This window comes from Indicator indicator, chromosome 5 (genome assembly GCF_027791375.1).
Source record: "Indicator indicator isolate 239-I01 chromosome 5, UM_Iind_1.1, whole genome shotgun sequence".
Classification (NCBI taxonomy): domain Eukaryota; kingdom Metazoa; phylum Chordata; class Aves; order Piciformes; family Indicatoridae; genus Indicator; species Indicator indicator.
Genome location: NC_072014.1, coordinates 29,157,596 through 29,229,684, shown reverse-complemented (window position 1 = coordinate 29,229,684; position 72,089 = coordinate 29,157,596). Strand labels below are relative to the sequence as shown.

Below are 72,089 nucleotides of genomic sequence, written 5' to 3'. Positions count from 1 at the left end.
CAATAATGACAGTAATAAAGCCACCATACTTCCTCCTTTCCCCAGCAATCAATACACATTCAGTATTTACCCAGCATAGTTGTCTAGTCCTTGCCAGCACAATCCTACTGTTGCAGTCCACTACAGGTACAGACTATGGATATTAATGCCACGAAAGGACAATAATTAGTTTAATCTATGCTAACCTCCTCTAAGAATTTTAATCAGTAGCTTCAATACTAAATTCAGTAATTTGAGCTTGCCTATAACTTCCAAAATAACAAACAGTATGTGTATCTCTGTAACCGTAGCTTTTCTTCCAAAAAAAAAAAAAAAAAGGGTATGTGTTTTTTCTAGTTTGTTTTACTTTCAATTTCAAGCAGTAGTTCTACCTCACTCAGCAAAAAGCTATTTTCAGAGAGCAGCATACTTTCAGTGGCTTCTTTTAAAAATTTGTATCTGAAATACTTTCTCTGACAAAGAATACAGAACAGAACAGGTACAGAAATTGTTTCAGGGCAAACAACTACTTTGTGATTTTTTAAATAAGCAGGTATATTTTAAAACTTTCCAATCTACCAACTCCATTAGTTCCAGAGTCTTGCTTCCCTTGTACAGCCACACGGTCTGCTCTGGCCAGGAAAGCTCCAATCTCCTAAGAAATCCCATAGGCTACAGAATTCTCCCCTAAAATGATGCTACTATGAAGATATAAATGTGAACTAGGCACTAGCAGATATCAGTGAAAATTGGATGCCCCTGTTTGCATTTGCATCTTGCGATGCCTCTTGTCTCAGGACTTTAACACACAACCTTCAGAGAGCCTTGCTGCTGCTGCTGAAGACATCAGTACTTCCAGCTGTCCCTGCAGGAAGCCAAAGTGCTTTGATACAACCACCAAGATCTTAGTGTAAAGTATCATCAAAGGTGGGTTTCAGCTATGCTGCTGGGCTTTGTACAGCAGCAGCTGAAACACAGCCATATGCTCTCTTCTTCCACTCATGCTGAACAAGAACCTCCTGCAGAGGAGGGTGTAGAGTGGACAACTGGAGGCTGTAACATCATAAATCAGCACTGCATGACATGCCAGGATACACCAGTCACGACTAACAGCAAATGACTATTTACCACATGGAAACAAAAAGGGATTAAATTAAAGGTGGTGTTTTAATATGTTATTACTTCTCCTTCCTATGAAGCTCCTTCAGACATAAAATTCACCAGAAGAATAATCTTGTTTAATGTTTATACTGCCCTGAACACATACTAAATACTTAATAGAAAAAATGATATATGTAAGTATATGGCACAATGTAAGCATATGATAATATGTATTTTTTAGTGTAATAGGTGCTGAAGACAGGAGGTGGCAATTTGTTTGACAAAAATTATTTAGAAAAACACACTAAAGAGCAAAGAGCTCCAAATACTCCTCCCAGGTGGTAACTTAGGATGCCAGGAAGCACACCTGGTGTGATGGTTTGAAACTGTCTTTTTAATTTTTTCCTTGCAAAGTTCAAAACAGCTTTTCATTTGCTTCCAGACTGAGCTAGCCTGGTTATTGTCGGTGGGGGGGGAATTTCAGCTCACACCGACACACTTGGACAGGGAGGCAACTGGCAGCCTACAGATGAATCACAAGAAAGCATGGCAGAAAGTGCTGTGGTTATCTATATACTTCTTCTAAGCAGCCATAAAAGCAGGATACACCTCAATACTAACTTTTTTCCTGCTGCAGTCATAAATAAAATTAACACCTGCTAAGTATCTTTTAAATTTCTTAAATTAAATTTTCCTTTGTGCAGACATGGTTTCAAACTTTTGTGGATGGACCCCTCACAGCCCAGGCTATGTTCTTGACTGGATTACACCCAACAGTCCTGGTACGCACCTAATGCAAGAATAAGCATGAAATGCCACAGAGCACTCATTTTCTCATGACAGTCAATACTCAAGAAAATACATGGTAAATTGTCCTTGATACCTTTTAGCATTCATGCCTTGAAATCTTCCCTGAGGGTCACCACAGACTTGGCTCCTGCAGCAAATCCTACTACAGCCCTAACTGCATATGGCATCTTTACTTTTATGCATAAACTTTGTGCAATTCATACAAGAGGAAGGCAACCAGAAACTACAAATCAATTTACACAGGCCATATCCTGCAAACCTAATCACCTAGTTAGCTCCCTTAAAGCCACGTGAGTTTGTGGGGGCATTTATAAAGTAGTCTCCCCCAAACGCTGAAATCCTACTTATGTATGTGGTGTTGTGGGCACACATTCTTTCCTAAGCCTGAGAATTTTAATAGTTAAAGTTCAAAGTAGGGGTAACTAGGCAGGTTTTGTCCTAACAGTTACAATCATCTCATTTGGGTCATCATCTCATTAGGGTCATCAAGTCCAGCTGTCAATCCAACACCACCGTGCCCACTAAACTAGTGCCAGGTGCCATGTCTACATGTATTTTGAACATCTCCAGGGATGGTGACTTCACCACCTCCCCGGGCAGCCTACTCCAATACCTGACCACTCTTTCAATAAAGAAATTTTTCCTAATATCCACTCTAAACCTCCCCTGAGTCACTACCTCACTACACCTTCCTTTCAGGTAGCTGTAAAGAGAAGAAATTTATTTTTTTCTAATTACATGTAGCTGAGAGGAAACCCCAACTTAAAACATTAACAATCACACAACGAGGCAAGGTCTGGACACGCCTCCAAGGCTCGGGATTTCCAGGCTCACTGGTCGAAAAAGACATATTAACGTGAGGGGCGGGCCAGGGCCCGGGAGCAGGCCGCGGGACAGCGCTGCCGTTCTCGGCCTTTCTTCCCCGCCCCACTATGCCATGCCGGAGCGCGGAGGGCCAGTTCCCGTGGGTTCGCTCCCTGCCGCGCCGCACCCCCACCTACCGAAGCTCCCCGCGTCGTGGCCCAGGCGGGGCTTCCGCGGGCCGGCAGCTCCCCCTCGCCGTACAGCGAGCGGAAGGGGCAGGGGAAGAGGCGGGCGGCAGTGCGAAGTGGGAGGGGTCTTTCAGCGAGGCTGTGGGGCTATGCTGGTGTTGGGGTTGGGGTTCGAAGCCCGGTGGCCTCGAGTAACGGCAGCTGAAGTCTGCCCATGGGGATATCCGGCTGGCTGCGCTGCCCCCAGAGCAGCCCAGAGGCGAGGAGCAAGGACAGTGTAGTGTCTCAAAACTACATGGAGTGCTTACAACCTTGGTGCTCTGAGAAAGCCCTAGAGAGGTCTGTTCTGTCAGGTTGAAGAAGGTGATGGGTCATACAGAAGCACCCTCCAGTAAGTGCCGGCATCCGAGGGCATGGCTCTGTTAAATCCAGCCTTGCCTCTGGGCTGTGCCATCCTTATAAACAAGGGCACAGAATAGCTCTCGGCCAGTTTAGGATTTTATTTATGTAGAAGATGGGTTTTGCCTTGGTGTGTGATGGTTGTGTTCAAAAGCCTTTTCAAACACCAGGTGCTCATAATGTAACCATTTTTCACAATCCAAGTGGAAATAATGCTTTGTAGTGGGTTGAATGATAGCAGAATAGAAATAAAAGCAATCTGTGGTTATTATCTACTTAGATTAATTTTGACAGATTTTTCTTTCATAGAATCATAGAATTGTTTTTGTTGGAGAAGACCTCTAGGATCGAGTCCAACCACCAACCTAACACCACCATGACTATTAAATCATGTTCCAGAGTGCTGTGTGTAGATGGTGGGATTTTTAACACCTCCAGAGACAACTTCACCTTCCCCTTTAAATCAACAGAGAGCTGCTACAGCCATGGGTCTGCACCCTCTGTGTGTGGCTTCATTGTCTGTCAAAATGTGTTATTTGCAAGTTGGCATTGATATTCATACTTTAGGCAGATGTACAAAGGAAAAATGCATGCAGGTGATGATGCACAATTGTAGACCAGACTTGCAGCATGATGATGAGAGTCACCAAGACTTACTTATCCTCTTGTTAAATATGGAAGGAAGGTTGGATGGGTTTGTATAGCCTGACTTTCTGAAAGGTGCTTCTGCCTTCTGTACTGTTTGAAGATGCCTAGAAACCAATGGTTTCTTATGCAGAAACTCAAGACTGCTGCAGCATTGCATTTGCACTATGGTTTCTATTAAGAGCTTTGTAATAAATATGATTGTGAAACATGAAGACACCAACTTTACTAATCACCATGATGACATGATTCTGGTGTCAAGAAGCAGCTGTTTCAAGAAGAAATGGGAAAGAAGGCTGAAGTGCAGCCTTTTCTTAATCAGCACTTTATAGTCAGGGAGCAAGGGATATAGTCAACTTTTAAATTAGCCTGCTAGGTGGTGCTGTAGGACATGCTCTAAGTTACTCATTCACAACTGTATCAGAGTTTTGTCTTCATGTTTTACTAGAAGACAGATAGGTGCCCACCATCACCTGCCACTCTAACTTAAAATTTTGTATATAAAATCTTGTTGCTAGATTAGCAAAAAGGTTGATTTTCAAGTACAGAACTGAAACTCATCAACTTATTTTAATGATTTCTACAGTCTCACAATTTTGCTTCCGTCATCTCAAAAGTAAACGTGGTGAGCCAGTGAGTGTCCACTTCTCTGAGATACACACAGTTCTTCCCCCAATATCTTCTTCTTCTATGGATTCAATTTATCTGCTTTTCTATGTAAGTACTGGTCTTTAATAGAGGGTGGCATGAAGAGACTTACACTTCTGGCTCAGGTTTATGCAACACTCTGTGTCCCAAAATCATCTTCATGTGGTTCAGTGCCTGCAGGTGTCAGATGGAAAAGACACTGCAGGATGCTGGGACTAGGGAAATATACTCTGAGTATATATGACCAGAGAGTAACACTGATAGCAGGAAGAGAGATTATAAAGTCTGCAGGACAAGGATCAGCTGCTAATTATCCGTGGAAGCAGTTGTGAAGAACAAGGGACTGGATAGTGTAGACATCAGTGGTTTCTACAAAAGCATTTGTCAAATTAAAGATATGAGGACAGAGGAGAAGACTGGTGAATAACAGAAGAAACGTTAGAGTGCAAAAAGCTCCTGAAGTGAGGTGTGTTGGTAGATCTAGGGAACATCTTGTTGTGAAGGAAGGGCATGAAGGAAGGGTTTTGGTGCAGCTACCTGGACTGCTTTTCAATGTTACTGAGTGTAGTGCTTCAGCAATGATTGGGTGAGCTCATGGCAGAGAAGTACAAGGCTCTTAAGCAAAACATGTATCTAGAAGGTATCTGTATTAAGGTAACTTACAATTATCTGTGCCAGAAGTACTTCAAACTTGGCAGAAGACAGCAGACAAAACTGATGAATTAAGTGACTATTAAGGTTCTGAACAATTGTCAGCAGGACAAGCTTGTCCATTCTTAAATGGTCATCTTATTGCACTGAAGGGGAGGAAGAACTGGTGGCAAAATGGCTTTCCAGCCAGTGAGTCTCAGCAAGTTGCACATCTCCATATTGCAGCTAATAGGAAAGAGACAGTGGAACTGAAGCATGTAAGTTCAGCTGTTGAGATCTCATCAGTTTCAGTTGCTGAAAAGGGAAGATACTGGCCAATATTGGTAACATTTCCTTGCATGTTCCATCCCAGATGGAACATTCATGTTGTCCAGTTGATATGGGATACAACTGCAGTTTTTGCCTGTATGCTAGGATTTTGCTGTGGCTCAGTTAGCAGACATTATAATCTATACTTTGCCTTGCATTAAGATTTGCCAATCTTATGTTGATAAGCAAAGCAGTAGTAGGATGAAAAGTTTCCTGTTTCCTTTTTAAGTCTTTTCTGTAGAAATAGCTGATATATTCCTAACTATTTATCTTATTCCTGGGGCATGCATATTTTCTTAAATATAACTACTAGCCTTGTGCTGCCTTTTCAAGAGGGGTGATGTATAGACAAGTGTAACAAAGGATGGGCATTCAGAAACAGCTGTGGGACTGGAACTGGGAATTCTATTTCTGGTCTCAAGACAAAACTTGAAACTGTACTATTGAAAAAGGTGTGAAAAGATTATAAATTGTGTTGTTGGGATGGGCAGGAATATGGATCAAGGCAATCAAAGTAAAGAGTCTTTATGTGAGCTGGAAGATATTTTCTTCCCAATGTACCACATGTCAGAATTGGTCAGGGACCAAAAGCTAGTGTTTTAGAAGCCAACAAAGAGGCTGTGAGGAATTTGGATGGCTACTTGACTTTATGGGACTGACTTCTGGTTCCACTCAAACACCCTTGGCATTACATTTTGAGGTATTTCTCTGCTGATCCAGATGTGCCTAAGACTCAGGTGGGCTCTTCGTGGTGGCAAATGTGGCAAAGGGAAAACTTGCAGATGATCATGTCTTTATTACTTTGCTACTGCATTTTCAGATCTTGAGGCAAGCTCCCTCAGCTCTAGATGGGTGTAGTAGAAGCTGATGATAAAGAGTGAGCATCCTGCATGGTAAAAGAAAATCCTTCTCTCAAACAGGACTTCTTGAATATAATTATCAAAAAATTGCTTGATGTGAATGCACTTTGCAATCTCTGCTGAGGCTAACAGATATATCCAGATTAACACGGATGCTGGTGGAAAATCTGGATACTGGCAGTAAATTACTGAAAAACAAACCCACTCACAGATTCTGGACAAATCAATTTGTGCTGAACCTCAGGTTTAAATAGCAGGTAGTGTATTGCTATTTAAAACTGCTTCTGGTTTATCGACATTGTGCAGACAGACCCTGTCCCATAGGGATCTAGCAGTATTACAGACATCATTGTCATACCATTTGGTGAAATCAGAACAAAACTCACAAACAAGTTTATTGTCTAGTTTGGGATTTTCTGCTAGTGCATATGAGCCAAACTTGTAATCAGGACAAGTGCATTGTCTACAACTGTTGCAGCTTAATATAGTCTTTATTTTAAAACTCTGGTCCTGCAGTTTGCTAGCAGTAGTGAAAGGAAGGTAGCTATAGTGAATTATGACATTACATGTCTTCATAATACAGCTAATTAGCACTATTCCTCTTTGGAATTGGAAGAAGCATGTCTTAGGAAGGGGAGGATACCAATTTTTAGAGGCAGTGTTATAATATTTAACAGATTGAATCATACTATCTAATCCTGATAGTATTTACAGTCCTGACATCCTTACTGCAAAGGTAGTAATACCTTTGCAAGCAGAAATTGGGGTTGTTTCACTGAGTTAGTCAGCTTAGATGGTCACTGAACACTGCTCCACAGTGGGAGTACTTTGCAAACACAATGACCTTCCAATTCTCACTGCAGATAAGGATGTGTTTTTCTATCTTATTAGTAGCTGTGGAAGGTACAAAAAGAATGTAGATTTTTCTGGTAGCAGAGGGGCAGGGAGCAGTGGTTCTATGGACCAAGTCTTTAGATTCTGCTTTGTGTTGTGAAATAAAACTTTAAAATGTTTGTAATCCCAATACAGAGGTAGACTTGCTCTGGCTCTTTCTGGCAAAGCTGGGGGGCAGAACACAACTGCATTCAGAGGATTTCTCTTTGGTGCAAATACCATGGAAAGGATTGTTATTGTATATTCTGTTTTATACATAGCTAGAATGATACACAAAGCAAGACATACCTGGATCAAGACAGCATAAAGGCCCTAGGAATAAGCTTGTGAATGAGAAATGTTGTCTGTAACACATAGAGTGTTCTGTCATAAGCACTGAGAGTCTTGATACAGATGCAGTGCCCAGAGAGCTGGAAGTAGGTGCTTTGCTTAAGAAAAGCTGCATGGTGGCATGGTTAAGTACTGAAGATGAAGTGCAGTCAATATCTTCCACTTGTTCTCAACAGAGCATGACTTTGTACACCAGACCTAATACATGCTAGCTTTGCAGGTTATCAACCTGCAAAATACAAAGACAGTATTAAAAAATCAGGTAGGTATCTTTGATTTGCCAAGCTTTTTATACACTCAGACTGATTTCTCAATAATCTTGACAGATAACAGCAAAAACCCCAGGAAGGCAGGCACTGTTACCTAAGGCTGTATTGCAGAAACAAACCAGGGTTATTAAATATAGAATTTGTTGGCATCTACAGAGTTACTCAGAAACTGAAGTGCATGATTAATGTCTTCATAGCCTCAGTAAAACACAGGCACAATCTTGGGTCCTTCAGTGATGCATACTGTGTAAGGACGTGCAAGGGTGTGTCTCCTGCCTCTGCTTATTTAAACTCTAAGTATCAGATTATGCCAGAAGAGACTGGGCAAAGGAAGTGAAATAAGGGATGCCATAATATTTTCAGGGAACTTCTCTACTTCATACATTTGAACCCTATGAAAACAGTGTATGCTCCTGCCCAAACAGACCACGAATCCCACCCTGACTCAAGTTAGCTTAAAACACACCCCAGTTCCAGGGGAGAGTTATCAATAGAAATAACTGGATTAAATGAAGAGGAAATGCAAGCTGCATGTTAAAGTGAGATCCATTTGGAACATGTTGAATTAATAAAAACACAACTGATTTAAGACTTGCCTTCTTTAGTGTTACAAACAAAGCTCAGATCCACATCTGCACTGTCTGAGGAAGAAAAAGTCTTGCTGATATTAGTAGTGAAAGATACATTCTGTTATGAAGAAATAATTTTATGTCACCACTGGAAATCCATCATTTTCTTTGTGCCCCTACTGGGTGCCACTTTGCCTGGTTCTGTGCTGGAGAGCTGGAGATGTCCAGTCCCAACCTGTGAAATTTCTAATTTAAAAATAAACTTTGCCAAGCTACATTTTTTTTGTCACTCTCAAAGTGTCATCTAATATTCTCAGTCAGAAAATCACAGTTAAAATACTCAAGAAAAGGTCATAATGAGAAAATGGGATCATGTCTAGCTGTAACACACAGCATTCATTTTTTTCTTGGACAGCATGTTTAACTGGAGAAAAATAACAGCTTCTGTGTGGGAGCTGACTGAGTCTTATAAGGAGCGCGTGAAGCAGAGAACAGCCACAGTAAACCAAAGCTGTTTTCTATAAGCCAATTTTGCTCTGCAGAACCAGGTGAAATATATCTGCTTTGACACTGGTATGTGTCTGTGTGTAGGAGGGGAGGGGTCTGATCCCACACTCTCTTCTTGGAGAAAAGCAGAACGTGTTCAGTCATGGAAGAGCATGTTTCTATTGCAGCAGTCATTTCAGGATCTTACAGTACTTTAAGAAACATTATTGAGCTCTTCTTCAGATTGCATCTATCTCAGACTGGCTGTATTGCAGCATTAGATGTGATTGGATCAACTTGTGTGTGCTTCATCTTTGCAAATGAATTAAGTTTTGAAGAGATCCTTGCTCAGCTGGAAGTCCAAAGAGAGAAGTACTATCCAAAGACACTCATCCCTGTTTAAGAATTAAGTTTGATCAGGAACAAATAGGTTTGTTTACATTATTGACCTGCATCTCTTCAGTTAACTGCTAGCTTTCCAGGTTAATATTTTTTTTCAAGATAGTTGCTAAAAATGAAATCTGGATACTACAATATCATGTTTGTTTATACGTGTATTGCCACTCCAATTATATGCTGCTGGTGATGTGTGATGAAGTTTATGCTATATACAATTTTGTATAGCTGGCTTGAAGCATAAGCATTCCATCTGCAAAATAAGCAAAAGAAACACTCTGTGGGTACCTTTTAAAATAAACGTTGAAGATCTACACAGCTGATGCAGCATCCAAAGATCCAGTTGCCACCTACAGTCAAATCTATGTGTTGTGCTTTAAGAGTTACCTAAAACTGCAATCATAGCCCAGGTCTGAATACTGAAAAGTGAAATGCCACAGGTTCAGTGCCATTGGAAATTACAAACAATGACACTTCTGGATTCTCTCACATCCCCTGAATAACTCTACACGAGGAGAAACTTCTGTAAAATCCCTGAGAAAAACTTCAAGCCAACCAACATCCTACAAAGGGCAATGTATGTTTGTTTATAGAAAAGAGTTTTGTTTCACGGAGGCTATTGTTTGCTTCACAGTCTCCTCAAGAGGGTGTTACATCCTCCTCAGGAGATATTAATTGAATCCAAAGCAGAAATTGCTGGTTTTCCCCAACTAAAGCTATTCTCCAAGGGAAAAAAGAAAAACAACCAAACAAACCAAAAAAAAGGGGTCTGAGAAGGTCTGTGGACTACTGTAATGGTAACGTATTAGGTGCAGATGAACAAGTCTGAAATACTATGACAAAGAATATTCAAGGCAGGAACCTTGCAGTTGTTTAGTAGTGCCTGCAAAAGCCTATTATCACAGTAGTTTGCATTTGTATATCACAAATCACAAGGGAAGATACAGGGAGAACACTTCAGAAGACTGTGAAACTGATAATCTACATTCTGCAACAGAAATTGTTAAATGCCAAGAATGGTTTGCATTCATCAGAAGTAATCTCTCTACTAATCTAGAGTTGATAACAGTGGCTGATCTCACATGCTACATGTGGAGAATCACGTGGGAGCCGATGATCTGGAGAGTCATTCAAAAAGCTGGAAGCAGCATTTGGCAGAGCAGTCCATGTTATCCATAAAGACAAAGGAAATCTTATCATATATGATGATAACTACTTACTAGTTAGCTTGCCATAGATAATCTAGTGCTAAAACCAAACCTGAGAGCAGTCTTATCAAGTGTAACAGATATCCAAGTGCTATGCAGGGAGCAGCTTTACAGATGAGTGTCAACATCTAAGAACAGGTGAGAATGAGTCATGGTGCCCCCAGGTCAAAAACAGAATGAAGTTTTTATATATATATATATATATATATATATACACACACACCTATTTCTCACATGATTTCTTCATACAAAGTTAACAGGAGAATGGCTTAAGCTTAGAAGAATTTGCAGAACAGCACTGGAACCAGCAAGAGCTGATGTTAGTTTACAGATCACTGATATTTTGATTTGCTGCGCACAGATGTCAATATTTCATCAACTGAAGAGTTGCAGGATGGGAAGACTCTTACTAAATACACCTGTAAACCTTTCAGTCAGTTACTTATTTTTGCTTCATGTAGAGGAGCAACTAGAATGAGTGGTTTGCATGGGAACACACATATAGACAGAAACGGTAGCCCAAGGAAAAGAGAGAAAAAAAATTAATTTAACAGACTCATTTCACTCCAAGCCTATCCATGGTAACATAGTAAGTCAAGAGCAGTGAGAAAAAGCTTCATTTACACAAAGACCAGCAAAACAGGAAAAAAACCCAAACAGGTAACTTCTCTGTGTTTCCCCTTTCTTCCAAAGCAGACATTTGTTTTACCAGCCATTTTTGTCTCTCCATTAAATCTCCCCTCAGTTAACATAAGTGATTGCTCTCGTGCTCCAGGCCACTGAGTTGTTTCCTTTTAAACCTGCATATTTGATAAACATTAAGGACCATTTCTAAGGATGTGATCAATGGCTAGTTGGTCATTTTACACAAAAATCAGGACATCAGGTGTGTTTGCTATTGTTAGCATAGGAGAAGGAATCTATTAAAAACTCTGAAGCTAAAAAACCTCTTCACAAGGACAATGTAATTGTGACCTACCTCCTACCCTAGAAAACCCAGTGTCTGAAAGGTTCAGTCTGGTCCTTTCTTCTTTTCTTGGCCTCAACTGTTGACCACTGTATTTCTTGCTTTATGCAGTAAAGCTGTCTGTGGTGCAAAACGTAGGCAATGTGCAATCTGAAATAAAGCTGCTTACTGCACGGAGGATGACAAAATTAATAGCTCTGAATTTTAATGAGAAGATGCTTGATTTCTGTTCCACTGGGACTGCAGGGAGTAAGTTAATACATATGACAACAGAGGGGAAAAAACATAAAGAGAGCAACCAACTTTATCTATGTAGGGGTTCATTCATTTAAATGGTTGTAACAAAACTGGCTGCAGTGAATTAAAAAAAAAACAAAAAACACCTTTTTGTTTTTCAGAGACTACATGCTTCAGCTCTAGCATTCACAAGTTAATGTAGATTCAGGCAAGGAATATCAGAGCTAGTCTGTTAGAGGAAAGCTTGCTGCTTTCACATTGTTTTAGAATCAGTCTGTGTGGTGAAATCATGCCAGAGCAACACCACCAGCTGAGCACTCATCCCACCGTCTTTACCCTGTCAAAGTACCTCAGGAGTGACCTAGAGAGCCTCTTTCTCCAGCCTGAAAGTCTGTGCTTAGCCCCTTAGTCCACAAATACTGTTTAGCTTCCAGCTGCAAGACTTGTTTTGATTACATATGCTAACAGTCAGGCTGTGACTAAATGGCTATTGGCAAAGGTATTGAACTAAAGCCTAAAAAGGGAACTTTCATTTGGACTACAGTAAGCTTTGGATCAAGCATAAAAAAAGAATAAAAGCTCTAAAGCAAATAAGGCAAAACTTCAAGTTTCTATCCCTTTCTAGTCTCTTGTAATCAGAGGTGATGATCAGGATTTTTCATCTGTTAGATGCTATCAAATGCTATTTCCAACCATGGTAATTAAAAAGATCTTTTGAAAAGTAGCAGAGAAAAAGAAGTGTGTTTGTGTTGACATCGTTAAGTTCTGGATAAACAACACATAGACCTATTTCAATTCATAGTCTTTCAAAATGAGACTGACCTCAAGTTCTTCCTCATGCTGGTCTTGAATTAATGCTAGTTTAATGTAGCTAGGAACTTTATGCAACAGCCAGATGTGTTCAGTGCCCTGAACACTTTTTAGCCAATATTAGACACAAGCCTCCAAACAGTAGGTGGGTCAAGTAAGATCACTACTGGGAGAGAGCATGACAAGAAATACAATTACCTTGTTGTTGTTGTTGTATTGTTATGAACAAGAATGGTTTCAAAGCTCATCCTGAATTCCAACTCTGTCACCTCTGCTCAGTGAAGAATTTCTATTCAGGGGGAAATGCCTAATGATGATTAAAAGAGCTCTGCTTCAATCACCCTTTAATGCACACATGCCAACTTGCTCTTCCAACTGACCCACTGGCATTTTACCTGTCCCCTGCATAAGTGATCCCTTCCCTGCACCACTGGGTGTTGGGCTGTATGCCACACATGCCTGTTTCCACCAGCTTCCAGGCAGCCCTGGGCACTAACCTTCTGAAAACGGGCAGCAGTTGCAGAGGTGGTTCTAACCCTCCACCTTTTGGAGGTTTTCATATGGCAAAACTATGAAGAGGCATCAACAGACCAGAGTTTCCTTTCAAGATTTTTTGGTGCTTTATGGTTCAGACAACAGGAAAAGTTGTCCCTGCATTTCCCAGTCAGCTGTTAAGAGAAATTTGTGTACTTGTGGCATGGCTGTTGACTAACGCATGTGATGAGAGAGCAGGGTGGGGCACAAGTTGGCTGAAACCAGCATGGGCTTAGCCCTGTCAGTTCTATAGAAGTGGTTTCATTTTGTCACCTGCAGTGACATAGTGAGGGACTTGGTTAGTTGTAGTTAAGGAATTTGAAGCAGTCCATAGGGATTAGCAGAAAGGTTTCATCTTGGTACCAGAACAACCCCTATGGACAGCGAAGGAGAAAAGGCAGGTGGTAGAACTATGTCCTTTGCCAAAGCTGAATTTGATCTGGTTCTCTGTGAAGAGCTGTGTGACAGTTTTGACTAATTCCTACTTGCTTGCTCCCAAATAGCCATCTGCTTCCAAGGATGATGTGGAAATCATTTGCCTCAGCATCTTTGTCTGGGAAGTGTTATCTCTTGCAACCTTTAATTTCTTGCTGTTCCAATTAATTGTTTTTAATTTGAATTTAGCTTTAAACTTGACTGGAAAGAGCTTCTCTGCAGTTCACAATAAATAATGTGTCCCACACCTCTCCCATCCATTAATATCTGCACAATAGCAAGACTTGGAAAGCAGAAGCACTGAACTATTTTGGTCCAGGAGTGTCACTTATTTCTCTAAGGGCAGCCTGAGGCATCACAGCTATCATGTAAGAAGTGATGCTGTTCTTGAATGCACACATCACAAAACATAGCTCATTTAATTTGCTAGTGCAATGCTTCATAAACGATACTTTCCTCCTGGGACTGTCGTGGGAAGACATCAGGGCAGAAAGCCATGTTTCAGCCCTCTGTTTAAGAACCTTTGTGCTAACCCAGTAAGTTTCCTCTCCTCCTCAAGTAGGAATGCCAGTTCATCGTAAATCTCTTCTTTACAGTTCTGTACCCCTCCAGATTTTATGGGAAATACCTCCTTTGGGCAGGTGATGGAGATTCTTCTGATTTTGCACTGTACTCCGGAAGTCATTCCCATTACTTTGGAGTAATGGCTTTGAACAGAAAAAGGGTAGATGTAGATTGAATATAAGGAAGAAATTCTTCACTGTGAGGGTGGTGAGGCACTGCAACAGGTTGCCCAGAGATTCCCTGGAAGTGTTCAAAGACAGGTTGGATGGGGATTTGAGCAACCTGTCTAGTGGAAAGTGTTGCTGCCCATACTGACGGGTTTGAAACTAGATGATATTTAAGGTCCCTTCCAACCCAAACCATTCTATGACCCCATGTTCTATGATCATAGAGTTCATTCAAGCATTGGTAAAGTACTCAAATAGAGTATTAGCAGATCCTAAAAATGCCCTCTGGATTCGAGAGAGCAAAACGTCATTGCATTTTGTCTAAACACGACTATACGAATGATTGAAATCAGCTGTATGGGTCGTTAACAAGTCAAACATTTTAAAACTTTCTCCCTATGCAATCCTGCTGCTTCATGTTACAGAACCCTGCTTGCACAGTAAGCCTGCACAGCTGAGAGCAGATAACAATATCCACGTTAAAGGAACTTTAGTAACTACGAGCAGGAGCAAAGTAAAACCCAGGTAGGAAGCTCCAGTTCTACATTTCTGAAGATGCTAGACATTTTAAACAACAAATTCTGAAGCACTTCCCACTCTAATCACCATCATCCACCAAGATTCTTGCTGCTGAGAAATTTACGCTGATATAACCTGAGTAGTGCACACAGGATGAGGTGCTCTGCCTCTCATAGGTAGGACTGGGACACTTCCACTGTCTTGGCTTGAGATCTGGGTCCTTCTGGGTTTCCTTTAGTAACTTTTGGGTGTTATCTGATAAATAATTGAACTGGAACTCTCTCTCTTGCAGAAATTTGGGAAACTGTATGACCCCTTTGAGCATGACTAATTTAAAACTCCCCAGTCTCACCAAGAGTCCAAGTTAGAGTACAGATAAATAATTTTTTAATAGAGAAGGGGTCTGCAATTCTGATATAATAGGAATCAAACAGTGCAAAGAGAGAACAAAGTGACCTCCTTTCTGTTTTTTTCTCATAGCTTAGAGGATAACCTATCTCATCTCCTTACTGCTGAGAACCTTTTTCATGGAGTAGTTGTTTGGTCACACTACATCCCACACAGAAGAAACATCTTGCAGCCCTGACTAAGGAGGAAAAACACCCCCAACATTTCTTTTCCAGTGTATATGGAATCCCAAATTAATCCTGCCTGGACATCCTACTAATGACTAATTGGGTTTCCTGACTCAGCTTTAACAAAACCTTGAGCAGATGAGGAGATGAGTATCCACTTCATTAATCCTCTGGCTGATTTTGCAGTGCACGGTCCTTGTAAGCAAGAAGGGGTGGGCACACTTTGAAGACATTAAGCTCCAAGCCACTTGCAAACAAATTTTCTCTCTTCCAAATAGACAGGTGCCCACTGCTGCTTAGCATCCAAATTCAGGATCATTATAGTGACCTCCCAGCTGTCACTAACAGAAGTGCCCGAAGGCAGATTATGCACATGAAGTTCTCTGCAGCTAAAGCCACCATATGTTCAGCTTTCGCTGGGCATGTTTCACAAGGCCAGTGTTCTGCAGCATGAGAATAGACTGGCCGTTGGTCCTGAACCTGTGTGTGTCTGAAACTCCATCCAGGCTGCTGACACTTGGACCAAAGCTGTGAAGCATGCTCCGATCCCCTGCATGGTGGCTTCAGACAAGCCGGAATCACTGTGCTGCCCATCTGCTGGGCCACAGCCTGCAGGGCTTTGAAAATCCAGAAAGAAATGGAGGCTTAACTTTAACACTGGCAGCTTTCATCAAGAGAGGGAAGAGAGAGCTCTCTCCTGCCTGCAGTTTCTGTGCACAGCTCCAAGCATAGTCAGGAGGCAAGAGGCTGAGCTTTTTTGCAGCTTCTTCAGACATGAGTTGAAGCCCTGTGTCAATGCTGCAAGGTGTGCTGGTGGAAGGCAGCCCTGCCTGCACAGCCTCCCTGCACAGCCTCCCTACACAGCTGCTTCTGTGCATCATGCTAGGGCCTGGCAACCACAATGTTCTCATGAAACATAACATTAGCTAGGTCTTGATTAGAAAATGCTTTCTGCAACACTGCTCATAGCTCAGCTACAAATTCAAGAAGGTTTTTGAGTGTAATTCTTGGGATTTAAAAGGCAAACTGCATTCTTCCAATTCCAGAGATTCGTAGATATCCTCCAACCATGTTACTGTGAAATGAGATCTCTTCCACCTGTCACATTTCCATTGAAAGACTCAGGTAAGCGAGCCTCAACTAGTTTAATTCACCAGGAACTTTTTGAATGCTCTGTCTGGAGAAATGTTTCTTTAAGCTTAAAGTAAAATTAAAAAAAAAACACCAAACCTATGCCAAGGAAACTGAGAAGAAAACAAACAATTAGAGCATGCAGGGCTTGATTTTTCCCCTCCAGTGAAACAACAGAGACATTTTAATAATTAAGCAGTTTCATAATGTTTGTAGAGGGAAATGAAAGTTTATTGCTTCTGCTGTTTTTATAAAGGCATAAGGGCAAAGCATGGGGGCTTGCAGAGCAGAAGACTTAGGGAAAGGAAGGGAAAAATGTGCTGGTGCTAGAGGGGTGAAAGAACAAATCTCTAACTCCCTAGGTAGTATTTACAGTACTGCAGTGGGAGCTTGGTTAAGGAAGGAATGAGTCAGGGTTTGGGGCCCCATTTGGTAAACCAATATTTTTGCATGCAAGGAACTTGGGTGAGTGTGTATCAGACTGTGGTGTAAGAGAGGCCTGATCCAATGAAAGCTGGGTTGTGCAGGTCTGACTCATATTTTATAATCACTCATGCTTTAAAACAATGGATTTTTTTTTTTTTTTACTGACATGAATGGGAGCATGATTAAGCCTTTGTACCACTGTGATTCCCTTGGAGAATGTAAGACTAGGGTGAAGTTAGATGATGCTCATTAGAAGCGTCAAAATTTGGCCTCCAAAAGCAAACAATCTTTCTCCCTCATCAGAAAAAGAATGTGAATTGCAAGAAACACATTTATTTAATTTCTTTAGACAGATGCACACTTGAATTAAACTCCTTCAAAGTTAGGATTACACTGCCTTTGTATCTATGCAAGAGAAAGACAAAGTTGATTCCAGACATACAGAGCTAAGAGTTTTAAACTCTGCCAGTTCCTACAACGTGTTGAAATTGATACAATATATCTGGAAATGATTTTCCCTTGGATGCTGCAGAGAGACCTCAGAAATGTGTTGGAGCTTGCTCTGTAAAAGAAGGAGTGACTGTAAGATTACACATAGCTGGTTTGTACTTGCAGCATTTGGGAACAAAGAGGGGTAAAGAAAATCCAAAGCATAAGCAGCAGTTAATATGAAAAGCAAGAAAAAATCAGAGCCAGCACTCACAGATACACAGCAAATGTAAGAGCCTGGTCATACCCCTCAGTGGGACACTGTGCAACTTCAAATGTACTGAAATAAGACATGTCATGGGTGGGGAAAAGTAAGGAATTAAAACCAGCCAGATCCCAAGAAAGGTTGGTCATGGAGGAAATAAAACATTTATCTAGCTTTGATTTTCTGCTGTAATTTCAGTGTTGTGGGGGTTTGGTTTTGTTTGGTTGTTGTTTAGTTTTTTTTTTTCATGCAGTATGATGCAGCAGCTGTTAGCAAAATAACTATTTCATTTTCAACAAAAGTGACAGGAGATCCCAACACATCACTTGTCAGATAGAACTGGTTTACATGTTGCCTTGTTCTCTCACTGACTTTCTTGTACTGCTGTGAAGGATTTACCTGTCTGGTAGTATTGAACAGGACAGGTCCTAGAGCAGTCAGATGTGGCTGTGCTAAGTGGACAACTGTCTCAAAACTTAGTGCCACTTAACATCCCAGCTATGAATGAGCATTGTGGGAAGGGCTGACCTTAGCCCTCATTAGATCCTCTCCTGTCCCTCTCAGCTTGATAAATCTGTGCTTGGAAGAGTAAGTTCCTGTGTGCACATTCCAGTCTAGAAATAACGATGTTATTACAGAGTAGGAAGAATAGGAATAAACTCTAATTTAGTAGAAGCTGGACCAACCCTTCTTCCATCCATGTGATGGTAATTAAGGTTGAGGCTTCACTGCATTCATTAGTATTTGATAGCATAGAGTAAGAGGTACACTTAAATGTTTTGCAAGAGTGGTTGAAGAGGTGTGACATGCTACATTACAGTTTCTCCAGCAGCAAATCTACTTCAAAGAAGTATACATGCTTAACTCTGTAAAAAATTAAATTAGCCTGAAAGGGGTGAAATAGTCATAGGTAGGGGCTTGAACTCAAGCAAACCTCTTAACACTGGCTTTGCTGCTGGAGCAACCCCAACGCTGAACTATCCCCTTAGTAGCAAAAGAGCCTTGTTGCAGGGGCAGCTATGAACTTTCAGTTATGTAACAGGATGAGGTGACAAAGCTGTAAGGAAACACAGATGTGCTTGCCTTGCAGCCTTGGTAAGTGAGACTCTGCTTTGATTGTACTGCCAGATGTCAAAGCGATGGTGAATTACTAACCTAAGCTAACTAATGCAGGGCGGGCTGAGGGGAAGGAAGTGTGAAGTGCTGACATGTATAAGCATCCTATAAAATGCACTTGTGCTGTAAAGGGTAGGTCCCAAAAGGCCCATAGCATATGCATGTAACTGCTTGGACAACGTGATCTGTGCAAGTACATCCATGCTATTTCAGGCACTGTTGGAGACTTTACCTCATAAGAGGAGACTTTTTAAAGATTATATGGACATTTCTCTGTCAGGCATGGGAATGTTACTGGAATTGGAGCTATGACAAGTGGCAGATGGGGGTTGCTCGCGGTGTTTGTGCCCCTCACAGCTGTGGAGTAGGAAAGGGAGGAAAGGGCTGTTACTTCTGCTCTGAAAGGGAGGAAAGTAAGGGAACAGAGACCCAGAAGAATGGGCTCATTTGGTCCCAACAGTGACTTGTGGAAATAACAAAGATTATGGCCCACGTTAGAAGGATGCCTTCTCAACTAGTAAGTTAAGCACGATGAGAAGCAAGCTATGCACAGAGTTGCCAAAGCTTGAGTGATGAAACCACAGACATGTTGCTGTGGGTTTGTGTATACGAAGAGCTCCAGTGTAGGCTGTCCCAGGTTTAGGAAGGGTCATTTCCATTCCACCCTTTCCTCCACCGTGTGCTGCAACCTGAGGACCTTAATATAATTTATCTTCTCCACTCATCTGATGAAATCTGTGGACACTCCAATATGTTTTAGATTTCTATTTCTCTCCCCCTATCAATTGGTTTAAATTTGGGTGATGCAGCTGATAGTGATGGAACAGAGAGGAGAAGGATGTGCATGACAGAGTGAGGTTGCATAAGCCTGTTTTAAAAGGCAACACGGCTAAAAATTGATCAGGCTGGTGTTTTATATTGTTAATTATCAGAAAGCACCATCAAACCACTGCCAGGAAGGAGCACAATAAAAACATTTTGAAATGGAACAAATTTTTCTCAGCACAAATATCAGTGTAACAAAGTAGCAAATCTAAGAGTAACTTTTGGTTGTTTAATTCGGGTAGCGACATAGCTTTTACATAGAGAAGGGATCTTGGGTTTAGATAACTATTAACAAGGTTCCCTTGCTTCCTGACACCTTTGCAGGCAGAACTTTTGAAGCCTCATGACCATACTATTTTTCATGCCCTAATTACTTGGCCAAAATCCTGCTCGCCACTGAGTCAGTCTTTGCTGAGATTAGTGGAAATGTTTTTGATTTACAGCGAGATACAAATTAGCCAGAATGCATGCTGAGGAGAAAGAATGTCATTTAATATCATTAAAAAATGAGGAAGGGAAGCTAAAATAACTTTTGTCTGTGGCATAATACTGTTTCCAAAGAGTTGTGACATCTCTGTATCTCCCAGGGCTAGAAAGGCATGACATTTTGAAATTTCTCCTGTAAATAAAACAAAACAAAACAGAAGATAAACCCCATGGCTGCAATAACTCTATATCCACTTCAAACTGGTTGAGAGATACTGGAAGGCAAGGCAGTCAGTAGGGAGACAGAGTCTTCAAAGCATCTCCTTAATCAGTGGTTTAGACGTCGGGGCAGTGCAGGAGTTAACCTGAGGCCAGGGAAAGGGCTGAGATCAACAGTGGGGGAACATTAAGGTCAGGGGAAGATCTACTGTGAGCTTTGGAATATATTAAGTATAATTATGCTCTGGAAATGGAGAGAAATGAACAAATGCACTAAAAAGCAAGAGCATGGAGGAGATGATGAAAGCAGCAGCAGTGTGGACACCATGAGGATGCTCAACATGAACCACCGATACCAACCCTAATTCAGAGCAGCAATATATTACTGCTACAGCAGAGCTTTGTGTCTGTGACAGATGTTCCCTGGACTCCTACCTACCTGCAGCCAGGTCAGCTGCCAAGTGCTCAGCAGCCCCTGCATGCAGGGCGTGCTGTCATGTACCCATGCAGACCCCACCTGCCCAGATTGGACCATCATGTGCAGGTCACCAGCAGGTGGGATTGCAGCTGTGCTGGAGGATTTCAAAACCCCATGCCTGACCCTCCATCCCAACACACACACTTTGTCCCTCCTGTAGCACTTTGTGCAAGGTTTGTGCAGCTGTGAGGAGAGAGTAGCAAGTGTTGTAACTGCATGAGCTGCTATAATTGCATTACTAGCACAGAAAGAGTGTCGTGCAACATACATAGCTGCACGCATACGCTTGCCCAAAAACAGGAGGCAATGAAGGCCTGAGGCCAGAACCACTTTCTCTGAAGAGCTTGCAATCTGGTGCCATAATTAAAGACAGTATTGATTCTGCAGCAGCAAGAGCTGCTCTCTGGATGCACAACCTGGGTATGGATGATGCACATGAGTCCTCAGCTGGACTGCTCCGTATTTTCTGTAAAAACATGCTCCTGCAAAGGGTATATTCCTAGAGGTATACATGATGCTGTATACTGCTGTATGTGGAGCATGTTGCAAGAAAATGGGCAAGCTCAGATGTTAGGGTATTGAGCCAACGGTATGAGAGAGAGTAAAGGAAGATGAGCATGTGGAGGAAGAGCTGGTTTGAGTAGGAACATTGTAGCCTCACACATTGGAGCCTATGCTCTGCCCTCCCTCTGTCCAGTGAGTATGGGATGTTTTGCCTACAATATATGGAGGTGGGAATGAGGGGGTTGGTGCATTGAGCATGTGCTGGGAACTCTTGTGTGGAGGACTTTTCTGGCCACTATATGTAGCCTGTTAGAGGGAATACACATATATCAGGGGAGAAAATGTTGCTTGTAGAGGGAGAAAGTTGGTGCTACTGGCCCTGACAATCTATGTATTGCCTAACCTCTAGTGAATTTCAAGGACCATCACGATTGCCACAGCCCACCTCAACTCCCTTCCATTTTCCATGTAAGACTGGGGAAGGTGGAGAGGCACCAGCACTGTTACAGGTCCCTTCTGCCTTGGATCCTACAGCTTTGTTTCTTCCACTTGCATTTCTGAAAGCTGTTGGTAGTGTGATGTTACCCCAAAGCTGCTTAGGAGAGTCCCTTCAACAGCTGAGACATCTGAGAGCCTTGGGGCTGTTTAGTCTGGAAAACAGAAGACTGAGAGGGGATTTAATAAATGTGTATAAATATCTGAGGGCTGGGTGTCAAGAGAGAGGGAACAGGCTCTTCTCCCTTGCACCCTGTGATAGGACAAGGGGTAATGGATATAAACTACAGTTCCACCTTGACACGAGGAGGAACTTTTTCATTGTGAGGGTCACGGAGCACTGGAGCAGGCTGCCCAGAGAGGTTGTGGAGTCTCCTTCTCTGGAGACTAAGACCCATCTGGATGTGTTCCTGTGTGACCTGTGCTAGATTCTATGGTCCTGCTCTGGCAGGGGGGTTGAACTCAATGATCTTCGAAGGTTCCTTCCAACCCTTAAGATCCTATGAATCTAGCAGTGTTAAGAGGCGTTTACACAAACAGTGAGAAGTTCAAGCACAGAGATTTCCTGTGCCTACGCTAAGATGCACTGCCTCATTTTGACTGAACAGTAAAGGAAGAAGCAAGAAATACAAATGCCATGGCTGAAAGAGAAACATCAATTCCTAGAAAAATTCCCAAGGCTTTGCTTTCTGTTTGCTTGGGTCTGCTCCCCTCATGCAATGTGAGCAATTGGGGAAGAGAAAGGAAACTTTGATTACACAAGAAAACAGCATTGAGGACTTTGATTTGAGATCTCAGTGTTTTATCCTAACCCTGCTCACTGTTTCATTTGCTTCCCCTGGTTCCTTCAAGCACAGTTCCTTACTGATGCAGCCATAACAAGGGACTTGTAGTGGGTTGATAGGCTCTTGTTTTTTCCCTCTTTTGGAAATATTTTAAAGCAACCATCTGCCAGTTCCCACTATCCTGGGGAGCTGATCTAACAGCAAATTTATGCAGTATCTCCCTGCTCCAGTACTGTGAAAGGAGAGGACGAGGGAAGAGCTGTGCAGGGCTGGGGAACAGAGCTAGGGGTTGCAGCTCGTGTGAATGCTCTTGCTGAATTGAAAAGCCACACCAAATTGCTTCTCTTTCCCATGCATGTGAAATTCCTTGTTTGCTATAGTCAGTTTAAAGTAGGGATTTAATTTATTGCTTTCTGTGAAGAAGGGGAGGAGAGTGTGGCTGTGTCACAGCTGCCTCTCCAGGTCTGACGAGATCACCAGGGTTAAGCAAAAAGGAGTTGGTTGGGAAACGAGCAGCATGCTGCCAGAAAGAGGCTTCTGGTGGCTGCTGGATGGTGAACTGACAAGAGATGAGAATCACAACTTAATAATTTCATAGTATTTTTTTTAGGTGAGAATTTGCCAGAACAATGGATAAATAACATAACACAAGAGAAGAAAAATATTTAGTTACTATTTACCAACTCACCTAACTGTATGACAGCTTTACCTAATACCAACAGTAAGTTGGGCATCAAAAAAGCTCACAATGTTCTGTATTTCAAAGTTTCCCCCCCAAATTTTTACCCAAGCTCCAGAACCCAGTGATTACAACCAAATGTTTTGACTTTTCTCTCCTGCCTGAGAGGTGACACCCATTTCACTCTGTGACTTCACATTCCCCAGGGCTGTCATACTTTTTACAACTGCAGCTGCTGTGTGAACAAATCTAGGCTACACCTATCATGTAACATAGTCTAAGTCCTGCATCCAGACTGACAAAATTATCCTAAATAGTCTGTGGCTCTTGGGTGCAAACAGCCAGTTAGTGATGGCCACTAGTCGCTGGTGTTTTCAATCTAGGGCAGCATAGGTGCAGCCAGAGTGGATATTGCCTTAGCCAGGTGCTATACATGCCACAACAGATAGCTTTATTTCCAATAGGAGCTGAGAAGTCACGTGTTTTTTATGTGTCAGTGTGGCTGCATATGATCAGAGGCTCTGGGTAAATGCAATTTTTAAATCACTTTCCTTTTAATAAAATTTTAGTGCTATAGAAATCCATGGAGGAAATAGAGGGAAAATATCTTACTAGATACAAGAAAAGCTCACTTGTGTTTGATCTGTCTTTTGTAGTCTTTGGAAGCAGATATATTTATTTACAACACAATCTCAGCTCTACTGAAAGCAGTGGGATGTCTGCCACCACCTTCAGAGGCAGCAGGCTGGTGCCTCTGAGGGGTGACCCACTGAGCATGCTCTCCCCTCTGCTGCAGAAGGAGCCACTAATGCATGGCCTTTGGCTGCTTGCTGTGCTAAACCCATTTGTCTGAACCATGACAGCATAAGAAGCGGTTTTAGCAATTAACCCCCTTTTGCTGGCATAAAACTAATCAAGCTGCTTCTTTTTGTTTACTAGGGGAACCCATTTTTACTACCCAGATGCTCAGTTGTAGGGGAGAAAGGCAAGTTTTGCATGTTTAAAATGGAGTATTGTATCCATTTAAGGAGCAGGAGGGAAAGGAAATGGTGAGCGATCCTTTCCTTGCCTGAAGATTGACAGGCTGGCAGCTCCAAAACAGAAAAGTCTTTGTTTATTCCACCACAGCCACAGTGCCCAGCTGTCAGGTCTGATGCTCCCATACTGCCTAGCTCATAATATCAGGAAGAACCACTGCATCCATGTCTTCAGGGACAAGCAGAACAGCTCCCTCAAAATGGGGTACGGGAGCCAAGCTGGCAGGTCAGGCTGTGTTTCAGACAGCTGATAGCTGAAGATTTGGAGACCCTAGAAATCCAGGAGGGCTAAGATCCTCAACACATCTGCATGGCTGTGGAACAAATCTTCAGGGCAAATAACAGTGCAGAAAAGCTGTTAGATGCTGTGAAAGAAGGTGACTGGAAGGTACTGCTTCCCTTTGAAGTGGATTAACAGCATTAAATATGCACTTTGAAGGTCAGGTATGATTTGAAACTAATGTGTTCCATGTCCAGTTGTTCTTTCCTAGCTGTGGGGGATTGTCCTAGGAAACCATGTGCAGATGGAGAGGTTGGTGGGTGAGAAAATCCTAAACCATGGGCTTAAACTTCACAAGAAAAAGTCGTGAGAGGTGCCAGCCTGAGTTATTCCTGCTCCACTGAGGGAATGGTGGTGGGCAGGGGTGTGGGGGAAAGAGAGACAAGCAGGAAACACTGTTCTTTGAGTTTGGATAATAAGAGGCACACTACCTACTCTTAATCCCATCACCCTTAAGGCACAACACATGCTGTTCTCTTGATTTCTGGAAAGGTCACAGAGGCTGATGTCCCTCTGCTTTGTAGCGCTGTTGAGCACAGGTGATGCTCTAGGTGGTGGCCCACCAAAAGGGTAAAAGCTGCCCAGCTTCCTTGCCCAGCCCTTTTCTCAGCTCTGATCCAGGCAAGCCTTGAACTCGGCCAACTTCCCTCAGCCAATTTCAAACTGCAATTTAAAGTAACCGTTCCTTGGCTGTGACTCAGAGCAGTGCTGCTTGTGGGCATGCAACCAGGACCTGCTCTGAGGCTCTGCCAGCTGTGATTTCAGCTAGTTGCAAAGTCCCTTTTCTTCCTTCTCATGTTTCCTAATCCACAGGACACATCTTATTCCTCCTTTACCTCCCAGGAATCATGAAAATCACCTGCTGGAAATATTAGCAACATTTTGCTCATGCGGGAGCCACCCCACTGCACTCACTGGTTCTTTCAGCACAGCATTTGCTCCAGCCCTGCAGCTCTTACTCTGTATCCTGCCTGAGAGACTATGGGCAAAACTACTCTATGAAATGTTGTCTTGAATGCATTAAGGTTATTACTGAGATTGGAATCTTTCAGAGACACTGCAGCAAGCAAGCTGAGGCTGGTTGCTATGATGGACCAAGGTTTGCCTTGCAGGGGGCTGACTGGCAAGAGCTCAAGCAGGAAGATAAGCCTTGACCACAACTGCTGGGTACCTGCGAATAAAATAAAATGAGATAATCATCTAAATGGAACAAAGGAGAAGTTAATAGCCCTCCTATATTTTAAACCCTGGAAATATGGGAGGCAACTGGTTTAGACCCTATGTTGTACTTTCTCCATTAGCTGCAAGTGCCAGCACAACTAATTCAGAGAGCAGTCAGAAAGCAGCTTTATTTGTAACAGTAGCTGGTTCAGAAAATCTTCACAGTTCTAATAGTTTTCAGCTGACTAGCTGACTTTCAGGGACAAGCTAGGAATGCTATAGAAAGGCTGAAGTGAGATACAAGCATGTGAAAAGTGAACAAGCATATTTTAAACCTTATTAATGCAAAAAGACCCCACCATCATTTTTATAAGGGTTTTCAGGTGTCAACTGGGTAGTCACAGCAGGGAAGAGGAGACTAGGAGCATTGGTAGCACTCAGGAATTCCTCCCAGGAGCCATGGACAGGTTCACGGAAACACTTTGCCTAAAAGCAGCTGGGACATTGCCAGCTTTCTGGGCTTTGAACCTAGGTACAGAGGGTAATGAGACAATGGAATCAGGGTGCACTGCCACTGAAATAAGTCTGCCATGAGCAGCAAACAAACTGGACATTCATGGTCCATGCCTCCTGCACTGTCCCACTGCAATAACCAATTTTTGCTGTTTCGTGGGACATATCAAAGAGCACATCCAGATCCTCACTCCTCTAATTTCTTCTTCATGTTTTTGGGCCTTTCCCAGCTGCCTACCCACCTTCCATCTTCTTTTTTGCCTCTTGGCAGGTCAGAAGCCAGCACGGGGTGTGACTAATCTGAAGTTACACAGGGCTAGCTGGCAGACAGCTGCCACCAAGCAGAAGAGATGGCCCTCACTTTTCCCTCAGTAGAGGCATGAATAGTTTTCTCTCCAGGCACAGAGTTCTACATTGAGCTTATGGAATCTTTTTCTTCCAGAGGCTTCCATGTCTCTGCCTAATGTGTTTATATGGCCCAGAAATTTGGATTACCATGAGCAGACAGAGAAACAGGCAGAGGGACTGCATGGATGAAGTCACCTTAGAGAGCTGTGTTAAAAAGCTGGAATGCCATATTTATGTATACATGAAAAAAAATAAAGAAATCTGTAATAAAAGACAGAGATTTTAGTAGCTTCAAAAGAATGATTTCTGGGGAGTTGACAGATAGTTTTATGTGCATCATCAGATGGCTGGAAGGTGCCTCAAGAGAAACAAATTCTGCACTTCTACATGCTTTGTTCACCCTTCGAGAGACACTTCTTCCTCAGGCTGACATTTCAGTTACATTCATTCCCTCAGGCATTTTACAGGAAAACACAGCAACATATTTGATTGTTCAGGAGGTACTGAACTTTACATAGATAACATTTGGAAACACAAGGAGCTCATGCCTGGCAGCTCCAGCTGCTTTCAAACAAACAAAACTGCTGGACTCAGTGATATGAAAATGTAAATTTGGTGTAGCAGTAATACCAGAACAGGGAAAGGAGCTAGTGCTGCTGGATGGAACTAAACTCAGCTGCAAAGTGTACTGGAAGTTCACAGTAAAGTTGCTAAAAATGAAGGGTAGAGAAGATTTCATGCACTAAAAGCTTGTGTAGGAAGAGCCACCTTCCTCTTGGCTGTCCGAAGCCAAAGACTGAGAGTGCGATTGGGATAACATCCTAATGAATGTGAAATGTAAATGTTTTAAGAAACTCAGGATGTTTCCAAGGTCCTAGTCCCAACAATGAGAACAAATAATCTGTCATGCATTTTAGATAGTGCCCCAGTTTAACAGGCTGAGGCTTAAGCTGTGTGTGAGGGAAGTGCTCCTTATTAACCCCTACAGAGGAGTCAGTGTTGAAGGACAGCAGGTCCAAATATGCCACATGTGTGAAAATGTGCTGAGTTGGCCCCTACCCTGTGTTTAGCATTGTCAAATCACAAAAGAGCACCAGAGAAATAATCTCTCTCATGCTGACAACAAAAAGGACAAATATGTGCACAGCCAAATGCAACATAGGAGAGCTACAGCAACACAATGAGCTGGACAAGTCAAAAACCTAACCCTGTTGTCATGAGTGCAGACTCTTCATGTTGTGAATGTGATGGTGAGTGTCCTTGAAGGGGGGGCAGGCATTGCAAATACAAGGCAGCTCTGAGGTCAGCAGAAAGTGAGCCTATCCCAGGGGAGATGTATCCTCCAGTGCCCAAAGGAGTAGAAGATGGCCATGTTGGTTAATTTAGTCCAGAAGATGGGCCATAACCCCAGCAAAATGCTGGATCATCCAGCTCTGCACTTGCTTAAATGGCCACTTGTCTTTCACCTGCTGCTGACAGGAGAAGCTGTCATGCAAATTTGCAGCCTGGGAAACAGCACAGCTTCCTGACTAGCTTGGAAGCTCCAGCAACCAGCCAAAGTTGGGCATTCAGCCCCATCAGCTGCCTTTATCTCATCAGACCTGGGAGCAAAGAGGAAGGCATAACACAGTGCCATGGATTTACAGAAACTGAGGCCAGAGTGTCTCAAGTGTAAAATCTAAATATGACCATTCTGCATAAAGCATCAGTTTCTCACGTGGTCACTCTCATTTCTGAGTACATCTTGAAATATACTCTCCTCTGTGGAAAAATCTTGCCTCCCTTCTTCCCATCCAGAGGGTGCAAATGGGTTTGTGAACTTTAGTACATCATTTACAGCTGCCCTAAGTCTGGAACAATGTACACTATCTGATGTGCAGGTCTTGTTTATAAGCAGGATTTATGATTTCACCCCTTAGATCTGCAGATGGGTTTTATTGTGATTTATGCCTGTGTCATGAAGGACCATATATAAGAATTACCTGATGTTATCAAGGGACCTATTCTTTTGGGCCCTTATCTTTCTTCTGAAAGAAGAGACTACTCAATCACTGTTAGCTGTGTACTGAGTGCAGTGTCCTCTGTGACTTAGCCATATCCCTGTTTTCAGTATTATTAGCTTGTGATGTTAGGATTAACCCAATGAAATGCTCACAGCATATGCTGAATTGCAGCTATAGACACAATTCATAAATAGCTCTTCAGTGACTGTGTTGGTAAATATAATTAGAGTATTTTTAAAGGAGACATTACATCAACATTAACTGAATGCTGGCATCAAACTGAGGTATGAAAAAGGCTCTTTGAGTCCTCTGAGTAAAATAAATTGTAGCATAAATTGTAGGCAAAAAATCCTATTTCTGAGAAAGGTGGAGACCAGATTTCTGAAAGCATTTAGCCATCTAACCATCACTGATTTAAGAAGACATTGAAGCACTAGAGATAATTTTTGCCTGGAGAAGCAAAGGGACACCTATCAGTTTCACAATACCTCATGTGTTAGGCTCCTGTTGTTTTCACTGGACCTGGGTTTCTCCATATCTCTTCCAGTGCTGCCATGCCCCCAAAAATCAGACAGTTCTTTCTTGAAAGCTAGTAAGTCATAGGCTCTTGGACATGTTTTGGTGTCTTACAACACTTGGAATTGCCTTTGATAGCTTGGGTCTAATTGCATAAAAAAAGGGTAACCTGTGTCCCTTATGAGGGTTTGAAATATCTGCAGGAGATGCTTCAGTGTTTCAATAGATCTGTTTATTCTCAGATACACTAACAGCCAGCTGAAGGCCCAAAGCATGACGGTCCAGTGTTACATCCTATTCTGAAATGCTCTTTGACCACTTAAGTCTGATAAACATTTTCTCTGCTTTTGATCCAGGAGAAACAGAGAAATTCTCCACTCAAGAACTCATACAAGCCTGCAGTGAGACCCTGTCTTGGTGAGAGAGGTCTTGGAATCACCTTCAGCCAAGGTGTGAATTAACCCTTGGCTTCCTACTTGCTAATCCCAGCACTAGGAAACTATACAAAATGTGGCATTGCTGCTGCCCTTCCAGCAGCTGTGACTAACAGAGGGGCCCAGGCATGTTTGTGGCTCCACCTGTACAAATAGGTCTCAACAGTTATTGGGTTTGAGCCCAGTCTTGGTCTCAAGCATCACAGACTACCACAAGGGCAAATCTCACATCTTGTAACATGTTCATCTAGAGGAGAGGATAACTGAAGCAACAGTCCTCTTCCCCCTTTCATTTCTGCCTCAGCAGTAAGAAATATTCCCTGGTGAGAGATTGGGGCAGTCAGAGTACCAAGCTCTCAGAAAACATCAGGATGTAAGAACCTCCTTTCACGTGCCATCTCTTGACCCTTTCTTTCTGCCTGTTGAAAGCAGCAGCTATCTGCAGTGCTGTCCATTTTAGAGAGGGAATTAAAGTGCTTTTGAGTAGCATTTTCCTCCATGCATTCCCCAGGACACTTGCAAGAGCAGTGAGATAACAATTGCAAGGAGCACTTTCTTATCCCAAGCTCCCTAAAGCTTTTTCCCTTGCAGGAGATGAACTTACCAGGGATACATCTGTGCTCTGGCATTGCCTGCCATGATGGTAGCCTCTTCCTTTCTCATGGAGAAAATGTCCCAGCAGATTGTTAGGAATTTGAGTCATCTAAAAGATTGCACAGAGGATGTCATGGTTTGGTGGAATGGCTCATTTAAATTAACTTGACTTCAGGAAATCACTCTCATGATTTGAGTCCTGGCTGTTTTTCACATCTACATAAAGGGATGTGCCAACACTTTGATCTCAAGTGCTGGCACAGAACCTAGAGAGGCCAAGACATCAGGCACCAAGCTCAACTTGCTGCAAACCATGTGTGGATGCAAGCTGCTAGGAATTCCTTTCAGGAGCTCTAGAGTGGCCTAATCTGCCTGTGTAGGCAGAGCCATTTTGTCTGAGGTATTCCGAGTCTGTGCCTCCCAGGCTGAGCCACTGCAGAGGTTTAGGGAAAGGAATGATAAATTTCTGGATCCTAAAGAGCTGTATTTGCATGTGATGTGCTGAGTGGCTCAGCTGGGTGGGATAAGAGTATTTCTGAGATGCAGAAATCACAATGACTTTAAACATCTGGGGAGCTTTAAACGCTGACAGTATGTCGAAAACTGACCAGGGTTTTTTCCAGCATCATCGTATTAGATTTAGGGACCTCCATCCCACTTCAGGTTTAACTTCTTAAGTAGATCTTCTTCACACTATTGAAACTGACTTCAAGAATTTTCTTATTCTAGGTGCAATTTCCCAGTGTCTGTTCCATTTACTTTCAGGCTGACAGCCTAAAGCAGCCCAGTTTAGACCCTGAACTGCTAAATAATATATATTTTTTCACCAAAGCAAATGCGAATTTAAACGAGGGTATAGATCCTTACCAAAATTTCAACTTTCAGCAGTTTGTGTTACATCCATTATAAAAGGCATAGGCTGAAAAGATTTTTTTAAAGTGTAGAAAGTGCAGAAATTACTTTCTTCTTCAGACTCCTATAACTCAAACAGCGAAAAAAGACATGACACATTCCTAGTGATTTCTATTACATGTCCCTATTTTCTTTCACATGGAGAAATTCAAGAACAAAAATCACAGCCCCAGAGGAGCATCTCGGCACCAGTGCATGAAAATGAGAAGCTGCGATGCTCAGTGTTTTGTAGCTTTCTGAATGGGCCTGGAAATGTTACAGCCTTAGCTAATCAAATTACATTTGCTTAATTAATGGGAAGAGCCTATGCTCTCAAACTGACAGGCTTTGATAGATGAGTACAGCTGCCCCGGCTTTCAGCAGCATGTGTGAGTGCTTAATGGGAATAGGGTGGGGGAAAGTAAGGGATGCAAAGCAATGAAATAAATGCACTATATGTGAATGGAGCTCCCATTCATGCTTACTCTGCACCTGAGATGGAGAGCTAGCTCCAAGCTGCCTTTTTGATATCTGTACCTGAGTCTGTGCAGGGTTCTGAACCATCATTGGTGCATGGAGGGGGCAACCCTGGCACAGCCCAGATCTATCACTGTGCCCTGAGTCACCATCATATGGGAGTGCTCTCACCCACTTACCATCACTTTAGGCAGCTTGAGATAACTTTATTGTAACAAAGATTTGGCTGTTAAGGAGAGCTAGAGGACAGGGAAAGCATCAGTGATTTCCTAGGCAGGGAAAAACAAACCCTGCTGCAGATGGCACAGAAAATCACCTGTATTTTTCAGAGCTTCTCCTGTACTTAAATCAGAAAACCAGCCTTGTCTCTTGAATTATCTGCTCTGTTCCTGTCCAAATGACTTCTTGTGTGCTTGCGTTACAGCACACGAGCATGAAACACATGATACAAGCAGCTGCCAGGCCAACTGCTCTGCTGATAATTGAGCCAGTTGTACATACTTTTGTACATCATACACCGTCGCATATGACTCTTACTCACCCTCTTGCCAACTGCTTCTTGTCTGTTTTCTCCAGGAAACAGACTTATCAGTTTAATTTGCAAGAAACTCTCCCAGTCCCAGCTGGGAAAGTCATACTTTCCCCCACCTCCCTTCCACTGCCTTCTTCAAGGCTTTAAGTTACACAGCAGGGCCAATTAGGAATTCAAACCAGGTAGAAAGAGAATATACAGTAGCAATAAGAGCCACTGGCATGATTGATGGTTCTTATACAAATGCTCCTGGCTTGAAAAGCAGTGTCTGGGTTTCCAGAAGCTGTGTCTAATTTCAAAAGGATCTTCTGAAAGAAAAAATAAAATAAAATAAGAGGGTTAGCAGCACATGCTACAGAAAACAACTTCCACAGATTATTCCACCCCCAAAATATCAACCAATTACTAAGAGCAAAGTGTAAGAGAACTAACAAGACCTCTTACTCGTACTGTTCCTTCTGCACATTTACTGAAATAAGTCTGAGACTTTTTACTCTGTGGGCTTCCCAACAATCAGAGTTCCATTGGTGTAAGTATGGTTTTAAACTTATGTTGTTACTTGTGTTAGAAGTAAAGGCTTAAAATTATGCAAACTTGAATACTATTAGCACAGTAAAAAAATCAGTCACTGAATTTCCCACTGATTCAAATGGACCTGTGCAGTTTTTGGAGAGAACAAGAGATTTTCTTACATTTGCAAGTGATGTCAGTCTGTGAGTTACGCATTTGTGCACAGCTCTGACATAGTTAAACCAAAACCCTTTGTTCCCTGCTTGTCCTTCTTCATCAATCAATGGCCCTTCAGTACTGTCCTGGCACATCCCTTCTGCCAGCCTCAGCAGGAAGGAAACAGAAATCCTATGGAAAGAGGTTGACCCAGATTTACCCTGGTAGCTGCCAAGCCCAGGAGCAGCAGAAGATGAATGCAGGGTGGGTGTTGAGGAAGCATGCAGACCTGCCAGCTCTACAGGCAATGAGCTAGTGGATATCTGGATATCTTCCAGCCAGACTGCTGGGCAAACGCAGAGGGACACTGTGTTCTGTGTGCAGGAAGTTGGATGCATTGGGATGTGTTAGCCTTCTTCCTTATGTGCAGAGGCTAGCCTGAGCAATCGAGTTCATGACATTTAAAACACACTTTTGGACCCAAAGGAGTTGTTAGGGTTGTGTGTAAGAGGACTGGGAGAGCTACAGAGGATCTAGGGTCAGCACAAAGGCATGGAAGGGTAGGGGAGATCTTCACCAATACTTGATACTGTGCTAAGGGTTTGCACAACCCAACCTGAGGCATTTACATGATGTGTCTGACTTGGGACTGTGGTCTTCGGAGGGCTTTGTATATTCATTGAGGAGAATTAGGTTTCTGGCAGCATGATCTGCAGTAGAGCCTGTGCTACATGGGAGAGGAGCCCACCACATCCAGCAACTGCAGAGGGGGCCATGGTAGTTTGGACTCTTCCCTTGCCCATCTAAGCCAAACCTGGAGTTAAATGCTGTGGAAAAGTCATAGTACTTATGTGTTTGAGTGGATTTCTGGATGGGACAGGACATCCCTGACTCTAGGCACAAGATGCATAAACCTCACTGGTCTGTATCCTCATGGTCCGACAAGAACTACTTTCCTCTGGGTCATGCCAGCAGAACCACTGCTCCTTGCCTTGTTCTAGCTCTTGCCAGCAATGTAAACCATGATTTACTTTTATCCAGATGTTGGAATAATATTGCCATCGGTCTGTGAGTGGTGCAGCTGGCACATGGCTCAGAGGTGGATGTATTATCCCTCTGGGCAATGTTAACCATGATAAGACATCCCACCTCTGAAAGTTTTTGCTTCTTTTGTGACTACAGCTTCATTGTCTTTAAAATGGGGGCCATCCTTATCATAAGTAGGCTCTTAAAGTAGGTTTAGGGTTTTCAAGGTGCTGGTTGTTCTTTTATTTTTAAAATACTGAGTGAGCTGCAGTCAGATGGGTAATCATTGATGCTTCATTTAAGGCATTGTTGCATGTAGCAATTAATTAAAAAGCCCCAAGGAATGAGAATGAGGTTTTTATTTTAAAAGCTATAATCTCTAGGACACACACAATGTTCTCTCCCAACCCAGATTTGTCACAGCCTGCTGCTATAAAGCCCATTCTCTGCTGTAAGCCATCTTCAATGCATTGTCATTGTAATTGACAACAGATTTTTATTTTTTTCAAGTGATACTAGAAGAGGATTGGAGGATGACAGCACATGACTGAGTAAAATTATAGTTAGGGAAATGCAGGAAGAGATGACTCTTCCCAGAGAGCTTGTGGCTGTCAGGCAGGATTTTCTTTTTTGAGTCTGAAATGGGATTAAGCCACAAGGCTCATGGATTTACTGCCATTTGTGCTCTGGTCCTTTAAAAAAAAAAGTGAACCAGTGTCTATTTTGAATACACTGGATTAAGATCTGACCTCATATTTTGCATGGTTTGGGCATTAGAGTGTGGCAGGACCTGCTGTGCATAAGGGGGTCTGGGAGGCTGGGGAGAGCTGCCCATGCCTCTGCCCTGGGTTTTCCAGTGTAGTTTTAAATGGGCCCCTTTGGCTTGCTGGGATTTCCTTGACTTGCAGGCTGCTGCATGATGGGCACTGCGAGGTCTTCCAATTTTGGTTTTGGGTTTAAAAAAAATCTGTCTACCCTGCTCACGTTTCAGACAACCACCATTAAGCTCTTTGTCTAATTTACTGCCTCTCCTCTACCTATAAGGTCCCTCTACTATTCCAACTGCCAAAACTCCTTTTTGTTCAGGTGAAACCCCAGCTCTGGTACCACCTTACAAGCATAGCCCAGAGCAGCAGGACTACATTTTAGACCATATATTCAAAAAGGCTTCAGCAAAGAAAAAACATTAAATGCCAGTAAGTCTTAAACAGGTGGAAAGTCAGTGGCAAAACCTACAACAGAGAATGCTCCAGAAAGGTGATGCAATGAAGAAAGGTGATGCCTTGAAGAAAGGCTCTTATACCAGCTGTGGTGGATAACATAGAGGGAAGATGGAAAGGTAGTGATGGAGGAGTAAATGCAACAGCTAAGACAATGAGGGATAGTTAAGAAGAATGAAAATAATAAAAGGAAAATTGATCTGTGCCAATTTTTTGAGAGCTGTTTTACTCTGTAAGCTGCAAAGTATTCTGTTTGAAAGTACCTTGTGCCAGCAATGCAAGACATTTTCTCTGTAGTGCATGTGTTTAGTGAGCTCTCTGGATTGTGGTGTAAGCCTTTTAAGCATAAGTGAGTGCATATTAAACTGCAGTGGGTGTTTTTGTGGGTTGCAGGTCAGATGGACTATAGGCCCTCTGTAAACCAAGACTCCTATTGTATTGCAGACATTATTTGTCCAAGGTCTTAGAGATTAAATACACCTCTGTTCAGTTTTGCATGACAAAAATGAAGGAAAGTTCTTGTTGATAGGCTACCTCTGTATGTCACTGTCATTTTCTGTAGGCTTGCATGCAGTAAAGATGTGCTCCTTAACTGAGCAGGGCACTGTACAAAGCAAACAGAAAGGTGACTCTTGAAGCACAAGAACTAGCAGGGCTCAGAGTGGAGGTAGATAAAAATGAATTTAGGTTTCTAAAAACCTCACACCTGTAAACTGACAAGTGATAAATTTACCTGCATAAGCATCTTTCTGCCTTTTAGAAGGATATTACTAGATGGAGACAGGAATGAATTATATAGCAGAACTGAACGTTTCAGGGAAAGGTCTTTTCTTAATTGAAATTGTCCAGTAAGAAGAATGGCTAGGAATTAAGGCACAATTGCAGAGCTGCATGCCTTTTGTATGACTAAAGAAGCTTGTCACAGCTTTTCTGTCAAAATGATTGCCGAATTGAAAATTATTGGTGAAGCTGGATTTTTTGTGGAGTGTGCCTCCTTTCACAAAAGCACTCTCCAGTTCTGTTGTTAGAAGCCTACCCAGTGCAAAGTCCCAGACACAGCCTCACCTCCCAGTGTCTAACTGAATAAAACTTGATTTATATTTTGGCTTGCTTGATGAAAAGTCAACATTTTCTCTGATTTCTCTCTATTGCTTTCCCCTGTTCACTGCCCAAGAAGGGAAAAACAGAGTAATAAAGCAGCTACAGAATACAGCCTCCCAGTACCTCTGAATGGACAATGTGCGACTGAAGGCTCCTTTGAAACCAACAATAAAAGCATCTTTTCTGTTGAAGAGCACAAGGCTCACAGGGGCAAGAGACTTTAATGACACCATTGTCTCTCAGGCAATTAGGACTCACTGGCACAATCCAGCATTGGTACAGGCACTGTTTTGATTGCATTGCAATGGCTTAGAGAAATGTAGACTGCTGAGACTTAGGAACATCATAAATCGCTTTTAATCTTAAACCACCATAGATAAAAATGTACTAACAGGCAAAATCAGAATCCACAGGGGTATTTTCTCTTTTAAAAACATATGCCCAGGAACAGAGGTCTCCCCTCCACCCCTCCTCTCCCTGTGTACACATGCTGTGTAATGCTTATTCTCCTGCTTCTCTCCCAACATGCTTGCAAAAACGGGTTTGAGCCTGGCAGCTGTGTGTATGTTTGTTGTACGTTGTGGATTATATTTTAATGACATCCCCTAAGCCTCTTACACTCAAACAAATGTGCATTTAACTGTCTATGTGTTCGTGCTGGTTTATAAGGTAGAGGGGTCAGCCAGCTAATCCCCCAGCTTCTCTGGGAGGGCACTGTCCGAGAATTTTAATGGAGCTTTCGAAAGCCTCCCGATACACAAGGTGCCTTTAATGGAGAGTTCTCCTGCCTCTGAAAGTCCCCTCTTGTTGCTAGACACAATGAAAGGCAAGCCATAATCTTTGTGGAGAGCGCCTGGATTTTTTCATGTCACAGCACGTAGCTGGGATGCAGAGCACAGCTCCCTCTGCTCTCCTGCCACAACTAGGGGGGATTAATTTCATTAGTTCGGAAAGCTATTTCAGAGGGAAGGGAGGTTATGTAGGTCACCGATTCATCCCCGCTGCCTTGCAAAAAAAAAAAAAAAAGAATTCATTATGAAATTTCACTTTAATTAACGCAATGCACCAGCTTTTAATAGTATTTCATCAGGACATCTGGTAAAAGCACATTAGCTACAGTTTAATGTTAAGACATAATTGAACAGCACTCCTGTTGGAGCTTGGCTTTTGCAATATGTCTCACTTCTGCTTCTCTTGCAAGCCGCCGACGATTAAAGGGATTGTGGGACTCTCTCATCAGAACGTGATGGAGGCTGATCCAAAGCCTGTTCAATTTAACAGAAAGGCTCCAGTTAGCATTCACAGCTTCTGAAGTGGGTCTCTGAGGAACAAGCCCAGCATCTATCCTGTATTTACAGACCAGGTATTACCAGTACTGCTGCTGATCTATAAGCCTGAATATAAAATAACAACTCTGGTGTTTTGTTCCAGTTGCATTTGAAAAGCCATGGTCAAATGGGCTTTATAAACCATTTTCGTTTGGCTTAACTTAGAGCTCTCTCTTGTTCTAATTTTATCTCTGCATAATTGTGTGTTTTAATACTTAAATTTTATTATCTGCCCGAATTAATGTCAACGCAGTAGCTTTCCAAACAGCCATATTAAATGTTCACATCTAAATGGGATTTTTTCAGCCCTTTGTTTTACAGTGCTCTCCTGAAGTACAAATGTGAACACTCAAACAATTTTAGTTAGTTAAGTACTAGGTCATGATTATTTAAGGCTGGAGAGTCTTTGGGAGATTAATATATTTAGAAAAATTTTGTGAACTGTTTGAAATCTCTTTGATTTGAGGCTGCCACTTCCACTTCTGTCATTTCTTTGGGTGAGTGTTTGAATAGTCAGTAACAGTTTTAATAAAAAACATCACCACTAATACAAGTGCAGATTGCATAGTTTCCTTTTTACTCTCCCCTGTCAGCATTTTTTTCACCATTGTTTTTGGGGCAGTTTTACTACCAAATTTCACTTTGAAGGGACACATACAACTAAGGTGTTAGATGTTCCAGGTGTTATTTTCTGCACAAATAGGCAAGAAAAGGGAACAGGAGGGATCTAGAAAAGTGTAGTATGTCCTCACCGAAAACCCCAGTGGGTTCCCAGTAGTGCCTGGTACCTGACAGTCCAGCTGGCAGTACCCACTCTGCACACATAAGGAGGGGTCCTGAAGGTGTGTTATAACCTCACCAGTCACGTCAGATGCTGTACAGCTAGCTGTGTCAGAAGGACTCTGTGACACCCACCCTCTCTGCATTTGCTGCTGGACATTGCCACAAAGGGCAGGTGGGGCTGATGGAGCCCCTTGGGACAAGGCCAGTCCACATGGCAGGTAAGGACATTTCTCCTCACAGATGCTCTCCTTGGGTCTAATCTCTTTAGAAACCAGCTAATCCTGATACCACATGGAAACACAGACAGATTATTCTTGACCTCAGCTGGTCAGTGCAAGGGATTCATTTCTGGGAAACAGCAAAATTGCCCCAAAGAGATGCTAAGACCCCCTTAGTGATACAGCTTGACAATGAATTTGACCCTGTCCTTGAAGATGCTCTGTGCAGTGGACACAAACCCAAGCACACATCATCAAATTCAAGGCACCAGTCTCTCTCCAGGGAGGAGCACCAGTTCTGTCCCACCTAACAGGGCCTGTGGTAAAAGGCTATTGCAGAGAAGAGACAGCAGGGCAGTAAAAGATGCTGTGCTTTAGCCAAACTGGCTCTCTAGTGATTTTTCAATGCTATGAGCTCCATACTGTTCACAGTAATAGGAAACCCAACTGAGACCATTGCTAGGGCTGAATAAGCCTGCAGTTTGATGTTAGTTGGCAATAAACATATAGGCAACATTCCTTCATGTAGCACTGGTCAGGCTGATGCTAACTGTGGCCTGGGAAGCAGAAGCAGTTTATTCAGCACAGGCATCAATAACACAATTTTACATGGCCAGTTCTGAAGATCCTCCAGATGCTGAGGAATGACTACACCAGTATTAGATGGCATTATTTCTTTGTGGTTGCCTTAAGGACAACATTCAAAATGGCAGGTCCTTTGGCAAAATATGCATTAGCCTCTGCCTCTTGGAAACTTGAACAGCAACCTAGCTGTGGGCTCATATGGCTTACACTTGGTGCTCACAGGTTTGTTCCTTTAAGGCAGCCCACTGGTGATGTACTCACCAGCATTGGGGGCTCCACGGTACAAGCAGGGTTCAAGCTTTTGTTCTGTAAAGAAAGAAAAAGTGGTTGTGTAAATAAGCCCAAAGTCATTTTACAAAGGGCAAACATCTTCCTCCTAAATGAAGCAGAAATGGTGACCTTTTCAATTTTTATTTTCTCTCTATAATGTGATAAGCTGAATCCCAAATTAGGATAGATTGTTTAGGAAAAAGAAAATCAATTGAAAATACAGGGAATTACGCCACTTCTAGAAGCAGCCTATATTTAGTAGCTATTTACAGTTTTTATCAGAGACTGAGCCTCTGAAGATAACTGACTTTAGACCTCTTCTTTCAGCATTTAATATTTATCTTCATTTAAGTCTATGCTAATTGTAGTTTCACAGCTTGAAGCAAATTGAGCACGTCTCAGCAGTGCTAAGTGTTCGGGCATCTCACCAACTTCAGCTCTTTCTGCAGCCTTCATATTTCTGTGCTATCATTTCTGCAGCTGACAGAACAAGATCTGCCACTTCTGAGTGTCCTGACTGTAAAGTGACTGGATTGATTCATGAATGCTTTAAGATCCTGAAATGAAAACCTATTAGTACTGCTCTTCTATTCTTATGGCAGCAAGTATCATGTAAATTTTGCCAGAACAATTGTTACATGCTAGAGTAAAGCCAACAAAAACCTAGCACAGTGCCACCTCCGACTATTTCATACTGCTGGTGCGACTGCTTTGCTTTCCCCATCTCCTGCTGCACCTCCCCTTCTCTATGAGGCACCTTCTGCCAAGGGCTGCCCAAATACCCACCCCCATCAGTGAGCTAACCCTTCTGGCCAAAGAGTACTGAAGGAGACAAAGAGGCTTCATCAAGCCCAGCCAAAAAAAAACCCCAAACGTGGGAATGAAACACTGTGACCAGCCCTGCGTGAAACTCAATGCCAAAAAATGGCTTAAGATCTTGTGAAGGTTTGGAAACGGGGATGAGGGCAAGGCAAGGCAGGAAGCTCCCCGAAGGAAAGGGAGCAGCACCCTGCCCCCAGCTCACATAACTGTGCTTTGTTCAACCTTTACAGTTGTGTGAGCAGAGCCCGGTGCATCAGCCTTTGCTTTGAATTTCCTGCTCTTTATGGGCTCACATCCCAGAGACTGAAGCATGGCTCTTACTTCAGAGCTTGCAAAAAAAGAATCCTCTGCCCCATAAGCACATGACCAGGTCTGTCAAGGGATTGCCAGCACCAGGGCTCCTGCTTTAAGGGGATGTGGGCTATTGAGATGCAATTAGGTATGCCAAATACTCCATTGGATCTTGAGCTGGTTAGGACTGACTACTGTAGTGGAGAAGAGCTGCTGTCACAGAAGCCACATGATAACCACCTCTGCATGTGGCAGTTCAAGGACCAGCTTGTGACTTGTTCAGCTAGGCTGATTTCTCAGCAGAGATTGTCTTAATCATAGACTGTACAATGTCTCTTACTCAGATTTGCAGAGGATTTGGCTTTATATAACAGGCTCCCAATTCACAAAGCTCCTTCCTCCTCTGCTTGCTCCTGCTCTCTTATTGAGCAAATCCAGGATTTTGTCTGAGTCCCTCCTCTTTGGCTTCTGGACCCAACCACATGCCCAGTCTGAGCTCTCAGACTATGTTGTACATGCCCTGGTCTGCAACATAGAAGCCTGGGAGGAGGGATGGAAACCAGAGAAGCAGTAACAGTTGGGGCAAGTCAGACTGCTGAGTTGGGTTTGGCACGATGTTGCTGGTCTCCTAGGATTCCCCAGGACAAAGGAAACCCTCAGTTCAAAAGAAGCAAAAAAGCTTCCCAAAACTGTCAGGACTGTGGGACTTTGCCTGTCTCTGCTCTACACTGAGCACTGCTGGATATCACCATCACTGTCATAAGCACTAACCTCTGTGCTTACCGACCTGGCAGGTCTCACCTGCTGAGCATGAGCCTTCTTCCCTTGCCCCTCCCTACCTCTGGACCGGCACACAGCAGCAACTAGTGACCACACTTTTCTCTTGCCTCAGCAAGTCTTGGCCTGCCTGACCCGCTGGCCACTTACACATGATTTTTTGGAGCTGAAGGGAAGCAGCAGGGATTTTCCACAGCTGTGGAAAAAAACCCCAAACCTAAACCAGAGCATACCTCTGTGCTGCGGCTCCTTCTCTCTCCCCATCATGGGATCCAGCACAAGCAGAGTCATCTCTCTCCTGTGTTCTGCTGCAAGGAAGTCCCATGCCATCCCAGACACTGTGTCTGTGAGATCATCTATGAAATATTTATTCCCCTTGCATGCAAGAGAAAAAGAATAAAAAAGCCTGCATAATATTGATGGACTCTGTGATAGCCAAATATTGAATTATTTAGAGCCTAATTGTGCAAGGGATACTCATGAGATCACTTAGGCTGCAAGATGCAATTAATACATTTCACAAAATTGGTGACTTCTGCGTCAGACTTTGTTTTGATGCCTCAATGAGACCCTAAAAACCAGGTGAGATTACTTTGCAGGAGAAGAGCTAGAATACCCACAGCTTTTTCTCAGAGCACTGCTGTGAAATAAGAAAGAGCTTTCAAACCACCAACTAGCTGCTCAACTATCTGCCTAAACACACACATTTGGAGCCATTTCAGATGCTCAGGTGAATCTTACCTGGCTGTTATCTGTTGATCCAGAAGGGAACAGATCTCCCACAGTTCTTGTGTTACGTCTGATGCTCCCAACCAAATACCCTGCATAACTCAAGTCATCTGCAATGGCATTAAAATACATATAGAATTGAGCCTATGTGACTGCTGGCCCCAGCAGACCTCCCAGCACAGGGAGCAGTGACCAAGAACAGCATCATTCCCTGTGATGCAGTATCCTCTGTCTCCTTTTTACTGGAATGTTTACTGTGTAGTTATAACGTGGTGTTTCATATGTGCACCAAAGGTCCTCTTTTCTGTCCAACCTACATCAGATAGACTGGCCACCGAACTCCAACTCACAGAACTTGGATTTCCAGACACAGAACTTTTCTTTCCAATCCCAGGTACAAAGGTTGAAGTGGCAGTTGTCACAGGGGCTTGGCTATTTCTTTAGTGCCAAACTTCTCTCAAGGTCTCTCATTAACAAATGCATATCTAAGGTAGTCCACAAGTTATGTCTCAAAACACTTATATCCTGCATTCTTCGTTATATTCTACTATTAGCAGAGCCTTGGGGGAGAATCACCTCCTCCCCAAGCACTTTAGTAGCATTTAGTAACTATGCCTTGAAAACACTGCAGCTAGGCTCTAGGCAGTCTATTTTAGCCTTGGAATGGCAGCACTCAATGCTGTCTTCTCTCTGCCTAATAATGCTCATTTCCTTGAGATGAGGCACATCATGTGTGTCTAAAGCCCCCAGCCTACCCCACTTTACAAATTCTAGTACAGCTGTAGTTTTAAGGAGCCAGCCAAAATTTATGGCAGATTAAAGGACAGAGAAACATACTGCAGTGGTCTCTTGCTAAACTGAAACACCTGATCCAAACCAAGCAATTTCAGCCTCTCATTAAGCTCTTGTCATCTTCACCATCTCTAGCATTTTTCTACTGAGCACTATCACCTTGCCCTGGGACAAGGGGTAATGGATATAAATTACAACAAAGGAGGTTCCACCTCAACATGAGGAGGAACTTCTTCACTGTGAGGGTCACAGAGCGCTGGAACAGGCTCCCCAGAGAGGTTGTAGAGTCTCCTTCTCTGGAGACTTTCAAGACCCATCTGGATGCGTTCCTGTGCAACTGGTGCTAGATTCTATGGTCCTGCTCTGGCACGGGGGTTGGACTCGATGATCTCCAGAGGTCCCTTCCAATCCCTAACATCCTGTGATCCTGTGACCTAAGCATGGTTTACTCAGATGTACCCAGACTATCACTGAGCAGCTTTGCCAGCAGTAACACTGGCCTTGTCTGAGACAGCCAAGAAACCAGGTTTGTAGGTAGCCCATCACCTGCAGGCTTGTACTGGCTGTTTGGTTGTTGGGGTTTTTTTTAATTTTATTTTATTTTTTCGTTTTTGATGTTACTGGATTTTTGTTCCATTTAGATCTGGCAGGCAGAGAGTGACAATTAAAACCTCTGCTCACACCAGAGGAAAAATGTATTTTATTTCAGCCAGGTACTTATCCTTCTTGTCCTTCTCACCCTGCCTTTTCCTTAAATGAGAGACAAAGGTAGACAGACAGATGACTTGGCTTGTACAATAAATGCCATACATCTCAAAGCCAGTAAAAAAGAAGCCAGTGTCTGCTTTATAGGCAGAAGGACGTGAGGGAGGAAGAAGTAATATGATTTACCTGAAGGCAGTGGTAAAAAAAGCAAGGTTAAGGCTATGGCCTGCTGTGCCTTCTAAATTGCTATTTAGTAGAAGAACTGGAGTGTTCTGAGACAGGTTGCCCAGGGAGGTAGTTGAGGACCCTATCCCTGGACATATTCAAGGTGAGGCTTGACAGGGCTCTTGGCAGCCTGATCAAGATGAGGGTGTCCCTGCTTACTGCAGAAGGGGCTGGACTAGATGACCTCTGGAAGCCCCTTACAACCCAAACCATTCTTTTAGTCTATGATTCTAAGTGAATGCAGAATTACCCAGGGGTTGAAGATCATGCTAGATCACTTGGACCATCAGGAAAATAAGTCCTCATACACCCTTACAGGATCCTTCTCCAGACTGTCCCTGAGCAAATCAAAAAACTCTCTATCCACTGCATACTCCATAGAAACAAACAAGAAAAAGAACCCAACAAACAAAGTCACCTACCTTTGTGGTTGGTGTTTTCTGCACCAACCTGTGTCTCACAACCCAGGTTTCTAGGTGCTGTGTATAGCAGGAAAGGTGCTGTCAGTTTCTTTATAGCTCTGAATATGAAAGGGTGAGTTAGAAGTCAGTAGGCTTTGTATAGCTCACTATTTTGAGCACCCTACACTTGTTAGAGATGTGACCCCTGAAACACTCTTTGCTATCAACAGGTTGATGAACATAGAAGATGGGCATGCTTTCCCCATTTTCCACTATCTATATTCAGTTGCAATCTGCTCCTTTCCCCTCTTTCCTGTTATTCTGCAATAGCTGTTAGTTGCTAAAGAAGCTGAAAAAAACAATTATGATGCCTTCAGCAAAAGCAGGTAACTTCTCACATGCAGTGCTGAGTACCCAGCAGATGTGACTCAAGATACACACATACTGTTTTTAGCCAAATACTCTTAAGGGTTTAGATAAAAATAATGAGGGGTTTCAGCAGAAATCAGGTTGTTTTTAAGTAGAAGGGCTCTAGGGGGTATTAACAAGGCTCCTTGAAAATGCCATCTTCTTCTTGTGTGGGATCCCATAGCATTAGTTGTGTATATTTAAAAAAATATTAAACCAGTAGTCAGACAAGACAGATTCTGGCAGGAAAGTGGAAACAGGGTTTACAGCAAATTGGGTTGGTTTCAAATGTCATATACCTTCTCATTTATTAGGAGTTTTGAAGGCAAAACAAATGAGATGCCTACAGGGAGCTCTTCACCCCCAGAATACAGAGGCGAGTCTCAAGAGTCAGGATTTGACCCGGATGGTTTCAGTCACCACAGTTCAGCCAGCAAGGAAATAATAGAGTGGGATAAATGCTGCAACGCTCTCGAGCCAGATCTCAGTTGACATAGGGTGCTGCAACTTTGCTGAAGCCTATGGCCCCCATCCAATATTAAAAGTCCATGAAGGGTACTTCTTTCCAGTATCCCCCTCCTTAATGCGTCCCCAGAATCTGTCATCAGACACAAGGGGATGGAGGCAGTGGGGCCAGCATTACAGTAAGCAGCTTGCTGAGCAAGCTGCAGCCATTTGCTGTCTTCTGGCTGTGATGAAGACTAAGTTATGAAAATGTTTTCATTAGCCTCACTCACCTGGAAAATAATCAGCAGCCATGTCCAATTTTAAAAGGTGGTGTGGCAAAGAGTCAAGAAATGAAATCTGGTGGCAAACAGATTGTAAAGAAACATAAGCAATTAAGTCTGTGATGATCCACCATCTTGAAAGGATCTTCAGTCTTCAATACCAGGATTTTCTGGGCTCAGACACATAAATCTCACGAATTCACACTCTGCCAATATTTTAAGTCATACCCATAAAGTATATTTGAATAGGATTCAAGCTGGTGAAATGCAAGTTGTTACTTTTAAATGGGTTTGGTGACCCTGTGAATGGAGCTGGTGGATTCAGTCCAGAAGATTACAATCTATTAACTAAAGCCACCACAGTTCTTGGTGCCAGGAAAGGTGTGAAGAAAAATGGATCCTCTCCGGGACATGTTTGACCATATTTCTGGTGCCCCAGATGGCAGCTTGAATGGCTGCAGGTCTTTGGTCTTGTCTTTTTTATATGGCATAAAGATGTTTAGTCTTTGCTGATTTCAGGGAGCCATTTTAGATATAGTAAGCTTATGAAAAGACATGTCCCACTTGAATCATTTTCAAAACACCTCTTCCTTTCAAGTCACCAGCTCTCAGCAAAGAAGGGAGAATAAGAAATGAAGAAACAGTGAGCCAAAGCCCATAAACGGGTTTTCTTCTCTTTATGTGTGAGATGAGCCTGGGAAAAGTAAAACAATTCATCTACTCAAGAGGAGCTTTGCAGGGAAAGGTTAACGAATAATAAAGAGGGATTTAGATCGCACCACTTTACACACATTTATGAGGGAGAAATTCAACACCCAGATAACAAATTCAGTTCAGGTTTTACTTCCTCTCTCCCTTCTCTCCCCCCTTAGAGATGACATACCCTTCCATTTGTAAAACACTTTAATTTAAATACTTCCAGGTTAACAAAATGCCTTAACTTTAACATGCCCCATATTACAAAACAGAAACAAAACCTCTTGACAAAGAGTAAGAAAAAAAAATATAATCCAAGCCCAAACCTCCTTTCCTAAGCTGGAGTTTATGGTCTATGAGCTGGCAGCCCTCCAGAGTCTGACACAATGTCTGGAGCACCCAGAGCAGCTGGAATTCATTTTCTTCCTCCAAATCTATGCACTTTCATATGAAGTCGTGTTTTGGCACTGCTGCCTAAGAGAGAGTTCAGTGCAAAAACTCTAACCCCAGCCGTGTTTCTTTGCAACCCAACACTCACTGAGCAAACACCGAAAAAGGAGAAGAGGGGAGAAAAAAAATATTAGAGAAAGAAAAGCCCTCTCCCTTCCCCCACACATACACAGACAACTGTACCAAACAGGAGGGGCTATTCAAGGCTGTTCGGAAAAGGGTCACAAGGAGAAATGTTTGCAGATAAAACTGACACTTTCCCCCCACCCCCCACCCCCCCCAGATAAACATCATGGAGGCCCCTGGAAGGCACTGGGGATGTTTGAGAGTCAAGGTCCTGCTTGTCCCTTCTGCCTCCCATCCTTGTGGCTCCCACACAGGCTCCCGACATGCCAACCCCCTCTGTGAGGGTCTGGACCCCCATGAGCTGCCTCCTCCGAGCCACCATGGGGAGCCTGAAGGGGTGGCAGGGCCACCCGGGCGTTGCGCTGCTGCTGCTTCTCGCCTGGATCAGCAGTGGGTCAAGGGGGGGGAAAAAAGAGGCATCCAAGGCACTCCCACACAGTCCTGTCACAAAATCACACACTGGAGTTTGTGGGAGCCTGTGGCTCTGTCCCCTCGCCATTTGGTCTTTTTCTTCTTCTTCTGGCTTTTCTCTGGGATCTGTTGCCTGTTTTGCAAGACAGAGAGGAAAAAATAAGCACATGAGACACAAAGCTGGGTCAGACACCAGCATCGTGAGTCCTGGGCAAGCAGCAGAATGGCATTTTGGCATGCATATGTATATTTGCATGTATATCTCCATCTACCCTTCCACCACCATGCTGTTTTTCATGTCACACAGCTAACAAGAGAGCTGCCTGCATTTGTAAGGAAGGAGGAACAAAGCCATAAGCAAACATGAAGGCTAACAGCAGGGATGTCCTGCCAGGTCATGGTGCCTCTGGGTTGCCCTGGGTGAACAGTTGCCTTCTCCCCTGCCGTGGGGGCTGCTCTGGGAAACAGGGATGCTCTAAGCAATGCAACGTCATCCATCACACTGCTGCTAATGCTCATTAGGGAAGAGGACGAAAAAGACACGGAGTGCACAGAGAAATAAACCCTCCTGGAAAGATTTGCTTGCAGCTGGCACTGTCCTTAGTTGCACTGCTGTGGACTTGGCTATGGAGGGGGGCTAATAATAATGATAATAATGAAAAAACAGTCTGCTGCTACTGGAGCTCTGACCTGTTTTAGAAGCTGTGAGGAGTACCAGAGCATGGAGAGTGAGCTAACCCCAGAGAGATGTCCCTGGCTGTCTGAAGTCACAGCCACCAGAACCATGCAGCTGACAGCACTCCTGGCAGCATGCTGCAGCAGACCCCATCAGTCAGGTCAGTTGTGAGCAACTTCTAAAATGTTATGTTGAAGGCTACATCCTTTTCACTAAGATGAGGCATTGTCCAACTGTACCTATTTGCAACTGTACCTCTTTGCAGCAGCCACTCAGCTAGCCCAGCCATGCAAATTCAACAAAGGCTTTATAGTTCAAACATCTGATAGGCAGCCCTTAGACTTAGATTTTATGGCAAGATAAATGATGCAAACACTTTCAGCTTCCATAGATTCAGTGTCTAAATAACCAACCCAAGAGTGTGAATAGTTCAAAGTCAGCCTCTTTGCTATGTAATATACCAAGCACTAAACTGAGACCAAGTTATTCAGACTAGGATGAGACATAGCTGGGGGACAAATCACGATGGCTTTAGCTGGTGTTTTTCTTACAGCCTCAGCTCCCAAATGTTTGCAACCACCTAAAAAACTCAGCTTTGACTAATAAGATTTTTTTTTTCAGTGAGTATGAAGGCTGGAGGCATGAAAAGCATAAAACTTCAAAGCTAGGAAGCTGAAATAAGAAAAATACTTTGAAGTTAATTTGGATAGACACTAAGCGACCACAGTGCTCTGGAACTGTTTTAGAGATCCAGCAAACCATGTCCTGTGCCCACTCAAGACTTCTGCTGCGACAGTCCTTGAGTATACATTGCTGCAGCATAAAAGGGGTATCGTGAAATTTAAAATACCTGTTGGACAGACTCAGTCACTTCACTCCTTTCTGGATATTTCTAGAAATGAAAATCAGGCAAGCGCAAGAAGCACAAACAGTGACAACCCTGAACAAGCCTCCTCACCCTGCAAACTCGAGTGGGCTCTGAGGACCCTCTACGTTTGTAAAGGAACGACAGAGTCACTAGGGAGCTGTAAATTTACATTTTGTTTGAGAAAGATCACTATAAAAATCGTACTTGGTGGGTGATGCATCCTATGGCTGTGGGCTGTTTGCAATGCCCAATGGGCAAGCAAAGCTGCATTGTGGCAAATGACCATCTAGATCACACAGCATCTCTTTGCTCCCTGACTTAACCTAAGTTCCAGATGTTGTGAACATCCCTGGTGCTTCTGGTACCATGGAGGGTTTCACCTCGCTGGCAATCTTTTACAGTGACTACTCAGGAAACTGAGGTGCATCACCTGCTTGTGAGCTTATGGAATACATTTTCAGGGGTTGAATTTAGTGATGTCTCATTTTACAACATCCCTCCCAGCCTGTCTGGAGTCATATTATGTAGAGAAAGCAAACGGAACCTCACCATCTCATTTTGGGGATGGTATTTTTTTTTTCCCCTAGAGTAGACTAGATGGTAGTAAGAGCTTGCTGTAACATAGAATATCTATCCAGCTAATGTTGAGTTACAGAACAGTTGGAAAATAGCTTGGGACATTTCCAACTCAGCTCTGTATTTCTCCAAAGACTTTCTGCCTTCTGCTTTTGAGACATGTGGGAAGAGTGGGCAGTACCATCTGCTTTCGATGGAGGCTGACTCAAGGCTGTGCTAAGATATTCACAAGTACAGATACTCTGTGAATAAATGTCTCATGGTTTAGTTGCTGAGTGAGGCACTTTGACTGTGGTGGGGAGGAGCATGATTTCGGCTCAGCACCTTCCCAAACCATGAAAAATGAGGGCCTGTAATAATGTGGCAGACAACTGGTGCCAGAAAAACAAATCTTGAAGAGCTATGAGGTTATCAGCTGAGACACTGAGATGTGCATGCAACTCTTTTCCTGTAGGGCAGCTGGGATTTTGGAAGGCAGACCCTTCCTGCTAGTAGCAGGAGCAGGGGTTTGACTAGAGAGCAGGTGTTTGCCAAAATGAGCAAAGGCAGCTCATGCCAAAAGTGGGAACAAGCTTCTGCAGTCTGAGGAGGAAACCTGTGACTTACCATTAGCTCATGCTGTTTTTCATACAGAGCAGCTTAATTTTTTCCATGTAATGCACAGAAAATGTTAGAAGTCACCTACATTAGAGTTTTGTAGAATTTTTTGCCAGTCCTTTTAAACCCCTGGCAACAAGAGATCCTGAGGGGACAAAGCTATGAAAACTCAAATTACTGGTCCAGAGCTTTTAATGCCATCCTTATAAAGCTGCTCATTATAGTCAGCTTTACACTGTTCATTGGATAATGTATTTTCGTTATGGTCACAGCTAGTTTTCAACCTGCCTAGCACTGATGTCTTGCAAGGGTAGCTAAGTGCTAGTAAGATCCCTATGCAGATAAAGGAAAAGGAAGTTATAAACCCCAGAAATCTCACACCTGCAACCAAACCACTTGGCTCCTGCTCCCCAGAAGTTGGGTCCTGGCTCTCTGGGCTAGGATTCCTGCACATCTCATCCATGGCCAGTGAGCAAGTGAGGAGATTGCAGCTTACCTTATTACCCTCACGAGATCATGGAAGGCCTTGTCAACATTCAGAGGTGGGTCCTTGGCGCTAGTTTCTATATAGGGAATCTGGAGAAATGTGGCATGAGAGATTAGTAACAGCCAAAATGTTGGTAGCAAACCAATTTCAAAATGAAAAACTCTAAAGGTTGGAGAAATTTTGTGCCCAAGAGACCAGGACAACACAGGTAAACAAAGTGTTGTCATGACACTGCTATCAATGCCTTCACTCTCACAGTGAGGTCAGTGAGCACTTACAAAAGGGTCTGGAGTAAGGACCAGACAAACCAGCTGCTATCAGAGCTCTGGGTTTAGGGAAGTCTAATCATAGACTTCATGTTGTCAGGTGTTCTCTCCCCTTAAGCTGTGCTTACAGACACGAAAATAGCAAAAGGTTGTTGAAAGATGAACACTTGCCAAAAATTTTTGATTGCCACATTTTATTAGGACTATTGCATGAATATTTTATGACTACAATTCCCCTTCAGTGTAAAATGATCTCCTTCAAAGTCTGACAGCCAGATGAGACCTCCTAGAGTGCTTGTCCAGCACGCTGGCAGATTTATAAAACTGTCTCTGATAAGGTATTTTTGTACACAGCCTTTTCCACATACAGATGGGTGTAACGTGTTGCAGTTAAAGTGTCCTGGCTCCTATAAAAATTATATTCCTTGGGGAGGGAAAAAACCTGCCCTGACAAACTCCCATTGTGGCTTGTTTAGAGACACCACACAGCTTGCCATTTAGACACAGCAGGCTGCCAAGAGGTCTCAGCCTTATTTTTTTTTTTTAATTTTATTTACCTTCCTTATTTATCATCCCTTGCCATTCCATTCCTTCTGCAGGAGGTGTTGCCTCCCTTTGGGTATTCAGGACTGCTGGTATTAGAGGTGATCAGTGGAATAGCATGTGATCTACACCACTCCAAGACCAATGGCATGAATAATGCAGAGCTAAGATGGAGGGTCAGATGTATGTAGGCTTAACAGCCTAATAACTTCATTATTTTTAACAAGCTGGACACCTGGATATGCTTCCTAATGCCTGACTTCACCTTTTCACTCCAGGTGAGTGCATTTTTTCCCCTCATTTTGAGCACTTCTCATTTCTTGCCACATGTACACACGGTTTGATGATGGTTATAGGTTTCCTACAGCCCTGTGTGCTGTAAGCAGAGGTTCTAGTTTTAATGAAGAACTGACAGGAGGTTGCATAGCTACTACTTGGTAGTAGTCAAAAATGTAACTACAAATGTTCAATTGTAAGAGAAATGCTTTAATTCAGCTCCAAATGAGCAGAGAATTTAATTCTGAATGCCTGTAATGGGGCTTACAACAACCAGTGAAACAACTCCACAAACTTACATTATGTTTTGTTGCCATTTCTCTTCCCTGTTCTCTTGTAATTTTCCGTAAATGCATTAGATCAACTTTGTTCGCCACCAAAATCATTGGAAAGGACTCTCTGAAAAAACCCAAAACCACCACCCAGTTATTAGTGGACTACAATGAAAAATGCTGAGCATAAATTTCACTTTTGGATGCCGACATCATCTAACATTTTCTGCTACAGACATGCCACATACGTGTAAAGATATCCAAAGAAAGGCCAAAGAAATACACTTCAGCTCCCCTACACATATGTTCATAGTGTAAAAATGCACACATTCATTCTTACTTGCAGGCACTAAATCTTCAGGGATTTAGTGGCATCATTTTTGCAATGCCTGATAATAGCTAAGCCTCAAGATCCAATCAGGTTAAGAAAGAACTACAGAATTAGTCAGGAAATGAACTGAGACAGAGTTGGATCTTGAGCAGGAGATTGGGACAGTTTGTAACAACTGAGGCATCTCAGTAACTGCGTATTTGTGGCAGCTGCTTGTCACTGCAAAGTAAGGATGCATGGTGGAGAAACCGGTGTCAGTGCATGTCCTGGTCATCCACTGAAAGTGACTGTGGGAGAAGGAAAAATGGACTTCGTGAGCTGGTGCTGGAGGGGCATCAAATAGGGGATAAAATGAGTGGGAACAAAGATCCTCATCAGTGTTACCCCAAGACAAACTGAAAGGCTGGTAGTGGTATCTGGAAGGAGGCTGGAGGTAATCAAAGACTTTTGCTAAGCTTCCAGATACTATTGCCTACCATATCCTGCTGCTAATCCTAGAGCAAAAATCTGATGAACAACCATCCTTTTGTACCAAACCCTTCTACCTCTGTAACAATACTCAGTATTTCTCTAATTTTACCAGGTATGTGAATGATTGTCTTCAGCTACTGCCTGAGAAAAGACACATCTATCCACACTATGTCCAGTGCAGGGCCCTCCTCACAAGGTGTGTGGGTCAGGCTCTCCCCAGTAGAAAACCTCATAGCTACAGTGATGGAACGGAACTAGGGCAGCTCATGCCACAGGAGGTCCTGGCAGTGCAGCCACTGCCCACCCCAAACCACCTCCCATATGGGCAGGTGCCTTTCCTCTGGCTGTATAACAAAGAGAGCAAAGTTGTGCTGCAGGGCCTTTATCTACTGCTAGGAGGGAGGAGGTCCCTTCTGATAACTGGCAGTTATGGTAGTATTACTTTCTCATATTTAACTTTAAACCCTCCTAACAAGATTCCAGTGTTCTTTGCTGTATCAGAGCTGGTTTTATTGGGATAAGGAGCAGCTGGCTGTACTAATTTCTGCAGAGAACACTTTCCTACGTAACCCTGGATTTTCAAACAGCATTTTTATGTCATTTTTCATCAAGATGATAAGGGCTCCATCTTCTCTCTGGCACATTGCCTCATTGCTCTTGCTGGAAAAGTACTGTACTGTGCACTCTGCATTTTAAATGAGTCTTACAGTTATTCATTCCGATAATGTGGCTTTGATTTAATTTTAATACCTGAACATCGATATATCTTGACTCTGATCATTCTGGAGCAAAACACTTGCTTGTCTGGATTATTTGATTTCTTTTTGGCTGGCAGCACATTGCTAAGAAAGGGATTACATTTGGATGGTATCTCATTTGCCTTGTTTACTTCAGGCATAAAAGTCTGTGGGGACTTTGTTCCCTGTTGTAAGCTGTATGATTGCTAGTTGGACAAAGCTACTATAGTTGGAAGTTTCACTGTAATGAAGATTATGGAAAGAAAGAGGAGGAAGGCTTTGAAGAGCTCTGCTAACACAGCAGCCTGCAATTCCTTTGGATTTTAAGTTGCCAAAACAGGCTGCTAGCTTGAAAAGCAAGACAATGCTCTGCTCCTAGCTACCCTCCCAGAGGGTCTGGGAGGATGGTTTCTTTACTTGTGCTGCTTCTACTGCTATAATTTGCTGAAGGAGCCCAGGTTTTGGATGAAGTGTTAAGCTCCTCATGCTCTGTGCTTCGGTGGTGTTGAGCAGGGAAACAAAAACAACCTCACCAGCCTGTTTCACTTCCTGCTTCTCACACGCCGGCCACAGTGTTTGCACTGCGTACAGCGGGGTAAAAGTTTCAGTTCAGAGCAAAACAATGAATACTGCATCTTATTTTTCACAAAGTTAAAGTAGGTAAAACTGACATCAGTTTAGGGCAGGGTTATAGGAAATGCTGTTCCATCTTCTTCAGCTTTCAGAAAGAGATTTAATTTGTCCCAAGCTGGGCCAGCAGTGAAGAAAAGACTGTGTTGTGATCTGGGAGGCAGACTGACTGATATTTTTCTTCATTTAGATGAAATCAAAGGGTGGGTTTTCCTTTACTTTTTACTCTTGTGGCCTCCACTTTGGATACTTTACTGGAAGAGCTGTCAGCTGTGAACCTCACATGATGTGAGTCCACCCTTCCTGTGAGGAAGTTATTCAGAGCTGTGAAAGGAAGCCAGCAATGAGGCCCGAACCCTCTGGTGGCTTTTCTTGATGACTTCCATAATTAAAACCTATTATGAATGGAAAAACTAAGTATTTCATAGCTGCAGACATCTAACAGCTTATTTCACACCCCACCCAGGATTCATCACCTCTTGAACTGGGATGGGAAAAGGGAGTTATCTCCCAGATAAACTGGCAGCTTCCCCTTGTTCTGTCAGGACTCTTCCTTCCAACATGAGGCATTTTCCCTTTCAAGACACTTGTTCACAGCCTCAAATCATGCAGGTTTGTTTGTTTGGCAGAAACCGAAGCCAGGGGTAGGAGAATGCTGCCAGGACACACGAAACAATTAGGTCCGAATGGATGCTTGTGGACTCCCTGCTGGTGTTCCCAAAGTATCTGCCCTGTGCACAGAGCATCCTTCCTCTCTCCAAACTAGTTACCTTCAAAGGTGCCTCATCTGCCTTTCTCAGAATGCTTTGCCAGACAGTTCTATCAGAAGTTTCTCCCTTCCAGATCCATTTTCACTCCATCATAACACCACCTAACTGTACCGTGTTGAAAGCACTACATGCACATCAGAAGGGGTAAAACACTTCCTCATACACAGGCCCACAAACCCACACACAAGGATTTTCCCTGGGGCACCCAGGAAGTGAAACACAGGACAAAGACATGCAACTGCCCCATGGCACAGTCTCCAGAGCAGTGGAAGGGGAGTGAGGCAGCACCCACCTGTCCTTGACTCTGAGGATCAGCTGGTGGAACCGGTCCACATGCTCAAAGCTGGCCTTGTCTGTCACCGAATAGACTATGAGAAAACCATCTCCGGTCCTCATGTACTGCTCCCGCATTGCACTGAACTCCTCTTGGCCTGCGGTATCCAGAACTAGGAAAGAAGAGATGAAGGATTTAGTTACTGTGAGTACCTGCAGCTCTTGTCACCACTGTGTCCTACATGGTCTTTCTTCCTCCACTGGGCTTAGAACTCTCCAAGACTGCAAAAGACTTGACAAAAGCAAGTTGGATGGACATGATGGTTTCTTGTTATAAAACAAAAACTACTCCCAGACCCTACTCACCGCCATGTGTCTACAATGGAAGTAGCTAGAAGCTGATTGAAGCTGGTGGAAAAGCTTTAGGTGACTTGTATATCCTGTATAGTGATTGTGTTTCTATGCATTGATAATGCCTAAATCTATGCTCAAATCCCCTAAAACACCCCAGATGCTGCTCCCCACTAAATTAAACTCCTCTCTATGATGACCATTACTCACTAGTTCTGCATCAGTCTGCTTTGCAGGGCGTCCCATCAGCTACACCATGGACCACATGTGCAGCAAGCTAAAGCAGCCTCCTGGGAAAGCAGTACATACTAGTGCACACATCAGTGCCAGTTCCTGGGCCCTCACTTTCTACACTGCTAGGATTTTGAATGGCAGGAGACTGGTACCAGAAGAATTCATTGGTTTAGGTTATACCAGTACAAATGTGGTGTGAGCTCAAAGTGCATCTGCTGCTCAGAAGCAGCAGTCCTAATACATCATTGTATCCTAGAGGAAAACACACCTTCAGGACAACTGGGAATGCATCTCAGTAAACTGGGCTGGGTGGGAAAACTGCTTCTGCCTCTGCTGTACAGCCACAGCATAAGCACCTGCCCACAAGTGATGGGGAAAGCCCAGGGCACGGGTGGAAGGAGGCTGTGGCAGGAGTGTACTGCTGACAGAGCAGCAGGGCTTGATAGGCATTTTTCTAGTCTGAGCAGGCCCACAGTCCTAGCAAGATGCCTCCTCTAGGGGTAAGTATTCAGGCTGCCCTGATTTCCAGATGGGCCGAGGATAAAGCCCACTTTGCTGCTGGTGTTACTTGCTGAATCAGCACAGGTAGCCGCAGGCAGACATGCTGTGCATGACAGTGCACCCCATGCGCCAGCCCACGCAGCTTCACCATGTGTCTGGAGGAAGGGCAGCTACCCTGGACTGCCTGGAGACCTTACTTGGTGATGGCAGGCCCTCTAAAGCCTTCAGCTTCACTCGTTTGTCTGCCTTATCTGGTCTTGAATGTATTTCCCTGAACTCTTAAAGTGAAAAGAGCTACACTGTTGTAGAGACCCTGAGATTTAGGCTTCTTTGCCAAGTAGCTGGAGCTTGCTGGAAAGTCACAAGTGTCTCTTTATAGCCTTTTATCCTGTTTCTCCCCTCTAAATCTAGGAAACAAGGGTCTCACCTCAAATGCATCCAGGCTGTTCTTAAGGACTGTACAGAAAAAAAAAAAGAAAAAAGAAAACAAGAAAGAAAGAAAGAAAGAAAAAAAGACACTGCATATGCTGGTGAATTTCTGTCCCCTGGGCAGAACTGCTACCATGGAATAAGGCCAGGACCTCATGGCTAGGATGGAAGAGGAAATTAATCCTTCCTACCCGCCCAACCTGTAAGGAGAGGCTGGGCTGCCCTCATCTGACTTCTGCACCAGCTGGACACAATGGCAGGGCAGGGCTGAGAGCTGGTAACTAACACATACTCCCTTCTCCTCTCCAGCATACATACCCAACTTGTGATGAAGTAAGATAGCTTCTTGCAGGGGCGCAGGCTCTCTTGCCCTCACTCAACCTTGAGACAGGACAGGAGCCTGAGGAGAAGCTGTGGGCAAGAAACTGGATATGGATGTGCCTGCATGGTAATTTGCTTAGGGACTTCCCCTTGCTCTGGCACATTTTCAAACCTTCCATGAAACATGAGGAACACCCAGATCTGCCTGCACCCATCAACCCATCCCCAGCTGCTGCCCCTCCAAAACTTTGCATCCCCTACAAGAAGGCAGGGGACTAGCCCTGGGTGGGGGGGTTGTTGGGATACCAAATTGACAGCATGGGTCTGTGCTGTCACTCCTACCTCGTGCCTGGATCTTGGCCATGGCATCCACTAAACACAGGCAGAGCTGCTGTGTCAGCAGCTGCTATTTAAAGGGAATTCACTTGCAGCATTCATAGAAAGGTGAGCAAGTCCAGGCAGCGTTTAAAACAGCACTTTGAAAATACAGCAGTGAAAGTCATGGTTAATCTCAGATGGGTTACTAATGCAAAGCTAAGTGTCAGGTGGATGGCCAGACAAGAGTCCTTGTTTTAAGTTTAAATATGCTCTTCATGAAGACAACCTCCCCATCCTAACACTTCAGTATTGTAACGAAGCAGAGGGGAGAGTGCAATCTGAATCCCTCATAGGCAGGATAGGACCACATCCTGGAAAGCATCAACACCAAAAAAAGGGCCACATGGAAGTAGCTTTGCTTCTGGTGTAATCTTGTGGCACAGAAGCTTCAAGAGAACTCTCAAACTGAGAAAAGGGAAAGCAGCAAAAAGAAATCTTTGGAAGGTGAAACTGGCAAGGCGATTTCACTGGCTTCCCAAACATGTGAGGAGATTTAAGCAGTTAGCCATCATTCACCTTTAAAATTCCTGATGACATACCAGAAGCTATAGAAATAGTCATGCTCAGAAAAGAACTGTGAACTCTCTTACCCCTGGTACACTTTAAGCCAGCAATTGCCTCTTAGTGGAAGTTGCCCCACTGGCAGTACATAAAAGCCAATGTGGAGACAAGGCTGGACTAAAGCACAGTGAGTTTCCCCTGCCTCATTCTTCCGAAAGCTGAACTCAGATTGATAGGCTGTGCAGCACATGGCCAGGGATTTCCAACAGCAAACTTGGTGAAAAGTTCCTACAAACTCAGCCGAAGAAGCAGCAAGGAGGAGCATCAACAAACGTGTTTGGGTAAAGACTGAGGAGAGAAAAGCCAAGGACTATATCTGACTAGGAACAGGCATTCAAAGAGGGCAAAGCCTTTTTTTACAGAGCTATCATACAAATCAGCTGGAGACTAAGCTGAGAGCAATTAGGCTGTAAGAGCCCAGCAGGAAGTTCTCCTGCTTTGCCAGTAAGAGGTTGCTGAGGGAAGAGATGGTCTTTTCTGCTTTCCAGTGGATGTGACCCCAGCTGTTGTGATGAACTCCTTGCTAATTGAATCCTGCTCCCATAGAGCTCTCCACACCATTTTCCTGTGAATCTTGATGGGTTAGGCAAGAGTGTGGCTCCTTAGAGAGCACTTCTGAGCAGACACAGGAGCCCATGTATACACAGGAATTTGTGGTCCAAAATAGAAGCACTCAGTGTTTTCAAGTATTTCATGTGGCAATATCTCTGTAGCAGACAATGCCGAAGAGGTATGAGGTGGCCATGCTGTGCACAAGGCAAGGCAGATGCTTCACTTGGTCAGTGTGATGCTTTTGGTCTTTCCAGACAGAGCCACACTGTCCCCAACATAAGAGCTTTCCTTGGGGAAAAGCATGTGATGGTGAAACACTGGGGCTTTTATGAGCCCTTCTTCTGTACTCTAAATATACAGATGTTATAACACGGAAAACCTGAGTACTGGAATTCTTGCCCTCTTCTTATGGAGAGGGGCCTTCAGAAGAAAGGCTGAATCACATCAATAAACAGAATAAAGATACAGGCTCTTAAAGGAGTTCTTTCTCTGACAAAGGGCAAGTATTCAATGCCTTGTGTTTTCCATGTTGCAACATCAAAATTTTCCTAGCAGGAAAAAAAATCCCCACAACTCAAGACAAAAAAAGCTCTTTCAAGGTTGCAAAATTCGAGTAATTAAGGGGGGGAAATACTGTACACAAATAAAAGAAAGTACAAGCTTAATTTGAATATTAATTATTTCAATGACACTACCTAAAGTTTAAATAGAAAAAAAAAAAAAAGAGAGAAAGTTTTCAATCAATCATTTTTCCTCCAAGTCTGAAGTGACCTTTGATCTCCCTCTGGCCTCCTGGCTGAACTGTTCCCAAGCTTCCTGAGGAGGAAAGCAGACAGCCTGTCCTGAGATGACTAGCAGCAAAACCCTAGCCAAAAAAGGATGCATGGGAGACATGAGTGGAAAGGACAGAGAGAGCGCCCAGGGAAAGGAATGGTTCTTGGTGTTAGTCCATTGGGGTGGACACCTCCTCTGCAGGTCTAGGCCAATGCAGGGGCACCCAGGGATTGAGAAGGGTACCTGGGGATTGAGAAGGGCACTTGGATGGAAGAGAAACGAAATGGAAAACTGAAGTTCAGGACTAGGAAGACAACATCTAGGCAACAAGACTCATCTAAGTCATACCAGGGCAAGAGAGCACTGCTTCCTTTCACCCAAGCCACAGGCACAACTCCTTGCTTTGCTGGTACCAATTGGCACAGTGCTACTGACTGCTAAGAGTTTAGTCCAATTCATCAACACGCTCAAGCCATGGACTTGTAGCTCTTCCTCTCCTCTTCATTGTCACCTTTTTTATCTGTGTGGTTTATGAGCCATAAGGAATTTTGAAACACTGGGAATTTTTGCCATATTAAGGGATTTCCCTTTTGGCTTCATGCCCAGATTAATAATTCCAGACTGGCATTTTGTAGCCACAGCAAAAGAAATCTTTTGCCAATTACTAAGTTAGCCTGCACACAAGAAGCATACAAAATCAATGACAGCAACTCAGTTGGAGCAACAGTTAATCAAAGTGGATTAACCCTAGCCTCCACTTAATTCTGACCTGATGTGTCTATACAGCACCTGCATGTGCATGCATTTAACCAAGCACATCAGCAATGTTGATTTCAGCATGAACAGGGAACAAATGAAGATAAAATATGCAGAGAAAATGGGAAGCTGATTTAAAAGCATCTTCGGGGTGGCAGCACCTGAAAAAAATGTGCTAGCCACAAATTGCCTCTGCATCCTTGATGCAGGTTAAGTGCCCTGTTCCACTCCATGACACCTGTCCTACAAACACTGCTTCAATAGTCTTAGAGGTTGGAGGAAAGCTAACAATGAAGTGTTTTTGTGTAGTGTTGGACTTGAACACACCAAGCACAGATTCTGTAGTCTTCTGGGAGGCAGGGAACTGTCATAGACTCTTCTTTGACGAGACATGCTCAAGCCAGACAGCAAATATGTAAAAGAAGAGTTTGAACATGGGTTTGGCTCCAAGGCTTAAAATCTGAAATAAAAACCTGTTCCATTTAAGTCTACTTTCAGTGAAGGATTTCAGCAAAGGGAAAAAATGCAAGTCAAACATTTCACCATGCTGCCAGTTAGGGCTATTGAATAAATGTGGGTGGAGGTCTTCATGGAGGGAAGCCAAATTCTTTATGCAAGCTGGCTAGCTCAAAGACTTTTTACAACATAATGCTGGTACAAATACCAAATGCTAGAGATACTTTGTACAGAACTGCTCAGGCAACAGCCAGGAAGAGAGTAGGTTGTGTGTTTGTTTTGTTTTGGTTTTAATTAATTTATTGGATGCCAAGGGACATGGCTTTAGACAAACAAAACAAAACCACAACAAAAAACCCCACCAAAAACTAAAACAATTTCTGCAAACTTAGAAGCTTATAGAGTCCCTCACAGTAAATCTTTACTTGGTAGTCTCATCACCTAACTCCAGATCCTATTTTTGGGGGCAGGCACTTTCTTCTTCCCATGAAGCACTGCAAGAAACATCAACTTGTAAAGTATTTGGCCAAACAACAGCTGGAAATTCTGGAATTCATCGTGATGCATCTTCACCCTTCCTATCATGTCTGCCCCTAATTTTATACCAGAAATGATTCATGTAACCATGTGCAACCACAAGAGCAGTTGTCCCAAGTATACGGTAATCTCCAAGAATGACCTAGATCCTAACTAATCCTGTGACAGAAAGGTGTGGCAGAAACCACATGTGATAGTATTCCTGCCCTGTTTTTACCAGGTAGATGGTAAAGGCTCACGTGCTTTTCCAAGCAAGAATATTGCTTTTGTTCCAGAATTCCAATTGTTCAAAATCTCATGTGGTAGGAAGAGAAGCAGCAGCTACAGTTTCACTTCTGTGGCTGCAAGTTATCTGTGGGCACATGACCTCTGAAAATCAGGGATTCCCAACATGCCATTCAAAGCCACAGCTGAATTCAGTTCAGCTTGAACAGAGTCACTAAACTCCATCTGAGCAAAAGAGAAGTTTTGGTATTTTTTTAGTAAAACAAAGGGTTAAGTTTCTGCTTCTTGGAAAACATTCTCTTTCCCCAACTCCCTCTAGGTCAGGGTTGTTTTGTTTGGGATTTGTTTGTTTGTTTGTTTTTTCACTAAACCAAAATTCCAAATATTCAGTGAAAGATACCCTTTCTACTTTCCAATAATTTACAAAACCAGGCTGTTTCAGCCAACATCAACATGTACAGCAGCTGGTAGTGTTCTATCAGAACATGAGGCATACTGGTGAAGATAAAGGTTGCTCGTTTTAGAGGGCTGGATTCTGGACTGAAGAAGAAAACATGAATTTCACTTACAGCACAACTGGATTTTCCTTAACACTGGCATTTTAAGAATAAGGGTGCACAGACACATTATGTGGTGGTTAATTGAAAGCAGGTATCTCTGATGCAGATGACAAGAAAGAGACACTGGGCATCGATTTCACAAACATTCCCCTGTATCAGTTATCAGCTACTATCACATTTAAATGAAAAAATGTTAGCCAGATTAAGTTATTTTGGTTTGTTTTGCTTTAAAATACTGAGTGGAGGCTGTTTTTTAAGGACCGTGGGGCCATTTGTACTCACTCAGTTGTACCTGATAAATCCTTAAGTGTACAACTAAGATTTCAAATTTCCAGACCAAGCTTATGGTCTTCACAACACACCCCAGTTGTGTAAGTGAAACAAAATTTGTTTCTATTTTGCTGCACTACCTAAGTATTGTCTAAACCAAAAGAAAAACTTAGAACATTTAACGCTAAGGTTCCCATTATGGCTGTGGTCAGCCTGTCTCTTGCAGCACAAATTAATTAGTTGCAGCATTAGGGGCTTTTTCCTCACCTATAGAATCAAGTATTTTGGTGTTTGTTTTGGTTTTTTAATTTGTGGGTTTGGTATGGTTTTTTTTTTCTTTTTTTAATTTGTGGTGGTTTTTTTTTGATTTGTTGGGTTTGAGTTTTTTAGTTTGGTTTTGTTTGTATGTGGGGTTTTTTGGTTTTGTTTTGTTTTCTGGGGTTTTTTTTGGTGTGCCTTTTTTGGGGGGGGGGTAGGGGGGGGAGTTGTTTCAGGGTTTTTGGTTTGTTTTGTGTCTTTGTTTGCTTGTTTGTTTTTTAAAAGCAGATTTTCTCCAAAGAACTGAAAGATCTTGCTTACAGCAGCTCTCCAGGCTGGTACTCTACCCATATTTAAATGAAACAGGTAACTAGATAGGCAAATACCATGCCTGAATGATGGGAATTAAGAAGTGTTACAATTCTTCACTATCAGTGGATGAAAGTTTTGATTAAATGCTCCTTCTGGTTATAACCCTCATTCAGTTACCCACTCGCTGTTATTTCCCAGGGGATAAGCCTAATCACAGTGAAGTATGATTAGCAATAACCACGTCACAGTGCTATAACTCACCCCTTGTAGAAGCCTACTCCAAATGTCTGTGATGATGTATAGTTTTTTTACTCTCCTGCAGAACTGGAACCAATGCAACTGGAAGCAGAAGCTTTGCTGAGATCAGCTGCAGGCCACGTGCCTCAGTTCACAAGCCAGCCTGCACAAAAGCTCCTGGCAGCCCACAGTGGAGTAGGAGGGACACAAGGGGACAACATCTTGTGGGAGGTATTGAGGTCTGTTTGCACTTAGGCTCAGCTAGAAGTGACAGCAGACCAGCTGAGTAGCTTGCTTACCATCAAGAATTGCCCACTGCCCATCTATTTCTGTGTGCTTCAGATAGGAGTCTTCAATAGTTGGGTCATAGTCTGGCACAAAAATCTTCTGGAAAAACTGAATAGTGAGAGCACTCTTCCCCACACCACCGTCTCCAACCACCACCAGCTTGTATGTAGGGAGATTTTCACTGGGAACAGCACTTGTAGCCATGCTTCCAGTGTGATAAACCTGCTGGAGAAAGAGATCATCTCTGATTACTCATCAGCAATGAAAAGAGGACAGCACTACACAAGGCTAAGAAGTGAGGATGAAGTCAGCACCAACAACCAAATTCCTTTTGGACAGGAGCAGCTATGTCTACCCTCCCCAACAACTCTACTGCAACTTAGACTCATCACTTAGAAGTGCAGACAACCTCACCACTGTGGCTTGTTTACTCCTGCCTCATCTACAAGAATCGCTAATTGTCACCAAATGTGTGTGCAAAATTTTATCATCTAAGTACCTTTTCTATAGTGGCTGGGCCCACATGGCCATGACAAAAATCACCCTGGCTCAGCATAGCTGTCAAACTCCAGATTTCTAGTCACTAGTGATCAAATCTCACCAATAAGTCAGAGCTGTGTTATTCTTCACTGCTTAGTCCAAGGCACAGCAAATATTAAATAGTGTGTTAAATCCTGGGGCCAGATATGCAGGCAGAATAAGCAGTGATGGATGAAGCTGGAGTTAAAGGTCCAGTCCTGGCTTTGCTGACAGACAAAAAATGCACTTAGCTGCTTTCTTCTCCCACATTTTAAAGTTTGAGAAATAAAAACAAGGAGGCAGCAGGCCAGGAACAACAGGTGGTTTTCATTTTGTTGTTTTAAAAAAAAACAACAACCAATCAACAAACAAAACCAAATCTTAGCTCTGCTGTGGCAGGAAGGCTGGTTTCTGTGGATATGACACAGCCCAGAGAACCAGGAGAGCAGCTTCCCCTGCAGTGTGGTCACACCACTCCCCTCATCTTTGGGTGAGTTGTGAAGGAACTGACTCTTAAAAGAAAGAAGAAAATAAATCACTGGCTGCAAGTGGGAAATGGCACATTTGTGTGGAAAAAGGGTAAGAGGCAGCCATTGCTGACTGGCCTATTTCAACACTCAACAGCAGCAACCACTTATTTAAGAAGCAGCCAGGTGAGAGGTTCTGTACATATGCTGCAGAAGGCAGTGCCCTCCACCCTTCTGTTGCACACGGGCAACAGTTCTGTTCACTCAGATCACATGGGCAATAGGTGGTAGCCTCCCAAATCTGAATGATCACGGCATTTTTTGCAGAGGTTTTTTGGACAGAAAAAACAAAGTTAAGTTAAACCCAACCCAAACACTCTAATAATAAGGTTCAAGAAAGGGCAGTTGACTTCCTTCCTTAGTACTGGTTTTCGTGACACAAGCCATATAGTGTGGGAGCAGCTGTGGTGACACTTTCTGCAGACACCTGCTCCCATCCATTTTGGTGTCGTTCATGACCTTCAGGCTGAAGGCTTTGGCTGGAATCAGTGCTGAGGGGGGAAGAGGACCCAGTTTTGGAATGCTTGCTTTGCAGGAACCTCCATAAATTGTTGACAACCCAGTCTGTATCCCTACCACACCCCCCACCCCCAAGTTTTTAGAGGCTTTCCCAGTAACTGCAGGGATCTTTCTTCATTAAGAAGAGGACTTTAAATTTTTCATTCTTAGAAACCACTGATCAAGGCTGATGCGCTCAGGGCTACAGCTGGCCCAGATAATGCTTAGGAGCTGAGACTGCAGGGCTGCTGCATGCAAAGTGCAAGCTGAGACACCAACTAAGATAATTTTATTTCAGCCTATAGATTTGGGCTCACCCCTCTCCTCCCCCCCCTCCAAATTCTTTCATTTTTATATTTTCCAAACAAAACAGTTTGACTCTTTTTTTACAAGAGGTCCAAAGCCAACTTGGACCATTTTTCAAAGAGACAAGAGCATAACCCCATACCAGTCTGATTTCATACTGAAGAATATATTGGACTTCGAAGTTTATGTTCAAGTTCCTTTATTCTAAACCACTGTTTCACTTTAATCCAAATTATTGAACCATAAAGGCACTGGCTTGCAGGTCTCCCAGTCACTTCACAGCTTTGCTAACCAGCTTTTGCTCCCCACTACAAATACACCTTCCCACACATGTAGGCAAGTGCACAAAAGGAGACAAAATAAAACCAGTTGTGAGTATTCACACTTGAGTTTTCCATATGGGGAAAAAAAAAAATCCTCAGGCCAAAGCAGGCTGTGGAGTTTGAGCCATAATCTGAAATATAACCTCCAAAACCATAAGGCATGCTGTAAGACCACCATTCAAATCACAGAAGTGCCCAAAGACAGTATCAAGACGATGAAACTTGCGTGATTCACTGTATGCTTTTTCTGTCTTCAAGGATGAGAACATGGCTTCCTCGTCACTTCTCACCTCTCATCACTGCACTGGTGCCATCAGGACATAACTGCGAGTTACATTCCCACCCATAGTCACAACTCAATGCCAAAAGAGAAAAACCTTCATTTTTTTAAATTGAATGTCCCCTACTCTATCCCCCCCCAGCACCACAATATGTATGATAAGGTACAGGTTGCAGACGAGAAACTTCTGCAAATACAGGAATAACTTACTGTATGCGTAATTACACGGCGTGCAGGTTAAATGCCTTGACCACTAATTAAGATCATGCATCTGATATTTCTCCTACAACCAAATGAATAGGAACTGTCTTAGTTTCTCCTCAAAAATTAAAACCCCATAATAGGGAAAAGGGGTCATCACAGAGGTGAAATCGCTGGGGCTTCTAAGAACTGCAAAGGCCTTTTGTACAAGTTGAGACAACTCAAAAACTTCAGAACAAGAAGAAACATGATCAAGTCTGCTTGTTTCTGAACTATCTTTGGAGAAACTCTTGAGAACAGCAAGAATTTCCACTATAAGCAACAGCTGCTGGATGGGGAGAAGGAGACCAAGCACCAGATGAGCTCTCAGACTTACTGCAGTTCCTCATCATAATTCCAAGGAAAAGTTTCTTACCCTGATTTTTGGGAGATTAAGCAACTTTCTTGTATTACAGTAACACACATCAACAAGCTTGGCTGCAGAGAAGCCTACACTGAAATTTCAACTAAATTTCTCATTCTTGCTTGGAAAACCAAATTTTCCTTCAGCATAATCCCACTCAGGTCAGATCATTCTCACAGGCTCTCTAGACACAGACTCGGGCTAAAACCCTGCCTCTCTCAACACATTTGATGACAATTTTTTGTTTTGCCTGTGGCCTAGATTTCACCCCATCCTTCTTTACACAGAGGAGCAGCTCCAGCCGGACGATATGAAAGACTGATTGTTACTGACATGGTGGGGGACAGGCTGCGGATGTGAAAACCATACTACAATTGTGCACAAGTTTTGACCTCATCACAAAACCACAAGCTACTGCTTGGCAGACAAGCATGATATGTCATAGACATTTTGTACAAGCCCCTTTAACTCAGTCCTAAGAAGCCTCCAGCTTATCTTGCATGAAATGCTCCTCAAAGTACTAGGCTAACATTTAGCCCATTGTACAAACTGTGACGCTGCCCAACACGCTTATGGGTTGAATCGGGACACTTGCTTCCCATCATTTCCAGATGTTTGGTCATACTGTACTTCTAAGATACCAGACTGAGTATGGGAGAACAGCAAGAACTGAACTGAAACAAACACTGATTTAAAAGGGAAAAAAAAAAAAAAAAAGTCCAAAACTGTAGAGTGAGTTGTTGAGCATAACCCCCCCATAGTTTAGGTGATGCTAGCATGAACAGATGAAAGTTTCTATTGAATGTTGAAAGGCAGCAAGTTCAGATGCTTCTGCAGGGCTGTTTCTACTGCTCACAGAAACACTCCTTCTGCGAAGATGGCAGGTCTCATGTTCCCAACATGCAGGTATGTCATGCAAACCCTTTGAAAGCCAGCTACTTCTATTCCTCTACACTTCTGCCTGCCCTGATAACCAAACCAAGAAGACATCTCATGGCTCGACAAGGTTATAATCTAAACCAGTCAATAATCAATCCTAAAAACAACTGGAAAACATTAAACACTCACAAAGGTGTGCTGAGCTTCTACACTGGCTTGTCGTGTCACTACAGGCAAGTGCACAAGACTTGGGCTGATTTTCATGTGTTTTTGGCAAGAATACAAACATAGTCCTCCTCAGATTGGAGCAAGAATAAGCGTGTTTGCTGTAGATATGACTGAGAAAAATGAAGCACAGTCGTTTTTATCTATTGTCTGAATACAAAGGAGCATGTGGTAATACACTAATAAACTCTGATGATAACCATCTTACAATTTATATAGTAGTTTATTTCGAAAGAGCCAAGAGAAGGATCCATATCCTATGCAGAGAAATGTAGTCAGGGCTCTGGTTAAGTCACTGGAAGGAGGCTGATTATTACCATCATGTTCAGGCACACTGGCAAGATCTGTGTCGTGACAGCACAAGCCAGTAATGCTGAGACAGTCAGAAATGCAGCTACTTCTAGAGTAGATGGCAAGGAAAAAGAGAAATGCTGACCTAAGAGTATCACTGAGGCTGAGCTTCTTCTGCATTTTTTATGGAGGCAGAATAAACTGCACAAAACCCTATTCACCTGTCTGGACACGGGGATGGAGTACAACAGCTGAACTATCCCCTTGGAGTAGAGAAGTAATATAAAAACCAGCAGAGATGTAGAAACTTAGCTTTCTTAGTGCAGCTGGACTACCAAACCCCAACAGGTCACCACAACATGTAGGTAGTGCATCTAAACTCCATCCTTGCTGCAAAACTTGTCACGAATGTGAGTGGAACAGATCCTGGCTTGTGTAAATCATCATAATTTTTGTTCATCTCAGCAGAGGTGTGGCCCCATATGACAATAATAAAACTGATATTTGATGTGCAATCACCCTCATCCCTGGATCCAGCTCTGCTCTCCTGGAGGCAAAGCTCCCCGGGCAAAGCCATTACAGCAGGTAAATGAGCTCAGAACCAAGCCCTGGATTTGCAGAAGAGGTTAAGTGCAATTAAAGACACTGGTTCCCTGACAGAGAAGCCCAGCATGGCAGTGATTTACTGTCTCCATGGCAACACGTGACATAAATTGCTTAATTGTGTTATGAAACCATAAGAAAAAGCTGCAGCAGGGTCTCTGTGGGAACCATCAGCTCCCTCCTCCTTTTCTGCAGCTCTCCAAAATGGACAGCTTTAGGGAGCTTACAGCTGCTATAGCAATAGGCTAAAAGTTAGCATGTACTCAGGCATATATGTGTATGCTAACAAATTCCATCAGTCCATAACCAAGGGGAAATTTTCTATCACTGGCTTGTGTTGGTCCATAGATAGCTCTTCACATATGGCCTTCCAGAACTCTGCATACCTGAAGACACCAACCTCACCTGAGGCTGAGGAAGACTATCAGTCACTGAGGCTGCCAACTACTCCTACAGTTGCAATTAATAACTCTTCCTCTAGCCACAGCTCACTTGATTACGCCCTTTTACCCAAGCACTTTGCAAGCATTAGAAGTTCTATGCAGTGCCTCCAGGGTTGAAACTCTGCAAGGTCTGAACACTTCCCTCTCTGTTCCTCTTGCAGACTGCTGGCTGCAGCCACACAACCACCATGACACACCCAGTGAAGCTCGCCAGGTACCAAAATAGTTCAGCTTTATGTGTTGCAGGCAATCCCTTGGACTGGGAACTAATGAGAATCCTTGAAACATGGGACATACCTTTTCAGGAGGCGGACACCTCCCTTGAGTCATACTGATCATGAATGAATGAATGTCAAGAATTTATCCCTCAAGCAGCCATGACTGTGCCCCAAACTTTTGAGAGCCAAAGGACTCATAGGTATATGAACAGCCATTACCAATTATTATTAAAAATGATTAACTCTTAGCCGTATTTCCTCCAGCCTGCCAGATTCCCTGCCCAGTCAATGCCTCAAAAAGGCTACACTGAGTAAAAGCTGGACTGCAAGCAAATCTTCAGTGGTAAGTCAGCATGGAATAGGGCTGTCAAGTGAAAAGCCAGAGCCTGATGCCCTTTGTAGTTGTGGCATTAAGTTGTTCAAATTCCAAGTGAAATACCAGTTCTCTGAGATTTTCTAATGAGCAACCTGCCAGGTGAGTGTTCTCAAGACCCACCAGCTTCTAGGAGATCTGATGGAGCCCAGCACCTGACAAGTCCTGCACAGGAAAGTACAGACATTTCCTTTTACAGCAGTGATCAAAGCACTATCAAACTGCTACTAAATGGGAGAAAAAAAAGAAGTAATAAACGAACTGTTGTTTAAAAATAAAATCCTCAGCCCAGCAAGAGCTGCAATGAACTGGGTTTTGATTTTGGGAGATGTAGTGTGGGTCCTGAAATTGGCTTTGTGACTTCTCCATCAAAGCAAAAAGATGCTCTACTCTGAGAGCTGCACTCCCTGTACTCCTCACTGGCTTCCTGTGTCTGTCAGACCTTTTCTCCTTTTCAACCCAAGACTGTATTGCCTCCCCCACCACACAGATGCTCCTCAGATTCACTGTAAGATAGAGAAAACACACCAGGGGATTAATGAAGCACTTGAGAATCACACAAAAGGCAGCTCAAGGCAGTAGCTGCCTGATGAACACTTGGTAGTTATTTTAGGAAACATGGAATTATAGTCAGAACAAATAGAAATAGCTTAGGTGGTAGGTGGCCCCCTGTCTCCACCCACTGCGAATCCTTGAGTGCTAAGGAGGAGTCCTTTCTGTAGCACTCAGCAGCAGCTTTCCCATGGCCAGGCTGGGCTGGGGGCTCGCTCCTACCTGCTTGGAAGCATGTACTTGTTTGTGTCCTGATCTGTAAAAGCAGCACAGCATGAGTCAATCATACTGACAGATGCCATCCGAAACATATTCTGCTTCCCTCCTCCTCCACCTTCCACAACAACTCCATTAATCTTCAGTCTGCTTCTCTTGGTGATGCAGTGTCCTTTTCAGAATACGTAAGAAGATTCCTGTCCCTCTGACAAGCCAACAGTCAGAGGCAGAAGCCAGATTATTACTATTTTTTTAAACACAAGATTCAGGTCATCTGTAGAGTTACAGCACTGCCATTATCAGTTTTGTAGGAGAATCCAGATACGTGATGACAAAGCAGCTACATGAGATCCATTCTTGCATCTTTCAGATTTTGATTTTTTAAAATTGTATGGTTGTCAGTTTAGGAGTGTCCACTGGAGGCTGATCCAAGCCCCTTGCCAAGACATGAAATGAAGGCATCCCTGCACAGAACTGAGGCCTGAGGAAGCAGATGGCTCAGCTACTTTTACTCCCACAACTTTTTGTGTTTAAATCCACTATCCCTTTCCCTACTCATTTATTTCCAAAGCTCTTGGGAGACATCAGGGGATGACAGATTCCTGTACTACTCTTAAAAATTCTTTGCTTGTGTGGCCAAGAATGCCTCTCCTATGTTATCATGGAACCAATGAAGCTGACCTAAACATATTGTAGCAAAAAAATCAGATAGCCAAGATGTTCCCCTGCCCTGCCCAGCCAGAGATAACACGGCAAGAACAAATTTACAATGGAGGAAGTGGCTTCAAATTCCAATAGCTGCCCTTCCTGCTCACACAATCCCTGGAAATGGGCAGCTTCCCTCCTACACATCCCAGCCTGCTGACACACCAATGAAAAGACCCCAAATCCACTGCCCCTGGTGATTTTGCTGCTCTTAATACTCCTCAGCAAGGTTTCTGAAGCAATAGCCCAGTGCTGTGGCCACTCTCAGCAGCCAAATTCTCTGCTACCTGCATGTGGCCCTGCTGCTGGTGGCACAGACAAATGTGCATGGCACAGTCCTCCTGGCCTTGGCCAGCATTGTCTAGTGCAGGCAGAAGTGGTCCACGCTGAGAACTGCCCAACATAGACTATCCTCACAGCTCCATCCTGCCTTCCCCTTAGGATGCTCAATAGCATCCTAACTGCACTGAGCACCCACCCCTCCACCTCTCTCCTTGTTGGCTCATTGGGCTGTAGTCTTATGAACATCAAGTCATGCACAGGGCAGGCTGGCATAGACTTCATGACACCTATGGATGCTTTGGAGATAGTTTATGGATGGAAAGGTTATAAGGCCATCTCACTCCAGTCACCCTCCTGCAAATCAGTCAAGGTATTTGGCTCTAAATTTGCCTTCTAGTCAGGCTCAATTTGGTATGTAATGATTTTTACATCTCCAGTGTTGCTACTTGCTGTCTTTTGGGATGTAAATGGCTTTTTAAAGACTCCTTTCCCTCGGGCAAACACACTTTGCACCGCTTCAGGCAGATGTAAAGAGCTGAAGGCTTCAAAGGTCTCTGGTAGGAGCATTTTCACAGGGGGATAGGTGAAACCTATGAAGTCCAAGGCTGATACTCTCTCTTTTGAGGCAGATAGAGAAAGGAGAGAAGAGTGGGGATCTCCAGGCTATTTCCAAACCTTGTGCCTTACTGCAGACCTTCTCCAAAACTTGACTCAGGACTATGTCTTCTCTAGGCAAAAAGCCTATTGCTGTCCATATCCTATGGAAAAACACACAGATCACTCCTTCCCTTTCTGCACCTCAGTGTTGCCTGGAATTACATGTGTGCTATGGGGCAACACAAGTGTTTCTGCAACACTTTTACCCCCCAGGGCAGGTCAAGGACAGTCCTCCTGGCTCCCTAAACCCCATTTAATACTGATTATATGGAAGAGCAGAGAGCATGGTAGACTGTGACACTAGAATTTTATTAGATCTTCACCAGCAGGGACTTGAGAAGACGAAGGTGAGCCATCTCCCAGGTTCACATAAACACCATCTCTCAGGTTTACCCCAATAGGCACTTGGCAGATTTTAAGTAGAATTTAGTGACTGTAACTCCCAGAACCTCACAAAAGGCTATTTTCCAGGCGTTTCCTGGGTCCATGTCATTACTCTGTCACTTGGAAGACTACAAAATCTCATCACTGGCCCAGGACCATAACAATAATTTTTTCCAGGCTTGTTACAGTGCCTGCCAAAAGCATGAGTGTCTTATTTATGTACAATGTTTTGGGGAGGTGACTTGTGCTTGGCACATCCAGTGGGCTTGTCTGAAAGAGGAGGGTGGGCAGAGCTTAGGCCTGGGTATGAAAGTGAGGAGCAGGAGTCAGGGGGAGGGCTGTGCAGCCACCTCCTCTGCCCTGCACATGGCGATGCTCAACTTCCCAAAGCCGCAGTGGGTAACTCCACCAGCGTCCCAGACACGTGCCAGACCTGCCCCTGTGCCTCTTCCCAGCCCTTCTCTCTGGCAATCTCCTCAGCTCTTGGTTCCCTCCCTGCTGTCCTCCTCCTGCTCCCTGCCAACCTGGGCAAGCCCTGCCAATACCTTGACACTCAGACCAGCAGGCAACTGGCCAAACCACTCTTGAGGAACAGAATTTACCCATGCATGACGCTAGTCCTTCCTCCTATCATTTACCCTGTCAGCACTGGAGAGAAGCATCCCATGAGGATATCCCTTTGGCAAATAAGTACCAGGGTTCTACCCAGTACTGCTCAGTATCTGTACTTGCTGTTGAATGCTCAAGTTTATCCT

The 72,089-nt window shown here is 43.4% G+C and overlaps 1 protein-coding gene across 1 annotated transcript; it reads right to left on the bottom strand.

Moving 5' to 3' along the window:
* Positions 1-46,457: 46,457 nt before the first annotated feature.
* On the bottom strand, positions 46,458-62,656 carry MRAS (muscle RAS oncogene homolog). The gene is made up of 5 exons (XM_054381482.1): positions 62,461-62,656; positions 54,469-54,622; positions 51,265-51,364; positions 49,890-49,969; positions 46,458-46,809 (listed from the first exon to the last, which is right to left on the bottom strand). Exons 1-5 carry the CDS (start codon positions 62,651-62,653, stop codon positions 46,710-46,712), a joined length of 627 nt encoding a protein of 208 aa, XP_054237457.1. The 5' UTR covers positions 62,654-62,656; the 3' UTR covers positions 46,458-46,709.
* Positions 62,657-72,089: the final 9,433 nt, after the last annotated feature.

What these genes read in the sequence shown, in the direction of transcription:
- MRAS (XM_054381482.1), bottom strand. Translation starts at nt 62,653, where the DNA reads ATGGCTACAAGTGCTGTTCCCAGTGAAAATCTCCCTACATACAAGCTG. An exon ending in ATCCTCAGAGTCAAGGACAG is followed by an intron (nt 51,365 to 54,468) that starts GTGGGTGCTGCC and finishes GGGTTTTTTCAG; the next exon opens with AGAGTCCTTTCCAATGATTT. An exon ending in GATCTCGTGAGGGTAATAAG is followed by an intron (nt 46,810 to 49,889) that starts GTAAGCTGCAAT and finishes CTTGCAAAACAG; the next exon opens with GCAACAGATCCCAGAGAAAA.